The following is a 72,089-nucleotide window of genomic DNA, read 5'->3' on the forward strand; positions in this document are numbered from 1 at the left end:
GACCATTCAAGAAGAGCAGAGCCATCAGGATATAATCTACATACATAATGTGCTTGTCAAGGTAAAGAACATGTATCTACCTACCTGAGAGTGAGTGCAGATACGTACCTGAGAAGAGACACAAGATATGTTTTACGCTTATGTTAGTAGTTACCTTTTTGGACACTAATTCTAGAACTGTCAGCTTCAGTAAGTGCCAGAGGATACTGGTACAGTAGAAACTAATCCTTCTTCAGTTTAAGCCATTTTATTTTCTTCAGAAGCTATACTGAAGTATTTTCATAAGTTTTACCGTGGCTGAAATAAACCCTAGAAATTCTATTAGTTGCCAAAATGAAGTAAAGAATTTTGGTCTTTCTCTGTTTCTCCAATGAGGTCAGATCATAAAAATTAAAAATAAGTGGTGTTTCACTTTATCTAAACATAATGCATAGGGCAGAAATGGCAATTATACAAAGAATATGTGACGATTTACGTATTAGGCCTGTAATTGGTTAAGATGAAAAAGTATTTAAGCATTTACAATCTCTTTCTGCTGTAATTAGTGCTTATTTTTTTTTAAATATTTCTTAAAATATTCTGTTATTCCGTCTATACATTCTTCCATGAACTACAGCTCCTTCAACATAGGGATGATAATTATCTTCAGCAGAAAGAGGTTGTGAATGCCTAAATACTTTTTTCTAAGTCTGTATTACTAATAATATACAAACTTTACAGTTATTTTTCTAGTATAAATATATCTGGGTCTCACAATAAACCAAGAAAATTTATAATTTACAATTTGTTCATCATCTTTGAAGGCTTAAAGAGATGCTGAAAACCCTGTGAGAGTCCTTTATAGAATATATATTTTAACATGTCCTTACCAAGCAAGCCAGCTATTGGAGAAATTGAAACATCTTTGCCAACAGCAGTAAATATTCATCTGTGGAGTTCTGCAAATGCATATGGTAGTCAATATAGGATAAAGACATTGACAGTGAAAGTCTAAGAAAAAGATTAATTTTCATCCATTAAGTGAATTCATTTATTTGATCAGCATTTATCTAATAGAAAGGGCATTTGAAATTAAATCATTTAGGACTATAATCTGGGCCAAATTTCTCTCTGGCAGATATAGAGGGACATCTAAAGAAATTCACTAAATAACAAGATCAGCCTTCCTGTCAAACCATGGCTTGTGTTTTCTTGCCTGAGGTAGGCTGGCATGCATCTCCCATCAGCATCTTCCATAGATTTAGACACCAGTGTAGTCTTCCTGTGAAATTCAGTTTTGGAAAAAAGTCCATCCAGCTACAATGCTCACCCCCTCCCATATGGCTAGACATGATCATATGAAAGACACTAAAGCATACTGATTTTCCACATCCACCTTACCATCAAAAGATCAATTTTTTTCTTTCAATTATTAAGGACAAAATCAGTATTCTGTGACTTTATGGGAAATAAGATGACCAGCTCTTTTTCAAAATTATACAAATTATTTTGAATTAAGATTTAATGTTTCAGTGTTTTGAGGTAACTGATTTTCATTTGTGTATGAGAAAACACCTATATTGGTTTTATTAGTTTTATGAAAAACTAAACTAATAAAAAAAAAATTAATTTTATTTTTTATACTTTTTCTGTCCCTCCCCCACCCTGAAGTCACCCAAAGGAATTTTTAGTGTTTTCTGTGTGAAGGGGCAAGAAAGAGAAGACAAGAAGTTGCAGATTTTGCCATTGACATCCTCTGATTTGACAGGTTAAGTCACTACTCCATGCCTCACAGCTCCATTCCTTATACAACAACATTCAATGTTTGTAAAGTGTTTAGGGCCTTATGCTAAAGGATGTTCAAAGAAGAAACAGACAAACCTAGGGCACATAAGTTTAGGTTAGCCCGTTGGTGACTCCTAGGAAGAAGAAAGTGTGTTATAAGCACATTAGATAGACCTTCTTGTATGCAACTACCGTGCTTCCCCTTAGCTTAGATGCCTACCTCTCAACCAGTCACAAAATTTGGTTCTTAGATGTAATTTAAAACCATAATGTACATGGCAGATATTGCAAAAGTCAAAGCAATACAGGCGGAGATTTATTCAGTTCTGGTTTTAGTACTATTTAAGAAGCAAAAGCATTTCGTAACTGCATATTTTAGGTTCCAAATGACAACTACAATAAAATCTAAGCATAATTAAAAGGAAATACATTGTATACTGATAGCCATGTAAGCATAGCGTCTGGTGAAAATCGACATTTTTGCAGAACTAAGCTGACATGAAACTCAAAATGAAAACAAAGAGGTTCTTTTCTTAGTTCTTTCTTGGACAGGCTTTCAACTAGTTACATACAAGACAATAAGTAGTTATGTGGAAAAATTAGATTTTTCTATTAAAATTCAGACTCAGAGCTTTCTTTTCTATGTTATCATCCTTAAAGTCTGCTTTAGTTTTTTTCAGAGGGACTAGCACGAATTCCATCACTGCGCTATTAAATTCCTGTTGCAAGGATGAATAACTTGAAGGTTGAAGCCACCTACTGTTACTGTGGTTACTGAAACTTCCTACCCACTGAACTGTGTTTCAGTCTGGATATCTCAAGCTTCTGTCACTGTTAATTGTGTTTTCTTTTCTCTTTGCTATTAATGCAAATACAGAACTATTTTGTACCTTTAGAACAGTCTTCAACTTCCATCCTCTGGCCAGTGTCCCAGGATACACTCCTCCTCATCTGCTGTTCATTTCAGGTGCTTTCATTTACACCATCTTACTCCTTAATTCCAAACCCCACAGAAATAAATGGTTCTTGCAGTGGAAGAAAATGAGGTATCAAGCAGAGGATGGGGAGCATCATCAAGCCCAAGATGCACTTGCCTACCCTGCATGAACTACACAATAGAGCAGTCTGATACACTGAACAGGTGCTGATTAACCACACAAAAACTATTTCATTTGACTAGTGATTTAAAGAAGCACCAGACATTCTAAACACAGATAATCAACTCTGAAATGGACACATTTTTTTCTTCCTCTTTGTGGAAAGCAGTTTGGTGAACAATAACTTCAGCAGCAGGACAATGCTGCTTCTCCGCATTGCTTCGGTAATAAAACAGGCCACTGTTTCATAGAATTCAAACTGGCAGCTTTAATCCAGGGTAAATGTGTGGTTGGACCAAATTACAAAAAAGTTTCTTATGCAAAACTACACGATAAGGTAATTCCCATGTTACATTTCTACCTAGATTATAGTGAAACTAGTAAAGTTTTGCTAACATCAAATGGCATCTTCGATATTGTGTATGCTTTGCAATTGCTCACTTTTTAAAAATGCACTGACAATCCCACTAGGAAACACACACAAATATATGTCTAATATGAAAGTGCAACAATTTTCTGTGATAAAAATGTTTGAATAGCGAGTCCTTGCCTGGATTTCCCCTTGTATTTTTTTCTCCGTGGCACATATATGCTGTCTGAAGCGTTTCCTTTTGTTCTTTTAAAATTAGCAACAATTGTACTGAGCTTTTGAAGTTAAACAAACCTTTGAATCTTGACAGGATTTAATTAAACCCACCTATACTTAATTTAATTTTAAAATAACTGCCTTTGGGACAGGATGAGGGAAGGCAAGAATAGCTAAAAAATAAAAAAAAAGAGTACCTAGGGCATTAATCAAACACAAACTTGGAGGGCAGAGGGGATATAAAGGCTCTCTGAGGAGAGACACTAAATGCTAATTTGGAAGTTCTAATGTAAGGATGAAGTTAAGAAAATAGCCTTAAAATTTTCTAATATTCTTATCCTTGGGCAACTGCAAAATTCAAAAACTAATTACTAGGTACACTTTTTTAAATTAAGGGGACATTTTCAAGAATAAAATGTTGATCCTTTTGCATATTTTCCAGGAAAATTTACAAATCTTGAGAGGAACCTTTCTGAAAATTACTTTTCATTGAGCCTGTCTTCCATGTTTTATTGATCTTCTGTTATGAGGTTATGTCAAGTTCAGGTAAGGAGAATGTCATGGAAGCAGTCTAGAGATGTAAAATACACTGGGAATGATTGAATCCATTTATCAGTTTATTAAGCTGTTAGAACTTTGCAAGTGATTTTTTAATTGTGTTTTTTTTTTTTTTAACAGGGATGCAAAATTTAGAGAATAAAATTCCTTAGAAAACAGACACATAGAAATATTTTATGTAGTTTTAAATTATTTTTATTTTCCTTTTAAAGCAATATTTCTAATTTAAATTTTAACCTTTTAAACCCACAAGATTCTGTTTAAATGTTTTGTGTAAAGGGAAATAGCTTGACCTTGGACTTTTTAGTTTCAGGACTGAAGTAATTTTAAATATCTTACTGCAAAAAAATATGTAGATTAACTTTAGTACAATAAGCAGTGCTCAGTAAATTGCATTTCTTGGTTGGCAACAGGGATAACAAAAACCAGAAGTCCCAATAAATCTGGAGCTTCTGAAAGAATGCATTTTCAGCATAAAATTGCAAACCACTGAAAACAGAAGTAAATCAAGGTATTGCTGAAGTCTTCTGTCTCCAGGACAGCTGTTACAATAGGAAATAAACCTAGGTGGTAAACGCTCAGGGAGCTTCGATTTTATGAGTCAAGGCTTTTGGAGTTGGTGTATATATAAATTAATGAGGTAATAAATTACTGAGATACAAGATTGGCCTCTTTTTGCCTTCTGTTGACGGACAATGTGGATAGTTTTCATCAACAGAAAACCATGGAGTAATGAGCGCATGAACATTTTTAGGAACATATCACAGAACATCCTGGAGCTTCAGGGTACCTGTGTAACACCCAGAACATCAGAAGAAAGCCGTTCTCAAGCAGAGATTGATCAGAATCCTCTTCAATGACAATGCTGCTGCCCATCTGTATACAGACAATCAGATCTATTTATGGCATTAGAGTACAGGCCCACCAAACCACCATAACTTTTGAAACCTTGGCCCACTGAATTTCTTTAAGCCTGTCCTTTCACAGGATGTTCTGTTACATTTTTGTTATAATGTTAAAACAACACTGTCATTTCTCTTGAATAAGCTATACTGTAATTTGCAAAACGAAGATGCAATCATGAGATGGTTGAATTTGAGATCCTGAGCACAGTGAGAAGAGCGTGCAGCAGACTCACTGCCCTGGACTTCAAGAGAGGAGACTTTGGCCTCTTCAGGAACCTGCTGAGTAAGGTTCCATGGGATATAGCCCTAGAGGGCAGGGGGGCCCAAGACTCTTGGTTGATATTCAAGGATCACCTGCTACAAGCTCATGAGTGTTGCATCCCAACTAGAAGGAAGTGTAGCAGAAGGGCCAGGAGACGTCCTTGGATGGATAAGGAGCTGCTGAGGAAAATTCGAAGGAAAAAAGAAGCTTATGAAAGGTGGAAGCAAGGACGGGTGTCCTGAAAAGAGTACAGGGATTTTGTCTGGGAAGCTAGGGGCCAGGTTAGGAAGCAAGTTTGCTGATGACACCAAGCTGTGTGGTTCGGTTGATACGCTGGAGGGAAGGAATGCCATCCAGAGGGACCTCGAAACACTTGTGAGGTGGGATGATGCCAACCTCATGAAGTTTAACCATACCAAGTGCAAGATCCTACCCCTGGGTCGGAGCAATCCCAGGCACAGCTACAGGTTGGGCAGAGAAGAGATTCAGAGCAGCCCTCCGGAGAAGGACTTGGGGTGTTGGACAGAGAGAAATTTAACGCCAGCCGGAAGTGTGTGCTTATAGCCAGAAAGCCAACTGTATCCTCAGCTGCATCAAAAGGAGCATGACCAGCAGGTTGAAGGAGGTGATCCTGCCCCTCTACTCTGCTCCTGTGACACCTCACTTGGAGTATTGTTTATAGTTCTGGTGTTCTCAACATAAAAAGGACATGGAACTGTTGGAACAAGTCCAGAGGAGCGTCACAAGGATGATCAGGGGACTGGATCACCACCCGTATGAAGATCGGCTGAGAAAGTTGGGGCTGTTCAGCCTGGAGATGAGAAGGCTGCGTGGAGACCTCATAGCAGCCTTCCAGTATCTGAAGGGGGATTATAGGGATTATATGGACTCTTCATCAGAGACTGTAGTGATAGGACAAGGGGTAACGGGTTAAAACTTAAAAAGGAGAAGTTTAGATTAGATATAAGGAGGAAGTTCTTTCCTGTTAGGGTGGTGAGGCACTGGAATGGGTTGCCCAAGGAAGTTGTGAATGCTCCATCCCTGGTGGTATTCAAGTCCAGGTTGGACAGAGCCTTGAGTGACATGGTTTAATGGGGCGTGTCCCTGCCCATCGCAGGGGGGTTGGAACTAGATGATCATAAGGTCCTTTCCAACCCTAACTCTTCTATGATTCTGTGTTGTACAACAGACACAAAGACTCGTCCAAAGCAGTAAAAACAGTTGATTAACTCAGTGGGACAGTTTCAGAAAACTACTGTATAACAATTGTGCAAACACAAAGGGGTGTTTGAAGATTTCTGAACTGCAAAAGAAATGAGATCAAGGGGAAGTGAGATCAGATTTGGAAAATTCTGCAGCTGTTGGTATGCTAAAAGAAGATAAGTTCAGGAGGATTTTAACCCACCAATTTGGAAGTTATAAAACTTTACAAATTTAAAGAATGGCATAGAGGAATCAGCAAGACTCAACAGTAGAGCAAACAACTAGGTAGACCAGACTTTATTTTCCTAATAAGGCATTGATTAGGTGTTCTCTTTATTCAAAGAATAACTGCCTAATGGAAACTAACATTTTGTGATATCTGCCATTCCGTATTATTTCACCATTGCTAAAACATGATATTTAAGGTGATATTAACAACAGACTGATTTTATTTCTATTTAAAATGAAAATATACACTTTTAATTCCATTTATTTTTGCAGTGTTCTTTTAGCTCAGCTCTGATGGAAAGGAAGTCAGACATTTGGATAAATGAGCTAGGGTGACTGAATATATATGCACCATTTTTTTAGTTTACCAAGGTTATTTAAAGGTGTTAACCTGACACTGCATACTAACAAGAAATATCAGCACGTGAACTGGTGTGTGCAGTGAAATATTTCTCTGAGGAAACAGCTGTAGATGGGCTGGGATTAATAAAATTAGAAACTTGCAATGGGGATAGAACATGGCTTCCTAAGAGGAAATAAAAAGCAGATAAGAAGTGTGAGAGACAGACTGAGACTTTGCACAGACTTTATCATAAAACCTACATCAAGTCAGGATGAATGAGAGAAAAAAAGGGAAAGAACTACCTTTGTGAGAAGTAGAGTTAACATGGCACAGAAAGTGCTCGTGTTTCACGATTCCAAATTTTCACACCAAGCTGGGTAACCATTACAGGCCCTATAATGCACTCTCCACATTGTCAAAAATCTGCAAGGCTTGGCAGCCCCCTACAGAAGAGAATGTCCAAACAACTGGAAGTAAGCAAGCATTATTCATCAGTCTTGGAATTCAGGAAAAAGCACAGTGTGTTTCATCAAGAATAATGCCAGAAGGTATGTCAGATTTCAGAGAAAGATTACTGATTCCACTCTTGCCTCATAGAAGAAATTTAATAAAATGATGTTTTATAGCTGCAAGGGACCAGTCTCAGATGTTTTGTGTTTTTATTAAATATAATGTAATTAGAATATTTAATTTCATAGATTTATCAATAACCTAAAAGGCAATATGAGACTATACTGGGATAAATATAAGTAACTCCTGATAAAGAAATTGTTTAAAAATTATTCTAGATTCTGTAAAATATTTCTTATTGCCATAGGGGTTTTGTGCTTGTATAGCATATACATTTTTACCTTTGCAGCTGAGAGACTGCACTGATAGGAATTTGTATTTGTCACATCTCTCTCAAAGAGGATACAAAGGAACATAGCGAAGATGGAATTGATAGAGGCATGGTCTGAATCTGATCACTTTGATGGCCCATACTACTGTCATGGTCCAATTCCTCTTATCTTTTAGACTGTATTAATTGGAAATAGAAATCTGAAATATTAAATGGACAATGCACAGCTTTTAATTTCCATCAGTCATTATCATATGTCATCAATTTGCACAGCTCTGAGAATCAGTCTGTGTGAATTAATGATGCGTCTCCATATCTGCATGATAAAGGGCTGTGACAATGGTTACATCTGATACTATTAGAGTCTCTTCAATGATAATCATTAACAAGTCCATTAATGAGAACATATTTCCCTGAGTCCCCATGGTCATTCAACATTGTAATCTAAATCTATACTCTCCAGAAACTCTATTAGAAAGCAATGAAGTAAGTTGTGGAGCTATATAAAGATTATCAGTTATTTCACTGAGCAAAAAAGATGAGTGAGACTTCCTTAAATATTGGCAGTATAGAAGATTAAAATGTACAATTCTTATTTATTTTTTTCTTTTTAACCAATAACTGATTAGAAATACATTGGCTGAAAACTGAATCCAACAGCTTTGAATAACTGACCAACAGATAGTCAAACACTTAACTTTTAGAAGGTTGCATTTACCTGGAATAATAAAGTTCAGAAACTCATCACACTGATTAATATAATTATCTAATAATAATAACCAACTTGTTAAAACACAAATCCTGTTGACTTGAAGTCTGTACCATAACTTATGCAGATTTGACTGAAATGAGAACTACTCCATTATGCAATTCCCTATTTGTCAGCAGATGAAAGAGTTGTCTTCGTGGTTTAAGTCCAGCTGATAATTCAGAAACATATAGCCGCTTGCTCACTTCCTTCTCTTCTTCCCATCCTGGTCCTGGAGATGTGGGGATGAGAATCTAATTCAAGAAACAGAAGAATTACTTTGATTTCAAAATTATTATATTATAAAAATACACTCAGCTTTCTATTTTCCATGAAACTGGTTTCACTTCAGACCTAACAGATAGTGGTAAACATTCACCCTATAACAAGCATCTAAACTGCCAACTTCAGAACAGCAAATACTGTGAACAAAAACAGCTGTTTCCAAGTCCTAACACTTAGGACAAGAATGAAACTGAGAGGGCATCACTGCTGCCATCTCTCCCTGAACTAATCCAGGAGTAAGCAGAATTCAGACTCATGTATTTGGCATCCTTCATCTGTGTTAAATCAAAATTTTACTGGAGTCAACAAAACCTGAAGTCCTCCTTTAAATACGTATTTTGGAGGAGGATTTTATTTCTTATACTGCCACAAAACCACACCCAGCTATTCATTATCAGTATTAAAAGGCCCTTCATATGAAGGCATGATTTCCCAGAATGTCAGCATTATATAAAGCAAGATAAATTATGCCTGAGGTAAAAAGGAGAGGTGTGGATTGGTTTATGGAACCCATGGGTAGCCGTTCCTGGAAAACACATGCTATAGCCTCAAAGTTCATTTTACCACAAAACTGCCCTGTCTATGACGGATTTTGCTTTTTCAGGTAAACATCCATTTCTCTTAAAGTATTACAGAGCTGAAAGACAACCAGGAGTAAATTAGTTGTTTATATTGCAATGTAAATATAAACATTTCCCTCAAGAATTAGCACTGATCACCCACTTCTTAAAGTATTATATATTTTCCCCCAGCAATAAAAGTCTATTGATATTTAGAAGTTATTTATGTTGTTCACGCCATGTACCATGAAAAAATCTGACTGGAGACTGTCAGCATAATATTAAACACTAATACCTCTTCATATTTATGCCATATTCACGAGGAGTTCTATTCTTTATTAGCAAATAAAGTTGAAATTTAAAATAAATATGAAGGCAATTAAATCCCACCTGTTTAATATGAGATTCTTCAATTTTTAGAAACTTTCAGTTTCATCCTGTATAAAAATTTCTGTCTGAATAAACTCAATCTAATTTAGAAAAACCTTTAAACCATTTCTGTATTCTCTTATGTCTCTCACAGACAACTGGAGAGATTGTGCATAATACCTGTACCTTTACTCAGTTTCCTTAGCTATGTTATAATTTCAGGGCTAATTTCCTAGCGTAGAGAACATGCTTAAAATTTCGCTTACTATATATGTTCTTAGCAGGAAAGGAAAACATATTATCAACAGTCATGTTAAGAGCATTGAAGTTTGAAACTATTATTACCAGCTAAGAATTTACCGTTTTAAAACGGAACTTTAAATTTCACATAATACCTTATAATTTACAGAGTGATCCTCAAAGTCACTTCTAAGCAACTACTTGTGAAAGGTTACATACAGAAATGTAAAGCAAAGGGGTTTTTTTATACAATACAATGAAGCCTTTTAAAAATCCAAATCCATTCCGTTCCTTCAAGGGAACAAATTATTTTTTCCTGGAAACCATCAAGCTGCTGGATTCAGATTCTGTTTGCCAAATCTGAATCTGGATGAGTGTTTCATAGTGAAGACATAATACCTTGGAAAATAAAAACACACATAATGAACCTGACAAAAACAGCACTGCACACAGGGCTTAGCCATGGGAACAAGGACTGTGCCAGAATTAATCACATCCAGCAAAGTACAACTCCTTCATGTTCATCTTTAGTACTTGCCAATGGTGCTGACAACTTTAAAGATGAAGCAATATAGTAAAAAGGGGTATATTTTAAATCCTGCAAAGAGTTTAAAGAACGGTGATAAGTCTCCTCATACTCATCTGAAGAAATAAACTGCAAAGAATTGTCTGAAACACACTGAAAAGCCTTTGTTGCTGAAGGTACTTGAACCATATTTGTGACAATTCACAGGTAAAGTTGAATTCAGTGTTCCCAATGAAATGTATTTTCCTGGTCTATTCAACCACCTGCAGTGTTCTAGCAATGCCAGCTCTCCCCTTTTGTTGCACTGGTTGAGAAAGATGTCAAGCAGATTTCAGCACCAACACTTGCAAACCCACTTAAATTCAAAATCTTAACAAAAGCATCTTTAACCCCCCCCAAACTTTCTAGGTTTTCATTGTGCATATAGGTTTTCATATAGTGCGTAGTGTTTACTTCTCTAGGCAGATCAACTGCCTTTTTTTTTTTTTTACTGGCTCACAGGAGTTTCTGCAAATTTTATCACATCTGTTGCCTCAAATAAGTTTTTCCTATACATGTATAAACGTCAGTTTGGTATCTTCAAATCTGAAAACAGATTTAACTTAAGATTTATTGAGTTATCATTGCAAGATCATTTCTCTAACATTTTATATTCAATGAAGGATCACTGCCTCCCAGTTCTGCTTCAGAAGAGCATTAAATGTTGTCCATTTTGTCATACATTATGTTCTACTTAGGAGTCTACCAAAGACTCCTTGTACTCTACTTGTACAACTGACTTGTCTCCTTGATATTTGATATCTTCTTAACAAGACCATCCTTGGCAGGAACAAAGCATCCATGGTAATTAAAATAGTAGAGAGATTTCTAATTACCTTAGGACAGTTAACATTCATAATTGCCCAACAGACTCAGTGTTTCTGGAAATCTCTCATCGCAGGCAGTTCTCCAAACAGTCTGATGCTGCAAGACTGGAAAGAAGCCTATTTTAGTGACTTAGCAATATTAATAAGAAATATACAAAGTGATTAAATGTAACATAAGAAAGAAAATGACATGCAATGATATAAAGGTTTGAAGGAAGGAAAAGATAAAGTGGGAAGGCAAACTCAGGTACAAAGTAGCAGAATGGGAAGAAAGCTCAGGGACAAATGTAGAAATGACTACTCCTCTTGCTTCTCCATAAGCAGAGAAGTCATATGTCACGTATTTAAATGTAGATATATATATAACACTAAGAAATGTCAATTTGCTGTATAGTATCTTGCTCTCTAGTCTTCAGGAGTCACTTCAGAAGTCACACTCAGGCTCCTTCAGAAAGGCTACAAAAAAATGGGGATGCTAGTTTCTATGGACAATTGCTTCCTGAGGTATGCAGAATTTTACCAGGAAAAAACCCCAAACAATAAACCCAGATACTTCAGATACTTAAGTCTAACTTTCTAGATTGGCCTTTTGAAATCTCTACACACACTTTGTGCAAATCACTTGGCAGTCCATTTTGGCTGGAGTAGCTGGCAGGCTTTGACAGTTCACAGTCTCAAAAAGCTTTTAGTAACTTTTGTTAACTTCTCTGTACGTGATCGTTAATGAACATTTTCTCCTTTTCTAAAGTACCAGTTGTACGGGCGGCACACAGAGCTTTAGGCAGGATTATATTTATCAAGGCTGTTGCTGCAAATACTACTTTTACAGTCTCAAATGTCATCTTGAAATCCGAACACCTGCAAGTCTCTGATATGGTTGCATGAATCATTATTGGTTCACACAACCAATAAGCCATCAAGTCCGTTGGATTTGTGCTGGCTTCATCTTATCTTTTGCTTTTTGGAATCTGCAACAACTTTACAGGAAAATATTTTTCCTTGGAAATTTAAGATCTATACAGTCTTTTCAATGAAAGGCAGTACTCATCAGTTTTATGAACAGCAAAAAAAGGCTGGAAATAGATTCAGACCGAAACTGAGCAGTTTGCTTCCTGGTGTCAATGTAAATAACGTAATACGAGACATGCAGAACTGACTGCAGAACCCCACGTTCTCATGTCAGTATACACATTCTGCTTTGTATTTGGGAAAGTTGCATGAAGGGCTTGTGTGTCTGACTGGCAAAATCACAAGGCAAGTGTAATTTTATCACCTCTGCTAGGGTTTATTGCAATATCGTCCAAATAAATGTCAGTCTAAATCCATACTTTCTGATAACCTCCTGGGCACCACAGAGTACATGAGAGCTTTTTAAGTTTCAGAGTTGCTGCTGATGTTTAGGTTAGGCAAGTATTCCACTTAAAATATTTGCCATATCAATTTAATTTCACAATAATTTTCAAAGGAATTTCAGATATTAACGACTGTGCAAATTTTACAGTTTACAGAGAAGGGAGATTTCAGATGATAAAAACATTTCTGCCAGATTGTGAGGTACGAAAATTTGCCACAGTTGTCCTTCCTGAACCAAGACCTAAGCTGAGACTTACTTCCTTCTAAAGTTTTACTTTTGTGAAACTGTAGGAAAAATTAAATACAAAGACTACATGAAAGTCTCCTGAGAGAGCCTGAGAAATTTATAACGCAAGGAGGCTTGAAAGTAGGATTAGGGTACAAATATGGATCTCAGAAAGGCACTCCAAACACTTAGTCCAAACCTTTACCTGCAGGGGGTTGGCCATTTTTTCCGTTTTTATGCTGATTTTAATTATGTGATTGATGAGTCTCAAATTTCACAAAAAATTTAGTCCTAGCAGAATAAGATAATTTCAAAAACAACCACTACATATTTTTGATGAAAGGGATTTCAGAGTTCTTGTGAGATGAGAACTGAGTTCTCAATGAGTTCGTTTAAGCTTCTTATTCAATGTCATGTCTAGAACCACTTGAAAATTTAGCTTCATCTTAGTACCCAACTGCATCCCCAAAATAACCTCTGATACAGGTAGTTTCTAATCTTTCAGAATAACAACTACAATGTAGCATAATTGCAAGGGATAGTTTTGTAGTATAGAAAATCTAATTACATGGTATTTCATATGTGAGTCATCCTGGGGAAAAAAATTAAAGGAAGCAGTAAAAATCAGTCAGTCATAAGCTTAAAATATTCTGACAGATAAATTTAAACAGCATCACACTTACATGTGGCACAAGGAGCTCCTGGTAAATTATACAGCACCTGGCAAACACTGTTAAATCCCTTGCACCTAAGTTAATTGCAGACTCCAGCAAGCAATCAGATATGATTAAATTACATTTTTGGAAGCTATCAAATGGTTCAGGCTGAAAGAAAACAGCTTAAAATAGACCTTTAAAAGGTATCACTAATTAGGAAAAGTCTTAATTCTACTAATTCCTCAGCTTCAGAATTACAGGGACAAATTTTCCTTTCAGAGCACAATGTGAAATCAGATGCAATCACTAGGACTGTACAGGTAAACTGAAAGTGGAATTTTAACCTCCTGTGGAAGATTTCTTTTGATATCCTTCTTACTTCAGGCAAGAGTATTCTGTAAACAAGAAATCAAGATTTATTTCTTTTTTTAACCGTGTCTTCACAGTGCTGTAGGACAACTGGTCCAGGTACTGTAGGGTATTTGGATAAAAGCTTTCTTCTTTAAAAAGGTACTAACAAAGCTAAGGAATGCTGTAATGTTCTGGAAAAAAAAAAGAAAAAAGAAAAAAGAAAGAGGTTTAAGAAAACAGCTAAGCATGCAGAATTACTTGAGAAGAAATAATTAGGAGGATGAGGAAGGAAGTGGGAGGTCAGGAACTCTCTGGATTCATTTGGGAAGCTGTTTTCAATAATGCAATATGCAGAATACTCTATATTACCCAGATTATAAATTATCTGATACCTCTGACATGTCCCCTCATCCAAGCCCATTTTCCATTTTGATAGACGTGACCTGTTCCTCATTGACTTCCTTAACACTTGTCTCTTTCCTACATACTCTTGGAACTGTCTTATTTTCACTTTTTTCATTACGACAAAACATGCCTCCTTTAGTAATCTCAGAGCCTTGACCTCCGTTCTACCTCCTGTTTCTAATTGCACTAGAGACTCCGCTGAACTACTGAGCTCAAAAAAGCTTCATCGCATGAACCTAACACATAGCAATGGCTATCCTGAACTGAATAACAAGGACCTTGTCTTCTGCTGTAAAAACACTACCTTCTCTTCCTACAGCACCAGGAAACTGACTGAGTAAAGATTATAGGATAGTAAATGTGTTTTTAACATGACTGTTGATAGCAAAGAGAACTTTGTACACTCAAGCTAAGCAGTAGCAATGTAATGACGTAATAATCACTATTAACAATAACAGCCGCTTTTTTGCTGATTGATACTCTTGGTCATTGAATCTTGCCTAAAGGCAAGTGTTACATGCCTTAGGCAGAGAAAAATCTCAGCCCACACTCAGAATCTATCTAATGCTATGGGATCTTCTAATCTTTTGCAATTTTCAGGAAAAATAAAAAGTAAATTTTTGACCTTTGAAAATGTACAGGTATGTTTTATGATTGAGAACACCATGTACATGCTGAAAAGTGAACAGTCACAGAAAAAGGCGTGCGTGTTTTTTATTTTTAATAATATACTGGTAATAGATTTTTCTCGTTCAGTGGAATTAAAATATTTTATCACACCAATACTTTACTTCGAATGAGAGTACGTTTAGTTTAACGTAAAGAACTGTGAAATGCTAAAACAACACAGAAAACCTGGGTTTATGAGTTGTTCTAGCTGAAGCTCAGGCATTTGAAAACCAGCAGCAACCAAATCATTTACCTAACAGTATTTCCCACTCGTAGCCTATTATTTGCTCATCAGTTTTGTACTACTGAACCCCAGAATGGTGTATTTCATCTGAGACAGAAAGGACAAAGTGGGTGGACAGGCACAAAGTGCTTATACCTGCCAGACTACCTGATCAGAAAAAAGGAATTACTCATAACTGGGACTTCTGTGACAATTATTAAGCACAACTGTGCTTCCTAGGCCCTCAAAATTAGAGAGGCAGCCTCCACACCATTGCAGGTAGAACTAGCCTAAGTAGCAAATCTATTTTTTCTTATTTCCATGACCCATTTAGCACTAGTAAAGGGCCTGATCTTGCCAGATATATCCTTAGCAGCCATGGACTTCATCCTGACAGATCACAGGAAAAAACACTGATACCACTTTTCATTAAGCAAGACCAGTTACTTAACGTAATAGACATGCTGGAGTGGGACCTAGAGCAGCGCTCAGAGGCCTCTTATGAAATTTTATCAGTCAGACTGGGGGAAGAATGGATGGTCTCCTTGTCTTAGGTTGAATCAATTTCCTTTGGACATTCCTGAATCTCTGCAAGACAAAAAAATTTTAAGTTCCGGGGATATATCCCTGAAGACCTTACTGTTTTTTTAATTGACTGATTACATCAAAATGCAAGTATTTAAAAGAAAAAGTGCCAGGAGAGAAATATTATCAATCCCACAGGAAAATCTTTGACCACATACCTGTTTAAACTACTGGAGGTATATGTTCTGTGACTAACAAGCTGATTAGCACATATTTTGATACTAATGAAGAGTTCCCCTCCTTTAACATAGAGTCATGTATTTTTACAAAATATACATTGGTATGTGTTGATATATTGATATATGCTAGCTGCCCTTCTATAAAGTATATATAAGTAGGTACACACAAAGATACAAATAAATACAGGGTCTCTTACAGTAACATTTGTAGCTCTTCTGGATCATTTCCCCTTTACTGTCTGAAGCATCCTCATTTAACCCATTGTCTAACCAGTAATTATGTGGGGCTTTAAAAGGTTTCCATTTATGTGCCCAGAAAAAAATCTTTATAAAGAGTTAACGTACAATAGGAGTGATCAGAACAGCAACAGCAGTAGATTTGCAGTTGCATGAATACCACCACCAAGGAGAAGTCATTCAGAGTAACAAGCTGGGAAATTAAATTGATGAAGATATTTATTCCTCTTCTTGATTGTTTCAAATGACCTCTCATCTTCTGAATATCACCTCTCTGCCTTCGTAAGAAATACAGCATAGATCTATCTGCATGTGCACATGGGTAGACGGGTTAAGCATTTGCATTTCTCTTTTGTTCTGAGGCCAAAATTCACAGTTGTTGTTGTTTTTTTTTTTTTTGTTTTGTTTTGTTAAGAGCACCATGTATCAAAGTATTATATAATTTGACTAAAATTTCCTCCAGAAATAACACTTGCTGTCAGTTTACACACACTAAACACTACGGAAATTAAAAAAGAAATATACAGAAAACATTGCACCTGAATCATAAACAGGCACGTGTGATGGCATGTGCCTTCTCTCAGTAAACAACTCAGCCACATGAATGTTGCCATAAAGCCAGGCAGAAACTGTGGCATCATCACTGACTCATAGAATACCAGTTTGGAAGGGACCTCAAAGATCATCTGACAAGCGTGACCTAGACTAGATGTCCCAGAACACTGTCCAGCCAAATCTTAAGTGTCCAGTGTTGGGGAATCTGCCATTTCCCTGGGGAGATTACTCCAATGGCTGATTGTATTAATTGTGAAAAATTTCCCTCTTGTGTCCACTCAGAATCTCCCAAGGAATAATTTATGTCCATTAACCCCCAATTTTTCCATGACTCCTTGTAAAAAGAAAGTCTCCATCTTTGTAGCCAACCTTTAAATACCAGAACATGGTGAGACAGTCTCCCCTCGGCTGAACAAACTCAGTTCTCTCAGCCTTTCCTTATATGACAGGCTTCCCAGTCCTTTTATCATCAACAAAGATAATCTTCAAGAAAGCCTGCTATTCTTTTAGGTGAAACTGATGTTACAAGATGCCTCTAACCCTACAGCGTGTCTTTGGAGTCATTCACTAGCAGTTAAATCTTAAAAGATGAGTCCAAGTTAGTGAATTGCCCTTGGTGAACAAGCCAGATGACATAAGCATATCTACAATGCTGTCTCAAATAGAGCGCTGTTTTTAAATTATGCTTTCTTCAGACACCTAAACAGCGGCTTTGCCAATACCAGACAAACATCAGAAACATCACTATGAGCTTACTGTTTGCTCTGCTGCAACTTCCTAAGTTTTCCATAATAACCCTATGTCTGCTCTGAGTAAAATTTCTCAAAGGAGCGTGCTTTTGTGCGAGAAGTACTTTCTGGTTTTAAACAAGATTTTCTTCCATGAAATAGAAAGATTGGAAAGTTTTCCAGCTGAATCATCAGAACAACTCTGGATGTCAATGACTACAGGAAATAGTTGACCGGGACTTTAATGAAGTTGTTTTTTTGAATCAGTTACATACGTTCTGCATGTATTCGTAGCTGCAACCGGTCAATGTGTTTACACACAGACATGGAAAGGCCAATAACTGGATAGGAATGAGAAACAACTAATCCCATCTTTCAGACCTTCTTTCAACGTTTATTTACAAAGAACAATGGTGAACAAAAAGGAAAACCTTGAAACATTAGTTCCTGGTTTAAATCAGGTTCTGCAACAAAGCCTATAGAGTTGTTATTCTAGTGGCTTTCCTGAACACTGAATATATACTTTGAAAGCTGAGATCAGTATCTGTAGCTTGTAGCTTTTTTTGCAATTGGTATTCAAGAGAGTAACCAGAAACCACTCTCTTGAAAAATACCTGGTCTTAAAGTAGGGGACAATTCATTTGGCACATGGCTATCCACCAACACTTTTTCAGTCAGTCACAGGTATAGTCCACCCACCTTTCTGTTGTGATATAATAAAGCCAAGCTACAATTTTAGGCTTTAAAAAAAATGCTAAATAGTGGATTTCCCTGATTACTATTCAGGCAGAATAGATGATACTGATTGTATTTCAGAAGACACTGCTTATTCCAACACTGAAACCATACAAAGCAGTTGCTGTTTTGTCAGACTTCCATATTTGTGAGCTGAAATTTCCTGAAGCACTTTCCCTCTCCTTGTACTTATTTATTTAAGCACACATTTCATTTGGAATTCAGAAACATTCAGAGACTAAAGTTATTCATACACCAGTTTTTAAGTTTTTCAAATACATCCCTAAATGCCTGACACTATACAGAAATGATAAATTAGATCATACTAATTAAACAAACAAAAAAACCCATACAGATTCCATCTAAAACTCATATCTAATGAATAAATGTAGCAGAAAGTTGGGGTTTAATCATACTTGAATTGTCTGTTCAATTACACCCCTGTCAATAATTATCTGATTTTATTTACATTGGCATAATACCCTTAATACTATTTATTCTGGAGGCAATATCATCATATTGAGAACAACCCAATTAATTACAATTATGGCAAAAAGAGAATTTTAGACTCTCCTTGCATGGTTTCATTTAGAAGCACTTTATCTCTCTAGTAGAGGACAATATTATCAGTACCGCTCTTTGCTTATACAAATACCATTAGTCTCCTTAAAGTTAATTCAGGAATGTCTCTAAATATATAGACACAGGTATGCAGATGGGTTTTTAGGCAAACAAGGCTGTTGGAAAGGACAAGCTGGCATCCCATGACAGAAATGTGTTTAACCATGGAACTGAACTAGACAGCATGTTTCACTGCCTCGATACTATGCGACACTTCTGAACAGTGAAGCCACACTGAAAAAAAGTTACAAAAATACTGCATCTCTTAACTGACCAAAAAAATAGACTTTTTGACAGAGTTCTCTAAGGTTTTGAAATTCACTTAAACCTCCCGCCGAGTGCAACCCCCAGAAACTTCCACCAGCACCTAAGGAACTATATCTTTGGCAGAGCATGTCAAGAGAAGAATAAAAATGTTAACCATTGGCACACATTGATTTTTTTTTATGTAGCATCATACAAAAAGGAATTAACTCCTTTAATTGCACAGATGCTGCTTCCTAAATTCCTCCTTATTTGTACTGCCTCAGAACTATTTGAATCTATGCCACAGCAGGGAGCAAGGTTTACATCTCTGTTTTCTTTCTAAAATACATGCATCACTGAAATCCACTGCTTTCCCTGATTCCTTTTAATGCTGTCCAAGTAATCAACAACAGTATAATCACCCTTCGACACTGATGCTCAGAAAAGTAACTTCTTAGCTAGAATAAGCACTTCAGCTAAAATTTCTGATAGAAGACAATACAATGATATTAAAACCCTCACCAAACCTGTGCACACTTTCAAGTTCAAAAACTGAATTAGTTTCAAAGCAATGAAAACTTTTATGGCAAGTGTCACATACAAAAAGCAAAAAATGCTGATTTGAAAACACAAATATTTGTCTGCTTAAAACTGAAGTGAAACAAAACATTTCTTGCCCTATTCCACCATCCAGAATTCTCTTTCTCCACAAGACAGCAATAAACCAAGAACAAAAAAGTTTGACACAAACATGGTTAAAAATTTGCTGAAACATCCACTGAAAGACCATAAAGCACACATGCTCCTAGGCTTAGCATTAAGAAGTCATAAATCAGTTCAACACAGAAAACACTTCAAGGACTCCAACATCACACAGAAAGGTCTGTCAGTGAATTAGAATTCTTCGTTGCAGCCACCTGCACAAGCATGGGTAATGCTAGCATCTGTGAATGGCATGTGTGCTGACACAATATGGTGATCTGGGCTTCTAACCTGCCTACTTAACAGGTTTTCTAGTTGAAAGCAGTTTTCTGTTTCTGGCTAGCTCAGCTGCTCTCTATGAATACTTTAACCCTTATAAAAAATACATCACCTCTACCCTGCTCTTATGACTTTGCAGGGCTGCCTGAAGCATGTGTACAAGTTACCTAATTTCTCTTTAAAACTGCAAGAAACACTGATTTCAGGACTGACAGGTTTGGGTTATTTAGTGATTGTTTTCTGTTGTACTTGGTTATTCACAGAATGAGCCTGATAAGCTATGTCTTCCTGTAAATTCTGTGTGATGGAATTACTTTCTGGTGCCTTGCCACCTTCTGAAGAACAGACTTCAAGGCTAAGATTCTTCTGAGATCCTTATTACAGACCCAACCATCTCAACCTTCCATATTTCTTTGGAAAAAAAAAAAAACAACAACAATTTCACATATGTCCTAGAACAAAAGTTCTTTGAAGCATTTCTCTCAGTCTCCACATAATCATCACCACTTTAATTCACTTGAATTCATCTCCTATATTATCACTGGTTCCAAGCCTGGCTCCTGAGCTTGTTATCAAATCTCATCAGCCCTCTCTTCCTTGAGTTGCTTTTCTCAACCACTTTGTACAGTCATTTCTTCTCTCTCTTTGTGTCTTCCTCTTAGTTTAAGGGCTCTTGGGCTCTTTGCCTAGCCAATCTCTGCATATGCACCTGTAGAGTAATTTTCCACAAGCCGTACAACCTGAATTATCAAAAGAAAAATGTGAAGTACACTGAAAAATACGAATGGCAGCTGTTGTATGTATTAATTTACTTATGATGGGGTTCTTTAGAGCTGAAAGTTAAATGCATAACTTAATACAAGAAATCTAGTAGTGAACAGTATCAAAAATATAACCATCCTATGTTGTATTAAAAAGATCGTACACATCCTCTAAGTTTAACATATTAATATTAAAATGCTGTTGATTTATAAAATTTACTGCACAGCTGAAGAGTTGAAGCATGATATCAACATGAGAAAATTCCATTGAGAAAGTAATGCAGAATCTTCAATAATTCAGTAAATACGTACAAAGTCACTCTTACCTGTTCCCTTGCTTTTACATTAGCAACAACCCAATTGCTTCACCTCACAAGACAGAGAGTAGGTCAGAGATTGTGGAAGTGAAAGCAATCTAATTTAAAAAATATCTGCTGATCCCTTAGGATTTTTGTCTTTTATTCTTCTGGGCAGATAATTAAAACAGCCACATGCAATAAAATTTGCAGCCAGTGTACATAGCAAAAGATAAATCATCACTGTTACATCCTTACACGTTATATAGCCACAAGTAGTATGGAAACATTCCAAGGCAATGGCATAGGAACAACTGGCTGATTGAGATCCACCCAGTTCTTCAGCTAGCACCATGTATTCAAGAATATGCTTTAATTTATTAAGCTATCCTAGTCCTTTCTTTAGATGGTCAATGCTTGCTCCTAAGCACTATCACGCTCAAGGTAACTGGTGCTGACATTTCATTGAGTTTAGTTCACTACTCTTACTTTCTTGGACTGACAAATTCATCTTGTATTCGAATAGTTTTTCAGTTCTACGTGTGTAATGCTGTAATACCTTTATTTTACTTTTCTATTGCTAGTTTTCCTTTTTTATCATTCTTCTGAAAGAGCATTTTTCTAAAAATAATTAAAAAACCCTCAAGAATTTGCTTTAATTTGACAGCTTCTTTGTTTGAAAGCCAAACAGAAAAGAGCTCGTTTGAAAAGGTTGTAACTAAATTGTTAAAAAAATTACAAAAATGGGGAGATCCTGATAAAAACTGCAACATATCAAGTAAAGCAGGCATGTGCTGAGGAGCTGCCTTGAAACCCTTGCATGAGTTAACTCATTACTAAGAGAAAAAATTTCTATCCCATTTCCCCCTTTGGCCCATTTCATTCCTATCTTTCCCAGCTTTGCTCTCTTCTGAAATAACTTTCTCCTTCCCTCTGGTCACTGTTTACTGCTAGAGGGGAGCAATGGACTGAGGACTGTTTGATCTATTTCTTTATTGAGATCACTGGGCTATTGAGGAAAACAAAGTGAAAAAGGAAACCTTCTCTTCAAAATTATGAGGAATCATACTTTTCTGGCAGCAAGAGAAGGATATTTGAAAAATCATGGCAGTCAGGTGAAGTTCCTGATGACTAGGAAAAGGAAAATATAACCCCCATTTTCAAAAAGGGGAAAATGGTTGACCCGGGGAATTACAGACCAGTCAGTCTCACCTCTGTGCCTGGCAAAATCTTGGAGCAGATTCTCCTGGAAGGCATGCTGAGGCACATTAAAATCAACAAGGTGCTTGGTGACAGCCAGCATGGCTTCACTAAGGGGAAATCCTGCCTGACCAATTTGGTGGCTTTCTATGATGGGGCTACAGAACTGATGGACAGCGGTAGGGCAGTTGATGTCATCTACCTGGACTTCCGTAGAGCGTTTGACACTGTCCCACATGACATCCTTGGTTGTAAATTGGAGAGACATCGATTTGATGAATGGACCATTTAGTGAATAAAGAACTGTCTGGATTGCTGCACGCAAAGAATTGTGGTCAATGGCTCAATGACCAGTAACAAGTGATGTTCCTCAGGGATGGCTGTTGGGACTGGTCTTGTTCAACATCTTTGTTGGTGACATGGCCAGTGGGATTGAGTGCGCCCTCAGCAAGTTTGCCGATGACACCAAGCTGTGTGGTTCAGTTGATACACTGGAGAAAAGGAATGCCATCCAGAGGGACCTTGACACACTTGTGAGGTGGGCAGATGCCAACCTTATGAAGTTTAACCATGCCAAGTGCAAGGTCCTACACCTGGGTCGGAGCAATCCCAGGCACAGCTACAGGTTGGGCAGAGAAGAGATTCAGAGCAGCCCTGCGGAGAAGGACTTGGGGGTGTTGGTCAATGAGAAAATGAACATGAGCCGGCTTCAGTGTGCTCTTGCAGCCCAGAAAGCCAACCATATCCTGGGCTGCATCAAAAGGAGCGTGACCAGCAGGTCGAAGGAGGTGATCCTGCCCCTCTATTCTGCTCCTGTGACACCTCACTTGAAGTATTGTGTGCAGTTCTAGTGTCCTTAACGTAAAAAGGACATGGAACTGTTGGAAGAAGTGCAGAGGAGGGCCACGAGGATGATCAGGGGACTGGAGCACCTCCTGTATGAAGATAGGCTGAGAAAGTTGGGGTTGTTCAGCCTGGAGAAGAGAAGGCTGTGTGGAGATCTCATAGCAGCCTTCCAGTATCTGAAGGGGGCCTATAGGGATTGCTGGAGAGGCACTCTTCATTAGGGACCGTAGTGATAGGACAAGGGGTAAACAGGGGAAGTTTAGATTAAATATAAGGAAGAAATTCTTTCCTGTTAGGGTGATGAGGCACTGGAATGGGTTGCCCAGGGAAGTTGTGAATGCTCCATCCCTGGTGGTGCTCAAGGCCAGGTTGGACAGAGACTTGGGTGGCATGGTTTATAGGGAGGCGTCCCTGTTCATGGCATGGGGGTTGGAACTAGATGATCTTAAAGTCCTTTCCAACCCTAACTATTCTATGATTCTATGATATGGTACAGGCAGTTTTAGGAAACAGGTTCCCCATCTGTATTTCCAGCAAAAATATATATCACATCAAAGCCCCCATTCTCTCCCAGCTCCTTCAACAGGTAACTACAGTATAGGCTGGAGCCCTGAGGGAGTTGTGATCACTCAAAATTATGGAAGTAAAAAAATCTTTTCCCAGGAAGAGGAGGGCACACTCACAATACATGGCTGCCCCACACTTCTTCAGGCATGAATGATGTTTACCTAGTTGAATGCTAACAGCCAGGAATAGCTTGCTTTGTGATTCAATGAAACACTGATGTCAATAGCTGGATTCCAAGTGGCAGACAAAGGTACTTCTCCAAGCTCCTTAATAAGCCTGGCTTTTTACAGCTGACCTACAGAAAGGTCCCAGAGTGATGTGCTGATTAGTCTGCAAACAACATACTTAAAACACCTCTGCTGCCAGTAGAGAGCTAAAAACTTTTGACATAGTCATTTCAAAACCAGGAACCCTATTACTACCAGCCAGCTGACAACATGTAATGCTTTGACCTCCAGAAAACATGTTGCAAAGATTACACCAAAACCATGATTTAGCTAGAAAGCTGATGTCTCCACTGCAGGGACAGCATGACTCTTGGCCCTCATGGAGCTGCCTGTGCTGTCCCTCTGACTTGGCATGGTATACTGAACTGCTTGTTCACAACTGCAGCAGTTCCTGTGGCAACCATTGCTTCATATTGCATTACAGAAAAACCATAAATAAATGTGATAGATTGGGAAAGACAAAAGCGTTGAAGTTTACAGTGCATTCAGAGTTGCAGAGGTTAAAGTAACTTCTTCTTAGAAGTCACCTGTGAAACAGTTTCATAGTATAGCACAAATACACTGGAGTGTAAATAACACAATGCATAATGGAAAATATACTGTACAAAAAGGCTATTAGATACTAAGTCATGACTAATGTACCTGATGGTTTATACATGCTTTTTCCCCCCAGTTTCAAAGGAACAAGTATCCACTTTCCCAAATTTTTAACAATTGCAACTCATATTCCTCCTCATGGGCAGAATTAGGAATACAGCCAAAATTGGAAGAGCAGGAGAAAAAAAAAAAGAAAGAAATCTGCATTTCTACTGTTGGAGAGGATCCACATTTGGGTACTCAGGAAAGCCATGGTGGAGGAGCAGAGCAGGTGTTGCTCTGCACACCAGCTGAGAATCACTTCCTTCAGGAGTCTCAGCCCGGCACCTCCAAACAACACTAAGGTACCACATGCTCTGAAATAAGAGTCACCAGACGATGAGTCCTGTGTACCTTGTTGGATTGCTTTTAAGTGGTTTCCAATTCCCAATCATGGCAGCCAGAGCCACCTTTAGGCTCACAGCCTTTGCAGGTTTCACAGGCCTGGTTCCTATGTCTGCTTCCTTTATGTGGTTTTTGAGAAATACTGACAAGTGATGCCAAGAGAAGTTTGACTGCTGTCTGCCATAGTAGCCTTTTGCTGTATACATTGATGGTTGGAAAAGGGAGAAACGGAAAAATGCAGAATGTTTCAAAGACTTCTATTTTTTTTTAATGCAAATCTCAATTTTCTATAACTTTAAATGAATTTTAAGTAAACCTGTTATCAACAGGCATATTATGTGAATTAAGGCAGACTATTAGAATGAAATGTAGAATGTGTTCAAAAAGATAAAAAAGGCAGCATTATTGGCTGTCACTTGTTTCACTGAAAGTGCTTTCTTTCTACAGTACCACAAAAAGCTCATCTTCTCATTACTTTTTGTTTGATTTACTTTCCTATAATACATTCACATAAGGAATAAAATGTTATAACATAACAATGTTGTGTGCTGTGAATAGGACCTGGATAACAAGGAGAGAATGCCTTTGCACTTCATAAAGGAAAGCTCAGAAAAAGGTGTCTCAGAAGGAGAAAGTTTACCTAGAATACATTAATCAAAATCATAGCAAAAACAGTATCACATCCAATAGGAAGCAAGCAGTTCTGAAACATTTGTCAGGCTCTGAGCTAGATTTTATCTCATTCACTCTGATGAAATCCAGAGCAACTCCATTTAACTAATTTTGTGCCACCTTACCCACAGTCAAAATCTTGTTCAGAGGTACAAGTTCCCCATCAAAATATATTGACTTTTTTATCCTGTGGTGTGACCTACCAAAGTCTGGGCTACTATTCTTAGCTTTATAACCAAACTGGCACCCAGTTTAAGCTCCCTTATCATGAAGATGACATTCTCTTTATCTTCCTAAAAATTTTCTGATATACCAGAATGAGGTGCAATAAGTATATTTTCTTTTAAAAATTAATTATCAACAGTTTTCAGCAACACTGTACAACACCAATTATAACTTCAATGGCAATTTTACAAGATGGTGAAAATAATAGAACCACCATTATCAATCCAAGAGTACTTTTGCAAAGTATACAATACAATTCTCAGTTACTGATAGCTTTCTTGGTTTGACACTACATATGAATGACAATGGTACAAGTGGTCATAACCTGGTTTATGGCTCACTAATTGATTATTCACTGAACAAAAAAAACATGCACATCCTTTTGAATTACTCACTTTCCTTCCTATAGGATGAAGACGTCAATTCTGGAATGACAGGAATCCAAATGCTGCTTCACAGTCCTAGCCTTAAGGAAATTAGCACTGGTATGAGTTTTATTTATATTAGCATAAATGCTTAAAACCTCCACTCTCTCAATGTGTAGAAAGGCAACCTGATAACAATATTTTTAGTTTATTACGGAGCATCATGACAGAGGTCTTCAAAGATTAAAAAGGGTTGAATTTTCTTAGTACTTTTCTTATATCATGCCTATGAACACTGCACTCTGCATCAGAAGAGATTCTAAGGAAAGGCTTCCCACTTTGAAGAACTGCATGAATTATGCACTGATTAACACTGTGAGAGATAAGATGCATATGAGGTTTGGTTTCTGCCACTTTTTCCTGTTAGTCACATATCAAAACAGACCAATACTAGACCTTACATTGTGATCAATACATAATTATTATCCCCCACATGTGCTTCTATGTTTGCTATTTCAACTACAGCTGTTTGGATTCCTTTTTTTTTTTTCCCCCTGTGGGAAAGGTATCAAGTAGTATCAAGATAGTAAACCATCCTCATCTGGACTAGTAGCTACTAACTCACAAAATTAAATCCATATTCTCTATATACTCTAGACGATCATTTGCATTCATGGTTACTGTTGAAAATAACACAGCAATATTAATATAAAAACCTCCGCAAAGTCATTTTTTCCCTTACCTTGTGGCTTTAGTATTTTAAATATCAAATTCAAAATGATACTTATCTAGGGTCAGAAGGTGCTGAATAGAAGATCTTAGGAGTCAAATGTCTTCCAGATAAGTCCAACTCCACAGAAATGAAGGTTGCAGAAGTTAACAGAAGTAAATAGAAAAAACTGAATGCAACAAGCAGGCAAGAGGAAGGGCTGGTTAAAGTGTACATTCAATGAAACTCATAAGTACCAAGAGATGAAGTGGTAGCAATTTTGTCAGTGTCATGTTATTAGTGGCGGTTTTTCTTTGTTTAAAAAAACAGAAAATTAATCTTACTAGAGCAGGCAATTGCATCAAATATAAAGTTTTCTTAAAACTACTTATTTGGATTGAATGCTCTTTCTACCTGTGAAATCTCAAATATATTTAAAATTCTCTAAGGACCAAATACTTTTTTTTTTTTTTTTCCTACCTGTAGAACTACGTATTTCATGAGCTGATCTCCCTACAGGACAGACTTCCCAGACCCTGCTACTTTTTTCCTTCTTGTTCCTTTAGATAGCTAAGCTGTCAGTTTTGACAGCCTTGTCAGATGATGAAGAATGGCTGTAGCTAGTAAGAGAGCAATCACTTTAAACCAAGTTCACAGAAATAAGAGGTCCTAGCTGACAACACAGACAAAGTGAATGCGCTGAAAAAGAATGTGGTCTTCAAAAGCTTTCTTATTCATAATATACAGTGTGGGTTAGCATATCAATTTTTACATTTTAATTAGAAAGATATTGGGCAGCCCATTCCAGTGCCTTGCCACCCTAACGGGAAAGAACTTCCTCCTTATATCCAATCTAAACTTCCCCTGTTGAAGTTTTAACCCGCTACCCCTTGTCCTGTCACTACAGTCCCTAATGAGGAGTCCCTCCCCAGCATTCTTATAGGCCCCCTTCAGATACTGGAAGGCTGCTATGAGGTCTCCATGCAGCCTTCTCCAGGCTGAACAGTCCCGTATGGGAGGTGCTCCAGTCCCCTGATCATCCTCGTGGCCCTCCTCTGGACTTGTTCCAACAGTTCCATGTCCTTTTTATGGTGAGGACACCAGAACTGCACACAGTACTCCAAATAAGGTATCAAGAGAGCAGAGTAGAGGGGCAGGATCACCTCCTTCGACCTGCTGGTCACACTCCTTTTGATGCAGCCCAGGACACGGCTTTCTGGGCTGCAAACACACACTGCCGGCTCATGTTCATTTTCTCATCGACCAACACCCCCAAGTCTCCTTCTCTGCAGGGCTGCTCTGAATCTCTTCTCTGCCCAACCTGTAGCTGTGCCTGGGATTGCTCCGACCCAGGTGTAGGACCTCGCACTTGGCATGGTTAAACTTCATGATGTTGGCATCAGCCCACCTCACAAGTGTGTCAAGGTCCCTCTGGATGGCATTCCTTCCCTTCAGCGTATCAACCGAACCACACAGCTTTGCGTCATCGGCAAACTTGCTGAGGGCGAGCTCAATCCCACTGTCCATGTCACTGACAATGATGTTGAACAAAACCTATCCCAACACCAATCCCTGAGGGACACCACTTGTTGCTGGTCTCCAGCCAGACATTGAGCTATTGACCACAACTCTGTGTGCGGCCATCCAGTCAGTTCTTTATCCACCGAGTGGTTCGTCTATCAGACTGATGCCTCTCCAATTTACAGCCAAGGATATCGTGTGGGACAGTGTCGAGCACTTTGCACAAGTCAAGGTAGATGACATCAACTGCTCTACCCTGTCCAGTTCTAGCTAGGATGTAGCCCCATCCTAGAAGGCCACCAAATTGGTCAGGCAGGATTTCCCTTTAATGAAGCCATGCTGGCTGCCACCAAGCACCTTGTTGATTTTCATGTGCCTCAGCATGCCTTCCAGGAGAATTTGCTCCAAAATTTTGCCAGGCACAGAGGTGAGACTGACTGGTCTGTAATTCTCCAGGTCATCCATTTTCCCCTTCTTGAAAATGGGGGTTATATTTCCCTTTTTCCAGTTGTCAGGAACTTCACCTGACTGCCATGATTTTTCAAATATGATGGCCAGAGGCTTAGCAACTTCATTTGCCAGCTCCTTCAGGACCCGCGAATGGATTTCATCAGGACCCATGGACTTGTGCGCGTTCAAGTTCTTAAGATGGTCTTGAAGCAGATCCTCTCCTACAGTGGGCCCAAGGTCTCCATTCTCACAGACCCTGCATCTGCCTTCCAAGACTTGGGTGGTGCGGTCAGAGCCTTTGCTAGAGAAGACCGAGGCAAAGAAGTCATTCAGAACCTCAGCCTTCTCCAGATCCTGTGTAGCTAGTTCACCCGAGAGCTTCCTGAGGGGCCCTACATTCTCCCTAGTCTGTTTTTATTTTCCTATGTACCTGTAGAATCCCTTCCTGTTATCCTTAATATCCCTAGCCAAGTTTAATTCTAACTGGGCCTTGGCTTTCCTAACCTGGCCCTTAGCTTCCCAGACAACATCTCTGTACTCTTCCCAAGCCGCCTGTCCTTGCTTCCACCTTTCATAAGCCTCTTTTTTCATTTGGATTTTCCTCAGCAGCTCCTTATCCATCCAAGGACGTCTCCTGGCCCTTCTGCTGCACTTCCTTCTAGTTGGGATGCAACACTCTTGAGCTTATAGCAGGTGATCCTTGAATATCAACCAAGAGTCTTGGGCCCCCCTGCCCTCTAGGGCTATATCCCATGGAACCTTACTAAGAAGGTTGCCGAAGAGGCCAAAGTCTGCTCTCTTGAAGTCCAGAGCAGTGAGCTTGCTGCACGCTCTTCTCACTATCCTGAGGATCTCGAATTCGATCATCTCTTGGTATAGCTGATATCTTACATTTACTCTAACTGATTGCTTTCAGGTTACTAATGTATCAAAACCAAGCTGTTTTAATTTTCAGACCTCTCAAAGTTAAGGGTAGCTAGAAATCATAATTGCTAAGTATTGCAATTTGCATTATTTATTAGACTTTGATTCTGAGGTTGAGAAATTGAGTTTAGAACTCTAACTGGCTTATTTATGTTTCTGCATTGTGTTTTATATTGTTTAGATCATGAAAGAGATAAAGCCTATAATGAAGTGTCATGTGAACAAACTGCTCAAATACTGAGTATTTGCAATCATTCTGCATAAACTGAAGTCTGTAAAGAATCTGCCTTATCTATACATTGAGTGGTCACTGATCATCATCATCATCATGGCTTGACTTCGCGAACGAAGATTTGGGAAGGGCATTTACCCACGCTTACTACAAGCGCGCTGATGACTAAGAAGGCCAATGTGGGATAGGCAAATCTGGCTACAAAAAGCACAGCAGAAGGTCTCCTTGGGTGAAACAGGTGGGGCGCGATTCTTCCTGTGTTGTCTTTTCTCCTCGAGACTAGTTCTTCGTGAACTCTCAAAGGAGTCAGCGGCATTATGTATGGTGTGCCTCCAAGTCTCCCGATTGGAGGCCAAGGTGGACCACTGATGGTAGTCAATATGGCCAAGGCTAAGGTATTGTTTCAGGGAGTCCTTATATCTCTTCTTTGGGGCACCTCTCTTGCGGCTACCGGTGGCAAGTTCACCGTAAAACACGATCTTGGGGAGGCGGTGATCCTTCATTCTAGAGACGTGCCCTGCCCAGTGCAGCTGCAATTTCAGCAATGTGGCCTCGATGCTGGTGACCCCTGCCTGTTCGAGGACAGTGACATTAGACACATAGTCAGTCCAATGGATGTTTAGAATTGTACGGAGGCAGCGCTGATGAAAGCGTTCCAGGAGTCGCAGGTGATGACTGTAGATGACCCATGATTCAGACCCATATAAAAGAGTAGACAATACAATGGCTCTGTAGACACTGATCTTTGTACTTTTCTTCAGGTGTTTATTACACCAGACTCTTTTATGGAGTTTTCCAAAGGCTCTATATGCCTTTGCTATTCTGTTGTCTATCTCTTTGTCGATCGTGGCATCCGAGGAAATGATGCTTCCCAGATAGCTGAACTGCTGAACTGTCTTAAGCTCTGACTCGCCGATGGTAATATGGGGATGGCGATAATCTTCTTGCGGTGCAGGTTGGTAGAGGACTACTGTCTTCTTCAAGCTGACTTCCAGCCCAAAAACCTCAGCCGCCTCCGCAAAGCAAGATGTTAAACGCTGCAGAGCTGCTTCTGTGTGGGCAACAAGGGCGGCATCATCAGCAAAGAGCAGTTCACGGACAAGATGGTTTAGGGTCTTAGTGTGGGCCTTCAGTCGCCTTAGATTGAATAGGCTACCATCGGTACGGTATCGAATATAAATGCCGTCTTGTTCGTCGAGGTCTGCTGTAGCCCTTTGGAGCATCATGCTGAAGAAGATTGTGAATAAGGTCGGTGCGAGAACGCAACCTTGTTTCACACCATTGGTTATTGGGAAAGGCTCAGAGAGTGCATCACCATACCTGACTTGGCCTTGCTGATAGGTAAGTCACTGATAGGTAAGTAGTTTTTAACCAGAGACCTGACTACCACCTTTTTTGTATCTGATCCCTAATGAATTACCCTGTTACATATCATTCCTCAAGCCAGTTAACACATCAGATTTTGAGGATGTAACACTTTGTACCAAGTCTCTTTACGCATCATTTTATAAAAAGGAAAATCACAGGCTGTATATGTTGCATTCAGTGAGAAATTACGACACTTTCATTGCAATATCCTTGCCAGAAAAACAGATCTGGGAGCAGGAATACTCCAGCTATAGAAAGAACACAGAGAGTAAATCCAAAGAGAGCAGCAGCAACTACTATGCAGAACATAAGAGGCAGTATTTTGTCAGATCCTTGAATGTAGGTGATAGATTACATTAGCAGAGAGTTGAAAAACTGCCTTCTTAAAATACAGTAGTAACTAAAAAGGGAGATGGTCCTAAGTAGAACAGATTCAAAGACAACAGTCTTCAAATTAATGATTATGGTATAACACAATATTATGCCTACCATGTGCACCTGACTAGAAATTCAAATTTTCATTATTTTTGCTGTTTAAAGTCAACAGCTACAAAATATTTTTGATTTGCTCTTCTTTGCTTAATATTTGCTCTAGGAGACAGCCTTTTCAATACACTAGGGACCTGAAAGATTGCAGAGCATTAAGTTTTTTCCACTTCCAAAAAATTCAGTGGCAAAACATCCCATTTTGATCCTTCTCTCCCACCAAAAGCTGCATTTGAGGTGCCACTGTACCCTGCTGGGCTTGACAGTGTATTTTTCCTTCTCATTAGAGAATCATTTGCCCTTCTGTCTTGCTTTTTATTTCCCTTTGCGGAACTGATCTGTATTTGGGCTGGTTACCAGGGTGACTCAGCAGAACATTTCTGCAGTGTGTTCCTAGATTTATAAAACTCTGATGTTATTTCCAATAGATCCTTCTCAGCAAGAATCTCCTGACAATTCTAAGATGGGAAAACAGCACTTGATCATCATTATACGGTCTCTTAGAGATACAAATGTGTCCCAAAGTACCAAATCCCCAAAATCCCAAAGTACCTAGTGGGTAGCACTCAGAGCTCATCTCTAGAATGAGACACTGTACCTTACTAATATTCATAGTTCAAATAAGCCTTCTGCTATTATATGATTTTCTAACCAAGGAAATCTGCAATTGATTTCAATCAAGCTGTTTGAAGTCTTTTGGGAGTAGTAGACTAGTACCACTATCACACTATTAATAAGAAGAAAAGGGTAATGATGCTTTTGATTTCTTTTTTTTTTTCTTTTTACAAGTACAGTCTACTGAATGATTATACAAAGCACTGAATTTTCATGGCAAATACAGAGTATATGTAACTGGTACATTATCAAAAAGTAAAAATGTCCCCCAAATTCTGCTAACACTTCGAGTTCCATCCAGCAGAAACCTAAACAAAGGGCTAAGAAGTAACACACTCATGTTTGTCCATGTAGCTGCAGAGCCTCCCTTATGCTGCCATCCACAGCTTTGGTAAATCTGCCTGATGATGTGAAATTTCATTTTCACAAGCCATTAACTAAAAGTAAATGGAAATAACAATTTACTTTGTGATATGTCTTGGTGGGCAGGGGGAGTTCTTTTGACACTCAGTTACACAGTAGTAGAGACTATTAAAAATAGAGTACTTCTGGTCTTTTGGAGTTTTGTTTCAGTGTACTGCACACTAATTCAAACTCCCATCTTTACAGATTTATCAAACCAATTGAAAAAACATATTAAAGAAATATTCCCTAGCTTAAAATTCTTACAATAGTGTAAAATTACCTGAAAAATTGGAATGGTCATGGCTTCTTTTTTCTTAAACAGCTTTCATTAGGAAAGCCAACTGTCCCTAAAGAAAAGTCCCCAAAGTACTTCAGCACATCACTTCACTTGTTTTCTGAAATGGAAAGTTTAGGGGTTTGTGACTCTAATTCAGTGAACAAAGTTCACAAAGCAAGTTGTGATAAATTATATAGATTACAGTATACATAGGAAACAATAAATCATTCAGTATCTTGTGTATTAGTTTCACTGGAGTCCTCTTTCCTACATACTTGAGAGATCCTAGTCCAGTGGATCGTGTGGACAGTTATAATATTCCAAGAAAACCTTTTTTTTTTTTTTTTTTAATAGCCATATCTTTTTCTTTCTGCTGTTTGCTCAATTATACTGAAAAACTATATCAAATCACAGACCATTAAGAGTCTGAAAATATGTGCAGCTGAACCACAGTAAGGCAACTACTTTAGAGCCACACAACAGCATGTAAACCAGTTTTAAGGAAACAAACAAGAAAAGAAAATATCGCAGCTTAAACAGCACAGAGAGTAAACAAAACAGACACCTACATAAACTGAAGCAAACTCTAACAGAAAGTCATAACGCAGAAAATAAATGGGGTCACTCAAGTCACTCTGACATCTCTTCCTGACCAGATGGGGTCAAGAAAGCCCAAAACCAGAGCTCTATTAATTCTTTAACCTCTGCTCATCATCATAAATATATGAAGCTGAGACTTACATAATTTGTTAAAGAAGGGTATATTTGGGACTCATGGGATAGCTCCCCACTGGTGCAGAGCAAGAGGAGTGGATCTGGGAAAAAAAACAGCTGCTGCTAGTTCTTAGCTGGTCCCATGAACTGATGGCCCACTTGTGGCTGGGGTAGATCTTTTTGTTAGATTTCATCCCAAAGATGAAATTTATGAATTTATGAACTACAATAGTTTATGAGCTACAATACCTCTCTGTGATAAGAATTTAAGTATGAGGAGTGGGGATTCATTTAAAAAGCCTAATATGCATCTGATCTACTAACACACCCACAGTGACACAGAGGAAAATATTCCTTTATAGTTATGGTGGAATGAAACAATAGGTTCCTGCTTTACAGCTTCCTTCTCCCACTACAGTTTCATAATAAATCTTTTCCCAGATAAATTCTACCTAAAGTCATAGTTTTCTTGAGGAGACAGGGAGTCATTCACCTATCTCCTTTTGTATAGTGTGCAGATATCTAGACTTAGGTAATAGGGAGGTACAAAGAATTAAAAAAATAGCTCTGCAAGAGACCAATCCCTCCTATTTAAAATTAGAACAATAATGAGAGGGCTATAAACAAACATTATAGACATTTAGGCTGTGAACAGATATATGCAAAGAAAGGAAAAGACAAATTTTGTGATGCAGGTAATCTCAAGTAACCGCATTCCTTAATATCCTTGACCTCATGAAGGGGTAAACTTTGAGCGCCTCCAATTTTGTCATGAATATTTCACACGTCTAGGACTAGTAACACTTACATACATCAAAGGGGTGCTATGAGACTTAATTAACATTTGAAAATTACTGTGAGACACAGGGATGAAAGGTGCTACAAACCAGCTATATCTCATTGGTAAAACTTTCAAGAACAGACCCTCAGCCTGTGTTGTCAGTTCCCCCTTAAAGTCGCTGAAGCCCTTCAATTTATAAGCATCTGTTCCTCAAATCAAATGGCTTTTGTAAGAGCACAAATACCACTCCTATTAGATATCTGCAGAATAAAACAACACCTTACCAGCATGGTCCCTTCACTGAATTTAAAGATATGCCTTACTTCTGACAAGTGCCTTTCTTAAACTACATAAAAGGTCTGTCTTCATGTTTTTCAAAAAATGTCTGACAGCCCTGAAAATAAAATGCTGTAGTTACTGACAAATTCTGTCTTGTTTTCCTAGATATCAATTACAGATATAATGTCCACCATCTAAATCAGCTTGAGTTAAATAAAGTAGACAGACCCTTAGCCAGCATACATGTGCATTACAGTGGGACAGAGATGAGTGGAGTAGGTGCAGTTGGTCCTCATGTCCACCAAGCAACCAGAATGTCAAAGTGAAGGTCTTTTCTATTCTCTGTGCCTTTGCCTATGAAGAAAAAAGAAAATTACCCTGCAATTCCTCAGCTTGTAGGTGCAAATGGTTACCAGGGTGACACATGTTCACAGGCTACAAGTTCAAAATTGTGTGAGATTCTTACCGCGTCTTGTGACAAGCTGCTGCACGAGAAGCCAGGATTCCTTCTCTGAGAGCTCAACTAATTAACCCATGAGACATACACTGAGAGATTGTAATGGGAGTAAAGTATCAAATCCATGTTGGTTCCCTGCCTGTGTCTTTAATACCCTCTGTCAGCACTGGCTATTATGGCTGCTTTTGGAGGCCAAAGTGTTTTTAAAAAGTTAAATCCTCTGAACAACAGGGAGCACTTCTTGCTAAGCTTATATGAGGGATTTTGTAATGGTCAGGTTTTTAACACCTCACAAGTTTTCCTCAAAAAACATTTCTTGGCATTCAGTTTCCCTCTCTCATCTTTCCCCTTTCCCCAAACCCAACAAAAATACAAGCTTGTTTTCAAGTAATTACTTTTCGAGCTAAAAAATAAAACATAAACCAAAGTGCATCTAAGAATAAAATACCAATCTTTGAATATTAAAAGAACAAAGAATAAACATATGAAACCAGGTGAACAAAGCAGACCAGCTTGCCATATCCATTCCTAAAGCTCTTTGAAGAGCTGTGAATCTCTCCTCTGGGACAATATTTGAGACTTACACTTCTGTGATACCTATCACTACACTAGAAACCCTAAATTTTGCACAACTCTCTGGCCTGCCCAGATTCACAACAATAGTACTGATATTTAGGAAAACATATCTATAGTTTTACTATACATATATGCATTAAAAAGCCTCACCAGAATCTAGGAACACATAATGCACTTCAAAAGACTAAAATGACAAAACAATAATCACCTTTCTACAAGCCCTTCCTTAGAGGATCTGCAAGCACTTTTTGAAAATATGATTCAAGCCTCCCTATGTCTCTCTGTGGTCACATTATCAAAGGGGGAAGACATACAAAGATAATAAATGAATTCTCTAAGGTCACTTAGCTAGTCAGCTGCAGCACAGGGAGTTTAATTTAAGAGATTTGAATTCTAGTCAACAGTTCTGCTCCCTGAAATAAATAAAGTCTTCAAGTTACATAGCACTATATATTCCTGTACCACCTTACATGTTTTCTTTTCTGTACAATTTGGGAAAATGCTATATATACATTTTGACTCATTACAGCACTGTTCTCAACTTTAAACCATTTTAAGCATAATTAAGAGGTTTTTTATAATGAAGATGCAATGATGCTAGGAGCCATGGGGCAAAAATGTGATAGCATTCTGTGAGATTCTGTGGATTAAGAGAAACACACCAAATTACCATCATAAATGCAACTAATTAAAAAGAGAAATACACTTGCATTGTCTCAAAAGACAATTATGTTAGAGGGACTCTCCTCTTGTGGAAGTCATCACCAGATTCTTTTTCTCCTGAGACACAAATGATATAATACATACATTTCATAGACTATAAAAGATGTAAAATCAATATTCTCAATTATCACCAAAATAAATTCCCCACCCCCTTTAGTTTACTAGCAGGAAACATGATGCAAAACCCTAGCACAAACCCAGGATAAGATAGCTGCATTTTAATTTAGACTTAGACATGTCTTAGCACAGATTACTTGAATGATTACTTCTGCTGAACAGGAACATATGCTGGCCAAGAGTCAGAGTGTCAAAACACAGCCCTAAGAGGAGCAGACTTAAAAAAACCTTGCTGTGCCTCTTTCAAGCCTTCAATTTGCTTTCCCCTTGCAGTTTTAAGTTCCCCTTTGCAATCTTGATTACTTACAAGGGTGAGAGGAATGGGCAGGCTATAAACAGAGAACTCGTTCTGCTGTACCATATGACCAGCTATGAGCATTAAAGACACCTAGTACTAAAAATAATGTCCCATTTGGTCACAGAAAAGTCAAACCACAAACCTTACCTAATGAACTCCAGATCAGCAAGGCTGTTTGAATTCAATTTTTATCACAAAAACATTAAAGTTGAGATAGTAGCATGGACACAGGAGCATCTCCCAGGAAATCTGCCCAGATTCACTATAAAGTTTTTTTCAGGTTTACAACAGACTTTAGCCAAGCTTTGAGCATCCAGAGGCCAGACCGCAGCCTCGGATTGGAAACATACAATGTTTTTAGCATTAGATAAACTTTTAGCAGGAAAGGTTCCTCTAAGTAAAAGCACCATCAGACTGCATTTTATATTTTTTTTGCTGTGGAGTTCACATTAAATTGAAAGAGCTGAAGGAATCCATTTTGTAAGAAGCTGCAAGAACAATGTCATGTTTTTAGGCAAACAGATGTCAACTTCTTTTGATTTATAGATCCCTTAACATGTTTCAGTTATGTTGGACTCCTGCATGATAACCTGTCAACCTACAGAGTGTGAGCTTTACTTTTTCCATTTACTTTTCACTGGCCTCTTAGAAATACTCTGTGGCTCTGGAAGGAAACTGCAAGTTAAGATTAAAAATTCCATAAGCAAATTTAACAAACTTATCTCCTGAGAAAGTAACAAAGCAGCTCAAGGGAAAAATGCAAAGGATTTTTTTCTTAGAATTGAAAATTGGACTCAATTGGGATAATTTACAATTTCACTCAACAGGACAGAGATTTCACCTTGTATATAGAAAATTATGAAAAACCATAGCCAGTGAAGAATGTTACGAATAGGTGCAAATCCCATAAACAGGATGGCATTAATGATCCCTATGCACAGTATCATTAACATATGGGATATACTATTTTCTCAGGGGACTTTTTCTATAGCCATGTTAGAATGCTATTAGACGTTCATGTTTTTCAATCAATACACCGTTTATATGTGAAATTATTTGGGAAGATTAATATAATAGTGATCTTAAAAAATGTAGGTTTCTGACATGCGACATTTTCTGAATGTAAGGTCTCTGATCTCACTGAGTACTCATCCATTGGTTTGGAGATGGGGCAGTCTCTCAAATCATCAAAGCTTGTCCCTACTACATAACTATCTTTGAGTCCCAACAGATCAACAGCCATTCCCAGAACTGCAAATAACATCATTATAATTGATTGGTCACTGAACAATGCAGGTTTAGTGAGAATATTTCAGCTGAGACTTGGGAGATGCTGCAGGGCTTGCTGTGTACTGGTCAGACTCAAATAGTTGACTGCGGTCCCAGGCTTTCTAGTGTCATTGCACAGGATGCTGATAAGTTGATTACACACTCTGTGCCTTGATTTCCCTACCTAGAAAAACAGGGATGATAAGAATATGTGCTCACTCAGTAGGGAATCAAACTGAAATCCATTGAAGTGTGCAGGAAGGACTGCCCATAACTACTCCTGTCATAAGAAAAGGGCAATCATAATCATAATACAGGGTTTGGTAATAGATGATCTTTAAGGTCTGTTCTAACCCAAACTATTCTATGACTCTGTTCCACAGCTGGTAATCCTTTATTTACTAGATACTCCACAGTTTTAAATTAAAAACCTTAAAATTCATGATGGCAAAAAAACCCCAAAACCAACTGTAAAGAAATGAAGCCACTTAAACAACAAAACTAGTTCAGATAACATCTCTAACATGGCCTTGATTTTGCAAACCACTTGTGCATATACTTAACTTTAGATCCCAGAATTATCATATTAAAGCCAATGAGATCTTTACTTGGTGAAGTATTTGGGAAGATTAAAGGTTTTATTGTGTTTTGCACAGGCCTTTTCATTTTTCTTTATTTTTTAAATACACATTTACTATCAAGATTTAAAAAGAAAAAAGAATCACTCTATAAATAGCATTTGTGTTTACTATCCCACTTCACATGAAAAAAAGTAAAATCCACAAAACAGAAGAAACTAGTGAGATCTACCACACCATTTGGAGATAAATATTCTACCAGCTCCAGCATTCTGTATTTCTCAGTCAAAAAAAGGAGTCAAGGTTTTCCACAATAAATAGTCTATGAACAAATAGTTTGAGATACTTTGAAAAGAAACTCAATTTTTGAAAATGACAACTTTGTAAAAAAATAGATTGTTTAAATTATGCAAGATTTGCCACCAAAGTCTGCTATTACTTAACTTTTTTGAAGGACTTGGTTAGCATCTTTGCTGTCCTTATAGCAGGATCTATTCCTTTGTTCTATATTCGGATTGCTTTTTTACTGTAACTAAAAGCTAGAACTAAAAAGTTTCCAGGAAAGGACTGGGTTTCTCCACTGTTTCTGGAACTTCATTCCTTTTTGGATGAAATAGAAATTAGTGCCTTTTCCAGAAAGCATTAATTTAGATTGCTGGATGAGTTCACATGTTTATTTTCTACCGTTATACTGTGACAGTAGTATGCTGTTTACACAAGTGAGAGGAAAAGGGCTTTTGTTACTTTGATTAGGACCTTCAGGTTTGATTTTCCAGTTTGCTGCAGCAGTCACATGCCATATTTTTAGAAGTACAGAGACCAAAAGTTCTCCAAGTGTACTTTAACCACTATGGAACAGCTCTCCTACACCAAGTTCTTCTGTTTACATGCTAGAGCATTTTAGTTCATGGCAGTATTGAATTATGCAGTCAAGTTCAATTTGATGCTCACTATCAAATTATATCTTTCCTTCCATCAGTTATTTTCTCTTAATCAGTACTCTCTGAGCTTGTATTTGTACATTTGATTTCCTACTCCCAAAGGGACCACAATGGCATTTAGTCTGTTTCAGTCTCACTCTTCTGATTTGTCTACTGCTCTCTATTTTTTCTAGATGTCTTTGCCTTAGAATTAGATACATCTCCCATTATTTGTGTCATTAGTGTCATTGTGTCATACTTCAGCAGATTTCCCTTGAAAATTGCATGACACTGAGATAAGAATGATTGAATAGTGGTGAGAACTTTGCTCACTTCTCACTAACCCTTCCAGATTTGAAGGCTTTGATTTAAGGTTTTCATTTTTGCACTCAACTAGTCAAAGAGGATTCCTGTCACAGGAAGCCAGACATCCAGATTTGGACAACTTTCTTTATGTGCAAGTCAATTTGCACAGCCTCTTCCTTCCTCTCAGAAGAGAGGAAACCTCTTTTTTCATTCTAAAACCACAACCCACAAGAGATGCTTCCCCATGAATAATACAGCACATTAAAAACACCAAATTGCACTTGAGGGCAATATTTTTTCACAGAAGGATCAATTTTCATAGGGGAAAATTGTTTTACTTCCTTGGTACAGAAAGTACTTGTTTCTGTATAAGTTACCTAAGTTTGCAGGAATTCAAGATACACTGTAAATATAAATCGGCTTGTACAGGTGGGTCTTTGGTTTGTTAATTGTATTTCCCACAGCTAGACATTGCTTTTTTGGCTTTCAACAGCAAAGATACCAGAAGTTTAAATCAAAATCCATTTCTCTTCTTGTTACCTGCTACTATTTGGTTGTGGCTTGTTAGGGAGAGGTTTGTCGTTTAGACAGGAAACAGATGCAGTCAGTTAATTGTAATAACTTGCACCATTACACAGATTACAGAACGCAACTATTTAGTCAGTTTTATTGCTCTCTCCTGTGCTACCCACTTCTATCATCCACAACTATTTATAGGTGAATTTTTCACGGCAGAAGTTTGAAATTTCAGTAGCAAGCTGTATAGAAACAGATCAGTTTCTGACAGCATGCACCCTTCTCATCATCAGTATTAAAGTTTTTTGATTCCTAAAATGGGCCCCAGAATTTTTTCAGTATAAAGATACTAGCAAAGAGATTATGCAAGCCATGTAAAACTACTGCCTGCCTTTGCTAGAATGAAAGTTTTATGTTATACATCGGTTTGACACATAATCTCTTAATCGAGGAGTAATAGCAATCATGGAGGGGAAGCATATCATACCACTTCCTATCCAGTGTTCCCCATTCCTACCTAATGAGGACATCAACTTTCTCATCAAACCTTAATGGTGCATAAATTTCCCTGGCTACAGCATTCTACAGCACACTTTAATTTATTGCATTTAGGGCTATAAACCCATTTTTTACTACTGAAACTAATTGTGTTTGACACTTCCATCACATTAACGCACATTAAGCATCATGACCTTTGGATGATCAAGGAAGACCTAATTTAATAATTTAGACACAGCGTGACATCTGAGTAGGCCCCAGAAAGGACAGAAAGGTGGAATGAAAAATGATCCTGTTTCAACAGTGGGGATATTTGCTTACTACATTTCCCAGATGAATTTTGGCTGCTACTTTACCATAACATATATGGTCACGTATGGCACTCTTAAGTTCTAAAAATGCTATATATTCCTTACAATGCTGGACATGTAATGTTCATCAGATATCCTCTAAATCCTTAGAAAAACATAGAATAGTTAGGGTTGGAAAGGACCTTAAGATCATCTAGTTCCAAACCCCCTGCCATGGGCAGGGACACCGTACTAGACCATGTTGCCCAAGGCTCTGTCCGACCTGGACTTGAACACTGCCAGGGATGGAGCATTCACAACTTCCCTGAGCAACCTGTTCCAGTGCCTCAACACCCTTACAGTAAAGAACTTCCTTCTTATATCCAATCTAAACTTCCCCTGTTTAGGTTTTAACCCACTACCCCTTGTCCTGTCACTAAAGTCCCTAATGAGGAGTCCATCCCCAGCAGCATTACAGGCCCCTTTCAGATACTGGAAGGCTGCTATGAGGTCTCCACGCAGCCTTCTCTTCTTCAGGCTGAACAGCCCCAACTTTTTGTGCTACTGCTGCATCTCCTTCTAGTCAGGATGCAAGACTCCTGAGCTTGGAGCAGGTGATCCTTGAATATTAACCAACAGCCTTGGGTCCCGCTGCCCTGTAGGGCTTTATCCCAATGAACCTTACTAAGCAGGTTCCTGAAGAAGCCAAAGTTTGCCCTCTTGAACTCCAAGACAGTGTGAAGTGGCTCTTGCCACTCAGAATTGAAGCTCCTGGATACTGTTTCCCCACAAAACAATTCACTTTTGCCTGCAAGACTCGTAATCTCACAACGGAAGTGTTTCTTAGACCAGTCAGTCTGACCTCTGTGCCTGGCAAAATCTTGAAGCAGATTCTCCTGGAAGGCTCCCGTAAGACCTCACTTGGAGTATTGTGTACAGTTCTGGTGTGCTCAACATAAAAAGGACATGGAACTGTTGGAACAAGTCCAGAGGAGGGCCATGAGGGGTGATCAGGGGACTGGAGCACCTCCTGTATGAAGATAGGCTGAGAAAGTTGGAGCTGTTCAGCCTGGAGAAGAGAAGGCTGCATGGAGACCTCATAGCAACCTTCCAGTATCTGAAGGGGGCCTGTAAGGATGCTGAAGTGGGACTCTTCACTAAGGACTGTAGTGATAGGACAAAGGGTAATAGGTTCAAACTTAAACAGGGGAAGTTTAGATTGGATATAAGGAGGAAGTTCCTTACTGTTAGGGTGGCAAGGCACCGGAATGGGTTGCCCAGGGAAGTTGTGAATGCTCCATTCCTGGTGGTGTTCAAGTCCAGGTCGGACAGAGCCTTGGGTGACATAGTTTAGTGTGAGGTGTCCCTGCCCATGGCAGGGGGTTTGGAACTAAATGATCTTAAGGTCCTTTCCAACCCTAACTATTCTATGATTCTATGATTCTTAAACATCAGCTGGACTGGTAAACAGGCTAACAACTGCAATTAAACAAAAGCAGCGATGATTCACTTGAAGCTTAAGGTACAAATTTGACATCTTTAAAGAAATAATTGTCCAAAACAACATAATTAAATTTAGCCATCATTTACAGCTCAACTTAATCTTCATGTGGAAGCAGATACTATTCAGTATGAATAGGAAAACAGACAGCATGTGGGACTAAGAGATGAGCAGACAGACAGACAATATGGCTAATCCCATTCGATTTCAAAATACTGAGGCCCCAGGAAAGTGCTCAGTATGCTTTTACACTTACAGCAAATACTCCTGTTCCACAGGAGTACAGGGAAGATGAAGGGACATAACATGAACTCATGGTAGTTTCCACACTTTGGACCAGAAGCAAAATGCTCTGTGGTATTAGGGTGTATTGAGTGCTTCATGGTATTGAGTGACCTGCAAAACCAGAATGTGAGTGCCTTGTGAAAAAAAAATGGAAATCTATCTTCCACTTTTAATTTTCTTTTAAAATTGATTTTTATTTTTAATAATTTCAGTAGTTATTCTTTGTTAAATTGGCTTTTAACAGTCATAAATCCAAATTTTAGTTTAAATATAATAGTTAAACATAGTATGACAATTTTTCTTATGGTAATCTTAATAGCTTTTTTTTTACTGGAGATTTAACAACTATATAATAGGGTGCAGACTTGAATCATTATGACTAGGAGAATGGAAAAAAAGCCAACCACAAAAACATTTGCTGCAATAAAATTTAACATCTGACAGTATGTGCCAGATTAAGGAGAAAACAAAGTGTTATTTAGACAGACATGGGGCCATACAACTATCCCTAGATTGCATTTGCAAGACAATTCTTCCTTGTTTGTTAATTACATTTAACTTTTCTTTTCATGCCTGTACAATCTTTTTTAACAAGCTCATTATGACACAAATGTTTAGTGCCACTTGTACTCAACTAATCCACTCTTGGGGACTGATGGCCTGAAGTACTTACCTGTAGCCTGGGAGGAAGCAGCTCCTCTTGCCAAAAAGGCATCTGGCTTACACTGCTTCTGGCCCTGCTTGCTGGGACCAGAATTTTTAAACAGGCTAATCTAGTGCATCAGTTCCTGCCTACCATGAGCTGATTTTCACAGCTTTTAATTGCCAAGTAGATACCAAAATGGCATCATAGATTTAGAAGTGTGAAAGTCGTTTCGCTTTGTCCGAAATTAGTATGTAACTCCTTTGCATTGACGATTTTAAATGTGAAATTAGTAAAATCCAGAGTAAAATAATTTTCTTGGTACTTAAAAGCAAACTCTGTTCACTGTTGGCCTCAGCTATGCCCTAATACATATTAGTAAGTAGTAATAAAATGAGCAAAGGAAATAGTAATTAAAAACCCCACAATATAAGAATTAGGTAATTTCTAGCTAATTAGGGAAAGATGTTTAAGGCTGAGATACTGGGAGATACAGAATGAAATGGAAATATTTTAGACGGGGAAGTTAAAGAGAAACAGATCAACATGGCATATGATAAGGAATTTGCAGTGGATGCCACTATACAATACACCCAGTGATGGAAGAAGCCAACCAAGTAACAAAGACAATTAAAACTCAGAGCTAAGTGATAACTATGTAAGTAAATATTAAACAAATATAGCCCTGATATTGCTGCAATGTATCAATGAAAATGCCCACTGACATTAGTAGAAGTTACACTCTCTTGATAAGACTGCGAAGTTTTAGATGTAAAGCAGTACAGGGGACCAACTCTAAAAATGTAGTCTATTTTCTCCCCTGCAGTGAATTTTAACACTTTCAGGCTTCAATAAGAAAAACATGTCCCAGAAAAAACTGCCTAAAAAGCCAGTGCAGCCTACTATTAACCCATTCCATCCAGGATGGGACAAAAGCATGAAAATGCGCAAGCACATAAAATACAAGGCTATTTTATTTCTGACTGTACCTTCATGGACTTAAGGACCATGAACATGTTGATAAATATATAATCTGAGAACAGTAACTTGTTGATACAAGATATAATTAGTTATATAAAATGGGTAGCAAACACAACCAGATGAATTTTCTTTCTTACTAAAAGAATTAAGCTTCATTCTAAGGTACTAACAAGAACGCATTTGCTTTCTGCCACAGCTGCAACATCAAGGCTCCTCTAAAGCAATCAGCAAAGTGACAAGAAAGCAGTTACATTCACTTTACAAGCAGTGGATGGTATTTATACTTCTGTCATTTTCACACCTTGAGCAGAGTGTCCTAGTTTTCCAATTTTCTTGTCTCTCCACACTGTTAACAATTGTGTCATGCTTCTCTCTCCATAATGCAAGCAATTTTGGTTTTGACACAAATTTACAATCCTCAGCATTTAGTACATTGTCATGAACAATTTCTGTGCTCGTTAGACTAGAATTCACGTGATTTCTTTGTAAAATAACTCATCTTTGCTTGCAGCATTTACTAAAACAGAATTGCTAGAAAATCTTCATTTCTAAGTAGCATTTTGAAATGCTATGAGGTGATTCAGGACATGTTGCCTGTCATTCTGCCTCTCAGTCCACTACAGGCCTGGAGAGCGAATAACGGATTCTCAAGCGTGGGAGTTATTTGTTACAGTCTCTCACCATTGTGACAGTAGAGAAGCCATGTGCATACTTTGCCTGTTTCCTTTCCCTCCTGCATTTTCCCACTCTGGTATTTGATCAGTTATGCACATACTGATACTTCATGGAGAGAAAACAATTGCAAATTAAGATTTCTACCTGACGAGATTCTGTCTGTTCTCTGTCATGCTAACTCTGCTATCTCACTCATGTGAGAACCTCTGATCTATTAAGGCTTAATTAAATCTTGACTAATTGGAGGGTAGGAGTAGACACCACATTTTGTGAACTACAAGCATGGGGTGCTGCTCAAAGTCTCCTTCAGATGGCTTGTACTAGGACAGACTTACCACAGGACATATGGGGGACACAGAAAATCTACTCCATTTTCCCATTGCAGATGCTAGTCACACAAGTACTGTGGAAGCAGTATGGATATGCAGCATCTCTTTCCTATGGACAGCACTCTCCATTACTGTTCATATTAACTACTCGTTTTATGACACAGGAAAGGACAAAGGAAAAAGCTGCTGCAGTTAGAAAGTGAAATGTTTCTACGACCGCAGGCAGTGCAGTAGTTGATGCGTATGCATCTATATCCTTGGTTTGGATGGTGAAACAAGATGCTGTGGAATGCTGAAAATACAGACAGAATAGCCAATTTACTTCTGTTATAAAAATTTAGTGAAGGTCTTTCTTGGTTTAAAACCCCATTTTTTCTTTCCCCTAAGCATTCACATCCTGATGGGGAGCTGCTGCTTTGCTGGGAATACAGTCATTAATTAAAATGAAGCACAATTTTTCTGTCATATAAACTTCTGCTGGGAATGCAAACATTATTCGAAGAGAAGCATTAGGTTTTTCTGTGATACAAACATCTGTTTTAGGAATCTTTTTCAGTGCCCCTGTCTTGTTTTTTTTCTAATGGTTACTTAGCATGAAGGGAAATGACATGAAAGCCATATTCTCATCTTCTTTACTCATCCCACTTAGAGCTATGTTGCATCTAAGAACTCATCTTTATTGATCAAAAATTAATAATTCAAACAGCTGTACATCTCAATCTACTTGTGCAAAGTTTGAGAAAGCACATTAACATGTTAAAATCAAAGTCAAGTTCATGCTCCTTTTCCAGATGGTTAACTTAGTAGTTTTGCTTTAAATGTGGCAACACAACATTAACATCCTTTTAAAAAGATGTAAAATTCCAAAACCACTTGATGTTGCTTAACATATACTGCTTGCTGTTATATTATCATTGGTGTTACTTAGGTTAAACATAGCATCTATGTAGCAGTGTCCACCTGACTGGCACTGTTCACTTCCCTTTTGTTTTTAAATCTCTTTTTCTGTTGTGGAATAATTGCTTTTGTTGCAGGGGAAATGATAACACAGAGTGTACAGTTTGAATCTGTGCAAACTACCCTTGCTGCACAAGTGCTTGCTGTCCTTGAATAGAAGATTACTAAATATGATGACTTTTTATGCTGCAAAATTACAGGGCTTGCCAAGACCAAAACACGTGTTTCATGTATTTGAGAAAAGAGTATGTTTACTTAAGGCATAAAATTATCAATATAAAATCATTATTGTTGAAAGGAAAAGAGAAAAAAAAAAGCCTTAAATTTTTAAGACATATCTCTCTCTCTCAAAGGGAAAAATTCATCTATAATTTAGACAAACCACTGAACAGAATAGCATCCTTCCTTAAGATGATTTGCATAAGCTCTAGTGCCTTACCTGCTTTCAATGTGATAACTAAGCTTGAAAGTGCTGACTATACACCTAGAAAACAACGAAACAAACTTCGGTTCTGCTTATGTTACACAGAACAATTTGGAGAGGGAAGCAAAACAAATGTGACATTTGGGACCATTTCATACATTGGCAATAGCAAACAAGAAAAATATCTCAAGGAAATTCTTTGTATGAAATTGTGCAACATGGACTCTGGATATGTTCACTGAACACTAATTAACTGGCTGCTAAAAATGCTGATACAAAGCATTTTGATGGGGAGGAGGTGGAGGAGAAAAGGGGAGGAGAAGCAGGAAGGAAGAGTAAGAAATTTTGGAAGCAAACCACTTCCATAAATTCATAATTTTGGATTATTGCTTGAGACAACTAAAAATAGTCCAGAAAGCACTACTGTACTGCACTACTACCCAGCTGTTAAAACAGAAAAGCATCCTGTCTTGAAATGATGCCAGCCAGCATAAATCCCTGACAAACCACATAAAAATAAACGTGAATGGCATTGTGTTTTTTATCCATATCTCTCATTAACTTCTGTGTTTTAGGAGTCCTGGCAAGACACTGTGCATCTTGACACTGGGACCTTGACGTATTTTCAGAAATTCTTTACTGTTGGTATACACAGATGCAAATTTATTTCCTATTTCTTTGCCATTTGTCCCAGGTATCTGGGACAGGAATTCCTAAAGTACTTTTGCTGTAGAGATTCCAGGCAGTTACAGAGCATCAGATGAGATGCACTGCAGTTTCTTTACCTGACATTCATGAGTGCTACTGAAAGCCAGAATTTTATTTTTATCTCTTATGACCTTTCCTACCAGCAACACAGAAATAGAAATGTCTTAGACTGCTTGCAGTGTTGCTTTCATGGCAATGGTTTACACAAAGATACTCAACCCAGAGTCACTTCATGAAAATATAAATAAATATTAAATGGCATTTAATATTCTGCCTCACAGAATAATCCATTCACTACTTTTACTGAATGCAACCAAACAATTTTAATGATAACACATTGGTCCAGCATGTATATATTTTTTTTTTAAATACAAAGACAAATGGCAAGGAGAAACAAGTCTTGATAATTGCCCTTCAGAGGATATCTGAAGGAGAAAAAAAAAAAAAAAGTAAAAAAAAAAAAGCCAAAATTTCTTTCTTCCAATGCCTGCTTTACCTTTACCAATGTCAGTAAGAAATTAAATGCTCAGTGTTCAGAACCACAAACAGTATTTCACTTTATTTGTTACTAAATCTTCAGGTTGGTTTTTGGTGTTTTCTCTTTAAAATAACAAGAAAAAATTGTTCATGTGAGAATCTTAGCTTTCACCTGGCAAGAATTTTAATGCTATGCACAAAATCTTGAAAATGTGAAACCTTCATGTTTCAAAACAAAATACAAAGAGCTTTCTAACAGCTAGCTTTGTGGACTTACCTCCTGAGATTTTCAATTCAGTGTTTGAAACCACTTCTGTTGACTCATCCAGGTTCTTTAGAACACGTAAACAAAAGAAATAAAAGTTATTTTTCAAAGATCAGGATATGCATATGCTCTACTAATAAACTTTGCTTCTTGACAGTCTGCAAATTCATCTTTTTTTATCTACTCAAGTGCTTAGACATGTATTTCTTTTGAATTTTAGCCACTGATACACATTGTAACCTTGTGATATAGATAGTAATGAGAATTCTTCACAGAGAAGTAAGCTTTAACATCAGACAACTGGATACACAGCACACACACAAAAACCAGAAGACAGCCTCCTAAAACTCTTGCCGCAGAAATGCTATTCCACTTTCTAATCTCACTTTTTCAGACTACACTTTTCATAAGGCTAAAATTTATATACATTTATCTTGCAACAGAGAAATACTGTGATTTTTCATAGGATTTATTGCAAAAATGTAAAAAAGTTTACGTAAATGTAAATATTTTCATTTTCCTCCCCACTCTGGAAAACACTTCTGGAAAAGAAAAACATTATATTTGCACTTAATGGGAAATAAGAATAAAGAAGTGTCAGTCATGGAATAAGTGCGTTAGGCATCTGTAGAAATGAGGAATTCCTCTTATTTTGAGCTTCTTTGTCAAACAAAAACTTGAGACTAAAGAAACAACCTTACTTAATGTCTCCTTTGACACTAGTGTATTTTTGTTAGCTTTTCAAGATGGTGTTTCCAAGCATTCTAGTCATATATCAGAATTTCAAGGAGAGAGAATTGAAAGGAAAGCAAGATATAGGAGGAAAAATATTTTCTTTCAGCAGACATTCAAAGCAACAGATGAATGAAGGGGAAAACAGAGCAAGGCTGTTCTGGAGCGGCCAAGAGGTCTGTTCACTGGAGAACATCTGTGGGCAGTGAAGGGGTGAGGGCAATTCCAGGGGCAGCCCAGGGTGAGGGCAATTCCAGTGGCAGTCCAGCATGAGCAAGGAGGATGTTTTCTTCATTGAAGTATTTTAAAGTAATACTTTGCTGCTATTTATCTTGAGTACCCACAGGAATGTGAAGCTCACAGCAATTTTCTGAAGGTTGGTTCAGTTTCCCAAGTGGGTTTTATTGCCAACAGCATGCCTGAATTATTGCATCTCCCCAGCCAAACTAGTTTCAAGCTGGATTCACTGTGTTTTAGTCACTGCGTTCTGGACAAGCCCTTAGAAACCCCACTGTGCAGATGTGGAATACATCAGGACACTCTCTCAACCCCCAGAGCTTTGCTCTCACAAGCAGCTTCCTTGGCCTAAGGCATGTCCTAGAAGTGTGACTATTTCCAGTGAAATAAATCTCCTTATAAGTCCTAAAAACTGAAAGGAAAGCTTGGAGTTCATATCAAATCAAGTACTTCAATGTCTTCACCAATTGAAAAATAAGTAAAGAGCTAAACAGCAACATCTGTATATCCCAGAAACATGAAAAATCACTGACATAAGAGCTAACTGGGAGGTTTTCAGCTGAACTTTATGTTGTTGTTGTTGAAATCTTAATCTTTTAATGAGAAACCATGGAATTGGAGTTAAAAATAATGTTCATGTGAGAAACTTCTAAGACACCAGCTCCCAGGAGCTTGCATTGCAGTCTGCTGAGCAACTTTCAAGTTCCAGCTATTTCTGTAGCTGGAACTTCTAGACTTCACTAAGAAACTTGCAGGCTTTGTTTGATGCTCTGGAGGCATCTGAAAATCCAAAACCTTCTTTTGACTCTGAACTGTTGTTCCACTTATGTTTTCTGAAAATATTCTGAGGTATAATTTTCTTTATGTGAACTCTCATACCATTAGAATAGTTTTATTTCAACCATGGACCCTATTACCTCAGCAAGGTTAATCAGTCTAAAGTCAGAAATACCAACATCCTCAATGGCCGAAAGATCCCTTATACGAAATCATATTGAACTCAACAAACATATAACCTCTTCAGAATCTAGCATACTAAATAGAGTTGTTATAGAAAAGTTGTTAAACAAATCTGTAGGAGCAACGCTAAAAGTTTATTTCACATTTTGCAGCACCAAGAAAACAAGACCACTGCCAAAATAGCTACAACTGTGAAAAGCCTGCTGAAACTTTTATCCAGAAATTAATTTCCATCCAGAAATTATTTACCAAAGAGCTTGCTTAATGACTGTGCCCAAAAGGATGTGATTTACCTCTCTCAGTACTGAAGGGATTTGCAAAAACCAGACCCTAAAGACCCTTTCTGATTTTGGAAAGTCTATTGATTTGAAAAGTTTATTGAAAGTTCTGTATTTTTGTATTGGCATAAAAAGTACTGTTGGACTTCAAGCTGTTTTAAGGGAATCTACATGGAACTGTTGGAACAAGCCCAGAGAAGGGCCACAAGCATGATCAGGGGACTGGAGCACCTCCCCTATGAAGATAGGCTGAGAAAGTTGGAGCTGTTCAGCCTGGAGAAGAGAAGGCTGTGTGGAGACCTCATAGCAGCCTTCCAGTATCTGAAGGGGGCATATAGGGATGCTGGGGAGGCACTCTTCATTAAGGACTGTAGTGATAGGACAAGGGGTAATGGGTTCAAATTTAAACAGGGGAAGTTTAGATTGGATATAAGGAGGAAGCTCTACTGTTAGGGTGGTGAGGCACTAGAATGGGTTGCCCAGGGAAGTTGTGAATGCTCCATTCCTGGTGGTGTTCAAGTCCAGGTCAGACAGAGCCTTGAGTGACATGGTTTAGTGTGAGGTGTCCTTGCCCATGGCAGGGGGGTTGGAACTAGATGATCTTAAGGTCCTTTCCAACCCTAACTATTCTATGACTCCATGGTTCTATGTTTTACCTGGCACATACCTGTGAATTACTGCAGTACCTGGCGAAACTATGAAATCTCTAGCCCAGGTTGGATGGGGCTTTGAGCAACCTTGTCTAGATGAAGGTGTCGCTGCCCATGGCACGGGGTTAGAACTGGATGATCATTAAGGTCCATTCCAACCAAACCATTCTGTGATTCTATGATTCCATAGAGGAAAGCAATGAGTCTTCAAGAGAAGACATTTCCTCATCAAATCCACAATATTCTGCATGCACGCAGGTACCTGTACAAGAGACCATATATATATAAGCCCTGCCTGAGAGTAGAAAACATAACCTGTGAAGATCAAATTTACTTCTGTCTCTTAGAGGCAAGTCCTGAGACTGCTTTGTTATGTTTTACAGAACCAAAACATTTCATGCTCCATGTTAAGAAAAATGTTCTAGGAAGGAGTTCTAAACACAGACATTGAAAAATCTCTAGAAACTGTCAGTTGATTACATGATTTCACTGTCATCCAAACCAAATACTGTTGCATAGTTATAGCCAAAGCTGGTGAAAAGCCAGTCAGTGACACAGCAGCTTGTCACAAAAACAGTGAGAAAAAGGAGGATAATCCACATGAGGTTGCAGAAGTATAAAGGGACCATGCTACACACACGAATTTATTCAGATACAGAAACCGTGAGCAAAATCACACATTCTTGTGACTTTTCATTCAGAAAGTTGGCTGTTTCTCTATCAGCTATAAGGAAACCTGAAGCATAAAAAAAGGAAAGCAAGCTCAGTTTTGAAACAGGCAAAAGGAATGGCAACATAAATTAAAATCTGCATTACTGTTATTTACCCATCAAGGGACTAATCCCCAAGGGTTCCCTTTAGTATTAGTATAATTATTAAAATATGCATCATTTCTTCATATACAGCATGTTTTCTTTTGTACTTTTCTTCAAGAGAGTCACAGATAATTATGAAACTATATATACATGAACTTTAAATTTATAAAGGCTAGATTCCCACGTTAATGCAAGAGACAATATTCCCACAATGTTAATGCAAGACACAATCTCCACTCTTCTGTCAAAATATGTAGCTGTTTATTTACAAACAGATATTTTGTAATCAATTAATTGATTGCATTTTAATCTGTTTCATGACTGGATTGCACTGGTTAATGAAATTCCCCATCCCTCAGATCAATTAGTCACAGACCTCAAATGAGGAATCAGACCAACAAAATGTAATCCATCTGTATATTCAACAAAGCTAGAAATGTTATTAATGTAATAGGCTGAAAGTAAAATGCACAGAAATGACTGCATTATAGTCACTCACTTGAAGAAATTCCATTTATTCAAACAGAATTAAAAAAATGGTTTATAATCTTCACTGGGCAAAATCTATATTTTCACCACTAAGCAGTTTGCAAAAAGTTGTATTTTAATATTCCTAAAATTTTGAATATTTACCAGATAAAGGATTTTTCCTAATACTTGTTCACATAAGAACAATCCAATTAAATTTTTACATAAAATCCAATTTGCTGCAACATGATTGACTTGAACTATGAAGTGCTTAAAAAGATGTGCAGCAGGATGGCAATTAAAAAATGGTCACAATCTTTACTGCAAAATTTCGCGTAATAGAACCAGGTTTGTTTTCCCCTCCACATCTATCCCAAGTATTAGCTGCCTTAATACAAACAGCACACTACAAATACCTCTGTCTCCAAGTGAGGTTCATCAGTATGCACCAGCTTCTTACCCTATACGTCCAACAAGCACAGAATGCATCACCAAATCATGGTACATTGCAAGCCTAGTAACTGAATGTGTACTAGGAGATTTGCTTTGTTCTAATATATTCTGCTCACTTCAGTAATACTGTTAACTCCCATAATTTTAATATTTTCAGATATGCGTTGTTTTACTTAAAATTGTACATCCCAGATAAAAGTAACCGCAAGGCAATATCAGCTTCATTTAAAAGTGGAGGGTGGGAGACGTAGAAGCACGTTCCACAGAAAAACTAGAGACAGTGCCCAGAGCAAAGCTAAAAGGTTCTAAGAAGGAATTACAAGAAAATCCTAAAATGTTATAATTGTAAATAATTTTTAAGCTGTGTATTGACACTTGGGTGAGACTTTTTTTGATACTGTTGAGGTTTGAGCCCAGCCAGTAACTCAGACCCATGCAGCCGCTTGCTCACTCCCCACCTTCTTCTCCCCCACCCCACTACCAGACAGCTGGGAGGAGGACTGAAAGAATACAACTCCCACGGGTTGAGATAAGAACAGTCCAGTAACTAAGGTATAACACAAACCACTGCTGCTGCCACCAATGATAATAATGGTAAGGGAAATAACAAGGGGAGAGAATAGAGTTGCTCACCACCCTCCGACCAACACCCAGCCCAACCTGAGCAGCAATCTGGGCCTTCCGGGTAACTGCCCCCAGTTTATATACTGGGCATGACTTGCTGTGGTATGGAATAGCCCTTTAGCTAATTTGGGTCAGGTGTCCTGTCTCTGCTTCCTCCCAACTTCCCCTCCTCCCTGGCAAAGCGTGAGACTCAGAAAGCCCTTGATAAGAGTAAACATGACTTAGCAACAATTAAAAACATCATTGCTATCAGCGTTGTTTCCAGGCTGAAAGTCAAAACCACAGCACTGCACCAGCTACTAAGAAGAAAAAATTACTGCTGTTGCTGAACCTAGGACAGGTATACTCTCTGATCAAGTTTAAGAAGGCTGATCATCCACCTTTTTTCTAGGCAAAAGAAAAAAAATCTCAGAAAGAGTGGGGGTCAGGGGACAGACACACAAAACAAACTGGGATGTCACAGCACTGACAAATGCTCTGCTAACACAAATAGTACGAAAGTTATTTTGTTCTCAATAAAGAGAGCAATAGCTTCCAAAACTTCACCTTTTTATGGTATCCTATATATTTAGAGAACAAGAAAGAAGAGCAAAGCAGACAGGCATGGAAGGATATCTGAGCATCTAGATAAAAGGACTAGGTTGAAAGGAGATTTAGTAGTGAATTCCAGAAAAAGGCCTACAAATATGAATAGAAACAAACCAATCAGGAAAAACTGTAAAAGGGCCTGGGCTCTTCCCTTCCTATCCATGGGAATGCATGTTGTACTGGAATGGTATGTTGTGTAGGCAGTCATTTCAAAATGTGTTATGTAAGACAGCTCTTTCCATCTCTTCCACCCATATTTGTCAGAGGTGGCGATGCACACTAAATAGCTGAATCATTTAGCATTTCACAGTAACAGCACTGACCTGGCAGTAATGTCATGCAAGTAAGTGCGGTTACCAAGTTACTTCCCTGTCCAGTGAAAAAGGGAAGAAAAATAAAATGTAGACTTGGACAGGCTTAAAAAGTTGTCAAATGAGGATGAATGGATTAGACAATAACAGAATATGTTCCCTGCTCCATCACATCACACCAATCCACAAACTATTATTTAAAGTTAAAATATTCAAAGACGAGTTGGAAGCCATGGTAATATCTTGATTTCAGTACCAGCTACTGATTACATTTCAGGAATATTGCACGATTTAGGAAGACAGCAAGTTCTAACAATTAAAATAGACAACACATCAATTCTTACTCCAAGAAGTCCCAAAGGCAACTGATTTTATGATGGAAGGGGGGATCTGAATGCATGCCCTGAAGGAATGGTCCAGCACAGAACAGAGTATTTCTTTCAGAATCACATTAGCTAAAGGGGAATTGAAGACAGAGCATTTTAACTTAACTATGAATTAGTGAATAGAATTTAGTACAGTTTAAAATACCATTAGAGATGCAGAAACAAAACCACCCTAGCTTTATGCAGTTTTGTATTTTTTCTGTATTTTTGATCTCCCCAGTATAGAAGACAGACACATGTACACATACAGACGTGTACATTTTCCTTTCTGCTAATACCAGCTCAATAGTGGAACAAAAAGCCAAACTGGATTCGCATTTCCTTCAGTATCAACAGCAGGTGTAAAGCTTCTGAAAAACAAATTATTGTTCAAAGTTTTAGCTCCAACAGAGATGCCCTTAGTGTGTACCTTGCTGCTCCTATGGCCTTCTATTCTCCTGACAGTAAACTGCCACAGTATTGCTAAGCACGTCATTTGAAGGAATTACTGTTCTATTGAGTAGACTTTTTATTGAAGCATTTTGAACAGCTGAACTGGTAAATAATGATCACCAAAGCCACTCTAGTTCACCTTATTCAAGGTCTATTTATGAAGACCTGACATTCATATATTTAATGACCATTAGGATGTATAATAAAAGGCTAAGAGGACAACTGCACTAACTGACTTCCTGGGTATTCAGAAGGATTCCTCTCTTTCCAAAGCGCGTCTTTTCTACCACAGTGATTGCACTTAATGGAAACAAGAAACTTCCATCTTTCATCAGGTCATAAGAGAAAAGCCTTCGCTGAGAATTAGGCCGAACTATAAAAATCCAATTTTCCTTTTAACAGTAAGGTGTTGGGGTTTTTTGTTTTTTTTTGGGGGGCGGTGTTTGTTTTTTTTATTTTTTTATTTTTTCTTCTTTTTTCAAATGCCACGGGACCCAGAACATTTTTCAATAGTGTGAAAAATTGAAGTCATCAGACCTTTTCCCATCTTTTCTCTACAGTAAGTCTCAAAACATCTGATGTGTCTTACACAGAGAGGAGCCTAAGACCCTGAAGTTTTTTTCTGTCCATAGTTAAACTTCATGGTAGTTCTACTGGATCCTTACATGTGCATTCATTTCTGCATTTAATGGAGGAAATAATCATTGAAAATATATTTTTTTCTCCACTTGGATTAAAAGAAACACTGCATTTGTTCTACAAACTAATTTGCCTATACTTAATAACTTCTATGCACAGACCACAGAAACATAGTATGGAGACTTCCTTGGCATGTATTCACCATGGTTGCATTATTCAAGAGTGATGAAGACCAAGGTGAGGGTCTCAGGTTCCTGCAGAGAAGCACCAGTAAAATCTTTATAATGCTCCATGTTGATGAACAGCAATAAGTTTAATACTACAGATTTTGCAGAAAGAAATTCACAAATATCTAAAAGATTTTTTTCTTACTCCTGTAGATAGTCATTCTTTATTCCTTCAAATAGAATGGTACAGTGCTCAGAAAAAAAAATTAAAACCTACAAAATAATAATAATAATAATGATAGAATAATCTTAAAAACTTTTGTGTACCAGAAATGTCAACAAGTTCTTAGGCCTACTGTCATAGTCCCTTTTCAATTTTAATAATAAAATTGTATTATCTTAGGGGTACAATTCCAACTTTTCAAATAGGGCCTCCCACGGTCTTCAAACAGAACAAAAAGGCCTAGCAGAAGTAGTTTCATGTATGGTATACACTGTAAAGTATTTTAAAACACTCCATTCTTAAAAATACGTTTGCTTCTTGTTATAATATTCCAGCTTTAGTGAACTATCAGACTCCATCCTTTTGCACTGTAACTGCTCAGAAAAAGTCATAAAATAACGAAAATCTGGCACATACAGTCTACTATTTGTAAGTGAAGGTATGTTATTACATTACTAGAAATATAAGGAAATTATGATTAAATTAGGACATTCTTCAGGGTGGGAATATCATATCAGAGGGGAGGTATTGTTTTACATCATAATAAATCATAATAAATCAGGACCTATTCTGCCATTTTTAATTAAAATATATAAGCTTTTTATTAACTCCTATTTATCTCATAGCTCCAATAGTTATTGCTGGGGCATCACTGTAGAAAATTTATTAAAGATGTAAGACTGAATATTATAAATTTGATTTTGATTTCTGAAACATAATTAACTCATTCCCCTCTCTTTCCATATGACTATATGCAAAGAGTTTATACTGATGAAAAAAAGAGAATCTTCCTTTATATCAACATACACAGGAGTTCTATATCAGCATGTTTCAGTCATCTTTCTCATGAGGAGCTCCAGTGTTGGTGGAGACATGAACATCAGTATTATGATTTCAAAAAGTTTAAGTTTAGGTTTACGGTTAGGGTTCAAAGAGCCACAAAGCCTACAGGTCCACAGACAAGGGGGCTGCAAAAGGCACGCCAATACGAGTACGACGCTGACCAACTTTGCTCCTTAGAAATCTTTCTCATGAGGAGCACATGAGGCCACAAAGCCTACAGGAGCTGAGTCACTGGAGCTGCAAAAGATATACTAAGATGAGTACAGCACTGCACAAACCTTGTTCCAGACATACCTTTCTCATCTGGAACACTGGCTGTACTGAAGACAAAATACTCAATACTATGTTGTCATAAGTGTTAGGGTTGGGTTTAGGGTTCAAAAAGCCACAATGCCTACAGATTCAGAGACATGGGGGCTGCAAAACCCATGCCAAGACGAGCACGGCACTGCAACAACACTGGTCCTTGCAGACCTTTCTCATGTGGAAGATCGAATGTACTGGAGACCATAGCCTCAGTATTATGGTGTCACAGAGGTTAGGGTTAGGATTAGGATTATGGTTTAAAGAGCCACAAAGCTGACAAGTCCAGAGACACTGGGGCTGCAAGATGCATGCCAAGACAAGTACGGCACTTCACCAACATTGGGCCTTACAATCCCTTTTCGTGTGGGACAGCCATGGTATTGGATATGTGAGCATCAGTTACACACACCATTCAGGATAGGGTAAGGGTTCAAAGAGCCACAAAGCCTACAGGTCCAGAGACACTGGGGTTGCAAGAGTCATACCAAGATGAGTATGACACTTTACCAGCATTAGTCCTTGCACACCTTTCTCATGATGATCTCGCATGGTGGTGGAGACGTGAGCCTCAGTATTATGGTTTCAAAAAGTTTAAGGTTAGAGTTAGGGTTCAAAGACCCACAAAGCCTACAGGTCCAGATATGGTAGGGCTGCAAAAGGCATACCAAGACAAGTATGCCACTGCTCCAACACTGGTCCTTGCAGACCTTTCTCATTTGGATCTCAACCTGTAGTGGAGAACAGAGCCTCAGTATTATGTTGTCATAGAGGTTAATGTTACAGTTTGGATTAGTGTTCAAGGAGACACAAAGCCTATAGGACTAGAGCCATTGAGGCTGGAAAAGGCATGCCAAGACTAGTATGACACTGCACCAACATTGGTCCTTACAAATCTTTCTCATGAGGAACATCCATGGTGCTGGAGACATCATCCTCAGTATTATGGTTTCAAAGTGTTTAGGGTTAGGGTTAGGTTTCAAAGAGCCACACAAGCCTACAGGTCCAGAGACACTGGGGCTGCAAAAGGCACACCAAGGAGATTACAGCACTGCAAAAAACTTGTTCCTTACAAACCTTTCTTATCTGTAGCACCAACTGTACCTGAGACCACAGCCTCACTACTACAGTTTCACAGAGGTTAGGGTTGATCTTAGAGGTAGCATTAAGGGAGCCACAAAGCCTAAAGGTCCACAGATATTGGAGCTGCAAAACGCATGCCAAGTTGAATGTGGCACTGCACAAACCTTTTGTTTCACACCTTTCTCATCTGGAACACCATCTGTACTGCAGTACAGAGTCTCAGAGTGTCACAGAGTTTATGGTTATGGTTAGAATAAGTGTACAGGGAGCCACAAAGACTAAAGGTTTAGAGAACATTGGGGCTGCAAAATGCGTGCCAAGAGTACAGCACTGCATGAACCTTGGTCCTTACACACCATTGTCATCTGGAACACCAACCATACGGGAGACAAAAACCTCAGTATTGTAGTGTCATAAAGGTTAGGGTTAGCGTTATGATTAGGGTTCAAAGATCCACAAAGCCTACTGGTCCATAGACATTTGGGCTCCAAAACGTAAGATGAGTATGGCAATGTAAAAACGTTGGACCTTACAGCTCCTTTTCATGTGGGACATATCTGTTTCTGGGTATGTAAGAAATATTATCACATTCCATTTTGTATAGACTGAGGGTTCAAAATGCTACAAAGCCTAGAGGTCCACATACAATGGATCTGCAGAAAGTATACCATGATGAGAAAGGTAATGCACCAACATAGGCCATTACAACCCTTTTTCGTGTGGTACACCCGTGGTGTTATAGTCCTGAGCATCAGTTCCACATGCCATTCAGGATAGGGTTATGGTTCAGAGAGCAACAAAGGCATACCAAGATAAGTAAAGCACTGCATCAACATTGGTCCTTGCACACCTTTTTCAGGAGGAACTCCCACACTGGTGAAGACGTGAGCCTCGTTATTATGGTTTCAAAAATTTAGGGTTAGAGTTAGGCTTAGGGTTCAGAGGGCAACAAAACGTACAGGTCCAGAGACACTGGGGCTGCAAAAGACATTCCCAGATGAGTACAACACTGCAATGACATTGGTCCTTAGAAATCTATCTCATGAGGAGCACCCATGGAGGTTCAGAATTATGGTTTCAAAAAGTTTAGGGTTAGGGTTCAAAGAGCAACGAAGCCTACATTTCCAGAGATATTGCTGCTGCAAAATTCATGCCAAGAAGAGTACAGCACGGCACAGACTTTAATCCCTGCACACCTTTCGCATAAGGAAAACCTGCAGGTACTCCAAACCACAGTCTCATAACTACGGAAAGATAGAGGTTAGGGTTACGGTTAGGATGAGGATTAAAAGGGCCACAAAGCCTGCAGGTCCAGAAACATTGTGGAGGCAAAAGGCATACCAAGAACAATATGACACTGCACCAATATTGGACCTTACAAAACTTTCTAATGAGGAACACCCATGGTACTGGAGACGTGAGCCTCAGTATTATGGTTTCAGAAAGTGTAGCGTTAGGGTTCAAAGAGCCACAAACCCTACAGGTCCAGAGCCACTGGGGTTGCAAAATGCATACTAAGACAAGTATGGCACTGCACAAACATTGGTCCTCATAAATCTCTCTAATGAGGAACACCCATGGTGCTGGAGTCATGAGCCTCAGTGTTATGTTTTTAAAAAGTTTAGGCTTAGGGTTAGGGTTCAAAGAACCACAAATCCTACAGGTCCAGAGCCACTGGGTCTGTAAAAAGCATACTAAGATGCTCAAAGCACAGCACCAACATTGGTCCTTACACATTTTACTTATCAAGAAATCCTATGGTGCTGGAAACCTGAGTGACAGTATAGTGGTTTCAAGGAGTTTAGGGTTAGGGTTAGGTTTAAAGAGCTACAAAGCTTACAGGTCCAGAGACACTGCGGCTGCAAAAATCATACAAAGACAAGTATGGCACTGCACAAATATTGGTCCTTGCACACCTTTCTTGTCTGGAACACCGACTACTGAAGACAACAGCCTCAGTACTACAGTGTCATAGAAGTTACAGATAAGGTTAGTGTAGAGGGAACCACAATACCTAACAGGTCTAAAGCCATTGTGGTTGCAAAATGCATAAGACCAGTACAACACGGCACCAACATTGGATGCTACAAGCCTGTCTAATGAGGAACACCGATGGTGTTAGAGATGTGAGCCACAGTATTATGGTTTCAAAAAGTTTAGGGTTAGGGTTAGGGTTCAAAGAGCCACAAAGACTACAGGTCCAGAGACACTGCTGCTGTGAAAGTGCTATGAAGGCGAGTATGGCACTGCACAAACCTTGTGTTTACAAACCCTTCTCATCTGAAACACCGCCTGGACTGGAGACCACAGCGTCAGTACTACAGTGTCAAAGAGGATATGGTTATGGTCAGAATTAGCGTACAGGGAGCCTCAAAGCCTACAGGTACAGAAACGTTAGGGTTGGAAAAAACATATCAAGAAGAGTGAGACGCTGCACCAACACTGGTCCTCAAAATCTTTCTAATGAGGAACACCCCTAGTGCTGCATACATGAGCCTCAGTATTCCAGTTTCAAAAAGATTCGGGTTAGGGTTCAAAGAGCCACAATGCCTACTGGTCCAGAAACATTGCAGCTGCAAAAAGCATACAAGGACAAGTATGACACTGCATAAACATTGGTTCTTACAAACACTTTCTAATGAGGAATACACATGGTTCTGGAGACGTGATCCTCAGTATTATGGTTTGAAAGTGCGTAGGACTAGAGTTCAGGTTACACTTCAAAGAGCCACAAAGCCTACAGGTCCAGAAATAGTGGGGCTGCAAAACTCATACCAAGGCTAGTACGTCACTGCACGAACACTCATCCTTATGAATGCCCCTAATGAGAAACACCCATGGTGCTGGAGTCGTGTGCCTCAGTGTTATGGTTTGAAAGAATTTAGGGTTAGGGTTAGGGTTAGGCTTAGGGTTAGGTTTAGGGTTCAAAGAGCCACAAAGCTTACAGATCCAGAGACACTGCAGCTGCAAATGCATACTAAGAGGAGTATGGCACTGCACATATATTGGTCCTTATGTTTGCTTCTAATAAGGAACACTCATAGTGGTGGAGATGTGAGCCTTAGTGCTATGTTTTGAAAGAGTTTAGGGTTAGGGTTCAAAGAGCCACAAAGCCTAGAGGTCCAGACACATTGTGGCTGCAAATCTATTACCAAGACGAGTACAGCACTTCATAAACATTTGTCCTTGCACACCTTTCTCGTGTGCAAAACCTGTAGGTACTGTAAACCAGTCTCAGTATCATGGAGTAATAGTGGTTAGGGTTACAGTTAGGGTTAGTATTCAAAGACCCACAAAGACTACAGGTCCAGAAACACTGGTGCTGCAAAACACATACCAAGATAAGAACGGCACTGCACAAACCTTGTACCTTACTCCAATTTCTCCTTTGCAACACCGACTGTACTGGAGACTACAGTCTCAGGATTACAGTACCACAGATGTTAGGGTTAAGGTTAGAGTTAGGGGTAAGGGAACACACTAAGCTTGCAGGTCAGAGCCACTGGGGCTGCAAAATGTATGCCAAGACGAGTACGACACTGCACCAACATTGGTCATTACAGATTTTACTCATCAAGAGCACTCATGGTGCTGGAGATGTCAGCCTCAGAATTATGGTTTCAAAAAGCTTAGCGTTTGGGTTAGGGTTAGGGTTCAAAGAGCTGCAAAGCCTACAGGTCCAGAGAAGCTGGTACTGCAGAAGGCATACCAGGATGAGTAGGATACTTCACAACCATTCTTCTTTACACACCTTTCTCATCTGCAATACCGAGTACATGGAAGACCATAGCCTCAGTCGTACAGTGTCAGAAAGGCTATGGTTATGCTTAGAATTAATGTACAGGAAGACACAAAGCCTACATGACTAGAGGCACTTTTGCAGCAAAAGGCATACCAAGATGAGTACTACACCTCAACACCACTGGTCTTTACAAAAGTTTCTAATCAGGAACATACGTGGTGCTGGAGACGTGATCCTCAGTATTATGGTTTGAAAGTGTGTAGGGCTAGAGTTAAGGTTAGGGTTCAAAGAGCCACAAAGCCTACATGTCCAGAGGGGCTGGGGCTGCAAAAGCCATACCAATATGAGCATGGCACTGCACAAACCTTGTGTTTACAAACCTTCCCCATCTGAAACACCACTTGGACTGAAGACCAGGATAGCAGTATTAGAGTGTCATAAAGGCTACGGTTATGGTCAGAATTAATGTATAAGGAGCCTCAAAGCCTGAAAGTCTTGAGCCATTGGGACTGTAAAAAGAATACCAAGACCAGTGAGACAGTGCACCAGCAATGGTCCTACATAGCTTTCTAATGAGGAACTCGCCTGGTGCTGCTTACATGACCTTCAGTATTATGGTTTACAAAAATTTCGGGTTGGGGTTCAAAGAGCCACAAAGCCTACAGGTCCAGAGACATTGGGCTGCAAAAAGCATACTAGGACGAGTACAGTACTGCACAAACATTGGTCCTTGTGAATGCTTCTAATGAGGAATACCTATGGTGTTGGAGTTGTGAGCATCAGTGTTACGGTTTGAAAGAGTTTATGGTCAACGTTAGGGTTAGGGTTCAAAGAGCCACTAAGCATCCAGGTCCAGAGACATTGTGGCTGCAAAACTCATACCAATGCGGCTATGGCACTGCACAAACATTAGTTCTTGAAAGCATTTCTCATGTGCAAAACCTGTAGGTACTGTAAACCCGTCTCAGTATTGTGGAGTTGTCCTGGGTTTAGCAGCAGCAGTCATTTCTTCTCCTTCTTGGTAGCTGGTGCAGTGCTCTGTTTTGACTTTCGGGCTGGGAACAAAGCTGATAAAAATGATGTTCTGGTTTGGCCAAGGACTTTGTGAGTCTCATGCTCTGCCAGGGAGAAGGGGAGGCTGGGAGGAAGCAGAGACAGGACACCTGACCCAAACTGACCAAAGATGTATTCCATACCACAGCACATCATGCCCAGGATGTAACTGGGGAGGGACCCGGAAGGGGCTAGAGTGGACTGCAGGGTTGGAGGAGGTAACGGTCAGTGCTTCGTCGGGCTGGGGGGAGCAAGTTACCGGTCGCCTGGTGATGGGGTGTTGTATTCTCTTCCCTTGTTATTTCCTTTATCATTACTATTATTGGTGGCAGCAGTAGTGATTTGTGTTATACCTTAGTTACTAAACTGTTCTTATCTCAACCCATGGGAGTTGCATTTCTTTTTGATTCTCCTCTCTGTTCCCCTAGGAGTAGGGGGAGGGCAAGAAGGGGGGGGGAGTGGGTAACAAGCTGTCTGGCTGTGGGTTAAACCACGACAGGAGTGATAGACATTAGGGTTATGCTTAGGGTTGGGTTTCAAGAAGCCACAAAGCCTACAGGTCCAGAAACACTGGTGCTGCAAAACACATACCAAGATGAGCACGGCAGTACACAAAGCCTGTACCTTACTCCAATTTCTCCTTTGCAACACTGACTGTACTGGAGACTATAGCCTCAGTATTTTAGTATCATAGTAGTTAGGGTTAAGGTTAGAGTTAGGGGTAAGGGAAGACACGAAGCCTGCAGGTCAGAGCCATTAGGGCTGCAAAACACATGACAGAACGAGTATGACACTGCACTGATGTGGAGGGTTAACCAATGTACGGGGGGGTAGGTCATGCCGCTTGCTTAACAGTGTTACTGCTTGCTCATGCTTGTTGTTCTTACAATGTACAAAGGGGCAGGTTAAGCTGCTTGCTTAACAATGTTACTACTCGTTCATGCTTATCGTACTTGTCGTGTATGCTAGAACAAGATATAAGGACATAGCTATTGTTAAGAGGTAGGGACTGTGACTTGATTCCCGTCCTTTAGATGCCTAGGCTGGCTGAAATTGGCTCTGTGCTTTGGACAATGACCAAGCCTCCAGGGAGCATGTGTAACGACTAGAGGTGAAAAGTTCGGGCTCAAGGAAGAGTCGTTTACTTCATCTTGAGACCCTCGCCCACGACCACTAGGAGGCACTGCACAAGCACAAACGACGTCTTAGCTCATTGTAATAGAAAGCGGGAATAGGACATGAATATGTACAGGCATGTTGTGCAACCTCATGCTTATGTATGACTTTAAATAAATGTAGAGGGAAATGATGCTGAGGTGTGCATGCCTTTGGAGTAGCCATCCCCCATGCGCCCCAGAGCTGAATAAAATCATACCTACTTTTCAACTTTAACGAGTTGTGGCGTCTATCTGCGTATCAATTTGGTGAGCCAGCCAGGAGACGTCTGCTCGGCTGCAGGATCGGGTGAGAGGTGGACATCCTGGGCACCCCAGGCTGCTTGCCTGGAGGAGATCCGCTTCTCATTCGCTCAGTGGGGGGGCAGACAACAACCTGTCCTGGCTGTGGAAAAACGGTATGCTTGGAATTTATATTTGTAATTTGGGGGGGCCTAGAAGTCGTACGCGTGGCCCGGGTCTGCTGGTAAGGCACGCAGAGACATCTGACACACAGTGTAGTTCCCCTTGGAAGATAGGGCTTGCATGCAGGTTGGGGACTCATCGACGATAGAGCGGCCACTAGCAATCCTGAGGGTGGATCGGGTGAGTCCAGGTTTTTGCTGTGTCCCAGGTTTTGGAAGCCAGGACAGACTTGCTACTGAACTGTATCAGAAGCAGGAGAAGGGTAAGCGGAACCACTGTATGAGTGTGTCTGTGGGATCTCGTGTGCAAGTGTTCTGTGTGACTGAGACGTGGCATAGCTACAAAGCCAGTGTGGAGTCCTAATCTGCAGTTCCATGTTCTCCACAAGGACACCGGCCAGAAACAGACGAAGCGTTTGTTTCTTTATATCCTGTTTATCTATAATCATTAGGCAGTTTAGGAATTGGGGGGGGAGTATGACTGCCCCTCCTACAGTGGTTAGCCTTAGGCCAGATAGCGCACCCTGAATTCCTGGTGTGACACACAGAGCAGACCCTTAAACATCCAGAGGAGATCCCGTGTGTACCCTGTGGGAACATAACTGTATATTGTAGGTGGCACTTTGCGTGGATATTGTAGCAGTGTCCCCTATGTAGAGCCTATTTCTATAGCCATTCACAAACAAAATGGGCAAAATATTGTTCCGCATGTGTTAGAAAGTATATGAAAGAAAATAATCAGAAGTATCCAGCTGACAATCTGTTGGGACCAAAAATAAGTGGGTTGATCTGTGGAAGGAGCCATAGAGTTTCTGGAGATCTATCAAGAAATAAGAACAGAGAATTGGAAAACAGTCCGTAAGAAATATCAAAGGAAATTCAAGGAAAGGAGGTTACAAAATTAGAAATAGAAAATGGGGGCAGGTCAACGTAAGGAAATCCTGGAAAAAGTCCCTTGGGATGCATTATAGCACATTGGAAAGAAATTGCAGGGTGAGAAGGAACGGAGGATAAGAGGACTCTAATGAAATACTGCAATCAGTGCTTTTATAAGCTGGAAGATGGGGTTAAGTGGCCACTTAACAGGACCCTAGACTATAACACTATGTTACACTTACTGTTATTTTTAAGGAGGGAAGGAAAATGGGATGAAGTATCATACGCAGATATGTTCTTTACCCTTTGGAATCATCCTGAGTGGCAGAGGGATTGTGGAATAATACCACCCCAATATCCCTTGGTATTATCATTAGAAAGAGGCAATATGGAAAATAAAAGTAGGCCAAAATGATGCTGTTCATCATGCAATATAGGTCAGAGGTGCATGAAACAAGATAAAATTCATCATGATGTGAACCGGGAGTTAGTGGATCTATTCAAGCCCCAACCAAGAGAACGGGCGGATACAGATTCGGAGGACACCGTCACCCCCCCAGGAGTCCGGTCTCCTCATGAACTGGGCAAAAACAGCAGGGACACATATTGCAAATGCCTCTTAGGGAAGCAGTAGGGCCTGAGGGGACTATGTTGTTGACTAAGGTGCCTTTTTCCACTCTGGATTTGGAAGCATGGAAAAAGGTGGTGAAGGATTATTGTAATGACCCTGTAAGTGTTACTAAACATTTGGAGTTTATCGTGAAACAGCATAATCCAGATTGGAATGATATGCAACTACTACTAGAGGGAATGACTGAGACAGAGAGACAGCTAATAATAAAAACAGCAGGAGATCTAGCTGAGGATTGTTATAAGATGAAACAGGAGGATGTGGGGGAATTCTTCCCCCTCCAGGATCCAAAATGGGATTCGAACTAGCCAGCAGAACTTGAGAGACTACAGGCTTATCAGGAATGGATTGTTAAAGGAGTTGAGAGGGCTATACCAAAAACTATAAATTGGTCAGCATTATATGCAGTAAAACAAGGCCCTTCGGAATTGCCATCGGAATTTTTAGACCGATTAAGAGATACCATGCTTCGTAACACACTGTTAGATCCAAGATTGAAAGTAGGGGTACAACAGTATCCCTCTTTCTGGGATAATCTACTGGGGACATTAGAAGAAAGCTTCAAAAGTTACATCTGACAGAGAGAAGGAATCTAGAGATCCTATTAGACGAGGCATGGTATTTAGTAATCGGGAGGAAGGCTATAAGAAGGGAATGCGGAGATTGGTGGCAGTAGTAGAAAAAGAAAAAAGAGGAGGATGGAGACAAGGACCCCAGTTGGGTAAAGATCAGTGTGCGCTATGTAAGAAATTTGGACACTGGAAGAATGAGTGCCCAGAGAACAAAAGAAATCATCGCCCAAATAGGACATCTACAACTAAGAGAAGGGTGGTCGCACATGTGAAAGAAGAATGAAGGGGACCAGAGGAATCTTCCCTAGCAGACCCGCTGGTTATAATGAAGCTAGGGGAAACAGGAAAAGAAGTAGAATTTTTAGTTAATACAGGTGTGACATATTCAGTGTCAAACAAAGCTTTAATACCTGTAGGGGATGATTATATTATGGTAAAAGGGGTAAGTGGTCAAAGTGAAAAGGCATATTTTTGTAAACCATTGAAATATCAATTGGGAAAGAAATAGGGCATTCATAAATACTTATATATGCCTAACTCCCCAAAAGCTCTCCTAGGGAGAGATTTATTGGAACATTTGGGAGCAATCATTACCTTCAAAGGAGGCGAGATCACTTTAGAAGTAAATGACCAACAATATATGGAGATGTTTAGTTTTAATCACGCATCAGGCAGAGGAAAAGTTAGAGAGGATATACAGAACAGGTATTCCCGGGGCATGGGCTACGAACATACCTGGAAGAGCCAAAATTGCACCTCCGATCCAGATTAAACTCAAGGAAGGAAAACAGCCAGTCAGGATTAAACAATACCCCCTGAAGAAGGAGGATAGGGAAGGAATCTGCCCAATAATTGAAAATTTCCTACAATTAGGACTGTTAAAGGAGTGCCAGTCTGATTTTAACACCCCTATTTTACCTGTTCATAAACCTGACGGGTCATACCGAGTGGTACAGGACTTACGAGCTGTTAACAAAACAACTGAGGACCTTTACATTGTGGTAGCAAATCCATATACTCTATTAACATGCTTGACACCAGAGTTAACTTGGTTTACTGTTTTAGACCTGAAAGATGCCTTCTTTTGCCTCCCTCTCCACAAAGCCAGCCAAAAAATCTTTGCATTTGAATGGGAAACCCCAAAGAGTGGGCGCAAAACCCAGCTCACGTGGACGATGTTGCCTCAGGGATTTAAAAACAGTCCTACACTGTTTGCAGAACAACTTGCCAAAGATTTGGAATCCTGGGAAGCTCAGCCAGGAGAAGCAAAGCTACTGCAGTATTTAGATGACATCCTAGTAGTCACCCAGACAGAAGAGGCTTGCGTAGCCTGGACGGTAAACCTCTTAAATTTTCTGGGACTTCAGGGATACAGGGTGTCTAAGAAAAAGGCTCAGGTAGTGAAACAGAAAGTGATTTACCTGGGCTATGAGGTTAGTGCTGGACAACAGGCTCTGGGATAAGATCATAAGGAAGCAATATGTCAAACCTCCAAACCCCGGACAATAAAAGAACTACGGACCTTCCTGGGTATGACGGGATGGTGTAGGTTGTAGATTTACAACTATGGATTGCTTGTAAAGCCTTTGTGTGCACTCATTGCCAATGGAAACAGAGACCTCCAGTGGACAAAGGAGGCCACGCGGGCCTTCGACCAGCTGAAGAATGTTCTCATGTCAGCTCCAGCTCTAGGACTTCCAGACGTGAGTAAACCATTCTTTCTATGCTCTTGTGAGAAACAGGATTGCCTTGGGGATACTGGCACAGAACTTGGGTCCATACCGACAAGCAGTTGCTTATCTGTCTGAGCAGCTAGACCCAGCAGCCAAAGGTTGGCCCGGATGCCTCAGAGCCGTCGCAGCAGTTGTGCTAAACATCCAAGAAGCATGCAAATTCACCTTGGGCCAGAAAATAACTGTGCTAGTGTCCCATACAGTGTCCGCAGTGCTGGAAATGAAGGGCAGGCACTGGCTTTGTCCACAAATGTTTCTGAAATACCAAGCCATCAAGGTGGAACAAGATGATGTGGAAATAGTGGTGACTAACATTGTCAACCCAGCTTCTTTCCTTAGTGGAAACGAAGGAGAACTGGTGCACCAAGATTGCCTGGAAACCACTGAGGCCACATACTCCAGCCATCCAGACCTGAAGGATACCCCTTTGGATGATGCAGAAACCTGGTTTACTGATAGGAGCAGCTAGGTTGTCAGTGGAAAACGACATACTGGATATGCTATTACCACTTGCAGAGAGGTAATAGAATCTGGACCTTTGCCAATAAACACCTCTGCACAAAAAGTGGAACTGATTGCTCTGACTAAAGCCTTAGAAATAGCAAAAGGAAAGAATATAAACATCTATACAGACTCAAGATAAGCATTTGGGGTTGTGCATGCATGTGGAGCCATTTGGAAAGAAAGAGGACTGTTGAACTTGCAGGGGAAAAACATCAAACATGCACAAGAAATAGTGCAACCGTTGGAAGCTGTCCAATTGCCTGAGAAGGTAGCAATTATGCACATCAAGGAATACCAGAAGGTGAGCTCAAAATTGCAGGAGGGAAATGAACTGGCGGGCAGAGAGGCAAAGAAGTGGCAAAAGGTGAGATGACAATAGAAGGGACCCTAATTCCTGATGGGGAAATTTCCATGGAAGGTAAGACAATTATGATGAGGAAGATCAGAAATTAATTACAGACCAAGGCAGAACCTTCAGTGAGGAATGGTGGGCTAGCACAGCACAGGGAAAAACAACTGTCCCCTCTTCCCTGTTATGGTCCCTAGTAAGGAGTGAACATCAAAAAATGCATTGGGGGGTGGATGCCCCACATAAACATCTAATAAGAAAAATTACAGCTAGAAACCTGTATACTACTATCCAACAAGTAACTCATCAGTGTCATCTCTGCCTCCAAACAAATTCCAAAAACAATCATAGGCCAAAAATAGGCCAAACTAGGAGAGGTAATGGGCCAGGACAACAATGGCAGATTGACTTGACGGAACTGCCAAGAAAAGGGGGGTATAGATATTTGTTGGTGTTATCAGATACCTTTTCAGGCTGGCCAGAAACCTTTCCAACTAGAACTGCAAAGGCCCGGGAGGTAACAAAAGCACTACTACAGGAAATAACACCGCGCTTCGGAGTCCCAGCCACTATGTCTTCCAACAGGGGACCACACTTTTTTTCAAATGTAGTACAACAAATTAGTAAGCAAAGACAAGCAAAGCCTAAAGTTCCAGAGATACTGGGACTGCAAAACACATGCCAAGAGGAGTACGGCATTGCAAAAACATTGCACCTTACACCACTTTTTCATGTGGGACACCCAAGCTGCTGGGAGCGTATGAAATGTTATTATGTGCCATTCAGCACAGGGTTAGGGTTCAAAGAGCTACAAAGCCTACAGGTCCAGAGACACTGGGGCTGCAAAATGCATGCCAAGATAAGTAGGGCACTTCATGAACCTTCTCCGATGCAAAACTTTCTCATCTGGAACACCGAGTGTACTGGAGACAAAACCTTCTCTATTACAGTGTCATAAAGGTTAGGTTTAGCATTATGTTTGAAAGAGCCACGTAGCATATAGATCCAGAGACATTCGGGCTGCAAAATCATACCAAGACATGTACGGCACTGCACCAGTATTAGGCCTTCCAACTTTTTTGTGTGGGACACCCACGGTGCTGGAGATGTGAGCATCACTCCCAAGTGCCATTCAGGATAGGTTTAGGGTTCAGTGAGCCACAAAGCCTACAGGTCCAGGGATACTGTGGCTGCGAAACATATTCAAAGATAAGTATGGCACTGCACAAACCTTTTTCCTTACACAGCTTTCTCATCTGCAGCACTGACAGTACTGCAGGCAAAAGCATCAGTACTATGGTGTCATAAAGGTTAGGGTTAGGGTTTAAAGAGCCACAAAGCCTACAAGTCCAGAGACACTTGTGCTGCAAAAGGCGTATCAAGATGAGTATATCACTGCTCCAACATAGGTCCTTGAACAACTTTCTCATGAGGAACTCCCATGGAGATGAAGATATGAGCCTCGGTATTAGGGGTTAGGGTTCGGGTTAGGCTTCAGAAAGCCACAAATCCTACAGGTCCAGAGACACTGGAGCTGCAAAAGGCATACCGAATATGACAATTCACCAACATTACTCCTTACAAAACTTTTTCATGAGGAACACCCATGGTGGTAGAGACATGAGCCGTAGTATTATACTTTCAAAAAGTTTAGGGTTAGGGTTAGGCTTCAAAGAGCCACAAAGCCTACAGGTCAACAGACATTGGGGTTGAAAAAGAGATACCAAGAGGAGTATGCCACTGCACCAAAACTGGTTTTTGCCCACCTTTCTCAAATGGAAAACACGCCTGTAGTGTAAACCACAGTCTCAGTATTACAGTGTGACAGAGGGTTATGGTTAGAATCGGGGTTCAAGGAGCCACAAAGCCTACTGCTCCCAAGACACCGGGGCCACAAAAGCTATACCAAGACTAGTATGACTGCAACAAAACTGGTCCTTACAAACCTTTCTCATGTGGAACAACCATGTTGCTCTAGACATGAGCCTCAGTATTATGCTTTTCAAAAGTTTAGGGTTAGGGTTCAAAGAACC

This window comes from Neopsephotus bourkii, unplaced genomic scaffold (assembly GCF_033783945.1).
Source record: "Neopsephotus bourkii isolate Nb327-2 ecotype Australia unplaced genomic scaffold, CSIRO-AGI_Nbou_v1 NB_1634, whole genome shotgun sequence".
Lineage (NCBI taxonomy): Eukaryota > Metazoa > Chordata > Aves > Psittaciformes > Psittacidae > Neopsephotus > Neopsephotus bourkii.